Raw genomic sequence first — 72,089 nt, forward strand, 5'->3', positions numbered from 1 at the left:
CATCCACATATATCGAGCTATAGGTATTCCAATACTCAGGTCAACATACAATGCACCTTCATGACCACAAAGCCCTGCTGTCAGGACGAGTTGCAGCTTCCCCTTGTTTCAGAACAAGACTTGGGCGGGGGGGGGCGGTGTCACACTTGAGAGGTTTTCCATCTGCCACCCGATTTCACTGATACACTTCCCGAGCAGCTGACAGACTTGAGAAGAATGAGAGCGACAGAAACATTGTGTCCATAATGCATTTATCTCAAGCAGCTGTATATCAAATTGTGCTTAAGTAGTTAAAGGAAATCAATCAACTTACAAAAAGAAAAAAGAAAATAAATAAAGAAGCTTATATCTTATGATTAGTCCCAAACACATGGAGTTACTGTAGGTAAATATTTTTAGAATCATATATCAGAGTGTTTACATTAAATATCAACGGTACTTGCTTCTTAATTACACAGGTTTCTGCTAAATGATTTTAGATTAAATTGAGGAAAATGAGCATGCCAACTACATCTTTAAAATTAACTCTAACAAAAAATGTCTAAGAATTTCCTTATGTACATCATTTTTTAATACAACACAACACAACACTCCTCATGAATTGGTAATTATATGCACTTCATATGATTACAGTAACATAGAAAAAATTAAGTGGAAATATTCAACTTGAAAATTCCTTTGTAAAAAAAATAATATTCTGTGTACATAGTGGTTGTTTTTCAGAGTCCATAACTTCATTAGTTTAAAAGCAAAAATCCAAACCGTCCATTTCCATACACAAACTGCTTAAATGGGCCATTTCATTTTATATATTGTAAAGTCAATTCTGAAGGACACCACCCTCATAGGATCTAAACACAAAAGTGTTAGATTTAAAAAAGGTGACTTTTTTCAATCTGGATGTGAGAAAACTGACATTGACGATGCCATATAAATGTGCCAGTGATAAATACAAGAATCTAAAATTTGAGCCACCAGCAAACTCATACATCATTCTCTTTTTTTTTTAATGTAGAAGATTCAAATGTCAGAACTATAATTTTAAGTGATGCATGTTGCGTTGTCTTAGTATATTCCAGCCATCAAACCAAAACCTGGGATAATAATTGCAGATGATGGAGCACATTTCATGTGCAAATGGACACAGATTTGAAGTGAATTTAGAAGAAAATTAATTTTCATATTGAAGTCTTAATCATCATTTCGTTCAACCTGCACCGATCCATGCACAAATTATTTTGCATAAAGCTGGTGCTTCTAATGGTGACTAATATTAGTGCGGTGCCTGCAGGGCGCTGTCAGCCAAGGAGAACTTATTCTTATGATATAATGTAGTCATTGGATAAAACTTGTTGCAGGCTTGAGAGAGAATCAGTCCCAACAGAACCAGAGCGAGCTACAATTTTCCCTTTGCAGGCAGTTTGTGCAGTTCCATTTCAGCTCGCAGAATTAATCTTGTTATTTACAAAGTAAGGTTGAGTTGTTTTTCGCCTAGTTTCCTAGGAAAATGAGGCGTATGTGATCATGCCATCTGTGAATGCCTTCCCTGCCCAGGAGCCTAACAGCTACCGCCTTCAGAGACAATTGCAACCCAGTTTGAAAGAAGGTAGTAGTCTCAAAGAGACTAAATTGCTAAAAGCTTTTGCCCAGGTTTCTGGGCAGGCTAAAGATACCTAAATTAGTACTCCCTGTCACTGAAAGGCAGGAAGAGTTCAGCTGTTAAACAGTCTGTTTGGCAGAAGCCAGCAGTCCCATCAGCAGGGACCAGTCACCATACCTCTTACCTTTTGTCTCACGCTGCCGTAGCAAAGAGCCCAGTGACAAAACAAATTGTTTTGAAAAGGAGGACATGCAAGTCAAAGGACACAAATCTCTGGGACACCAGAGGGCTTACAGAATGATTTGGTTTTAGCTGTTCTTTGAACTTCTAATCTTACTCTACAAAGATAACATTTCATTTCTGTGCTCCTAGAAAAGGTTAATTTCAAAGAACAGGATCTGAATCCTGCCAAAACTATCATATTGTTTTAATTTACAGATGTAATAAAATCGAGAGTGGTAGACAGCTTGTTAAGGAGGATGCACATCTTGGGAATATTAAGCTGACTGAGGTGTTGCCCAGAGAATTTACTCGTTTTGAGAGAGCAAATGTTAATGCAACCCAGGCTTTGTTCTTAATTGATCCGAGTAGAACCCAGTCATACCTAGACGTTTATGTCCGCACTTCAAATGGTAGCTTAAAAAGCCTGTACTTAAAAGAGAAATCTGTTAGTTCCATGTCTTCTAGAAAGGTTGCATTTTGCAATATCTTTAGTGTTTTATTGATTACTCTGAACCGTGTTCTTAGAAACCAAACAAGTTATTTGTATTCCATCAAATAGCTATTCTATTATATGCAGGCAAAGGTTTGTCTTCTGTGGCTGCCACAGTCATTAGTAAGGGAAAGAATAAAGAAAAGAAAAGGAGAAGTATGGAGTCAAGAGTGAAACTTGTTACTCATGGAGCATGCTGCTCGGTGTTGTCTGGGCAGGCTCTGACGACATCAAGCTCTCGGAAAGCATTAAATACTGTCTTCCTTGAAATGATGATGACACAGTTGCCACATCCATCACTGGATCCTTCAGATGCTGTTTCTCCTGCCAGTCTGTATGACTTTGAGTACGTTGGAAAGATCAAAACTTTTCGTAATCAATTCCATTAGGTCCTCGTCTCTTTCCACACCATTGATAAATTCTTCTAAAGTCAGTTCCCCTAATAAAAGGAAATGAGGCACTCCTTAGGAACTGAGGAACCCAGCAATCACCCTCAACCCAGCACAAGGCCATGCACGCCAGACTGAATGCCCCAAGAAGGTCCCCCATTTCTCTGCTGATAGGCAAATGTAGGCAGAATATTTTCTATTGTTTTCCCACTTTGCATCAGATCCTAGAACTCAGATTCACTTTTTTTCTGTTAAAAGAGACTAAACACACCTTTCACAGAAGTCTGAGACAAGTGTAAGTGCTCGGTATCTATGGTGACAGAAATGTGTGAAAAAGCCGGCTAAGGAAGCCTGTATGGAGGCTGAATGTAACTGCATGGACGGACCAGCTCTCACTGAGCTAACTGGAATTTATTTTATAGCTGGTTTTAACAGAGATTAGGGCATGATAAATTCTTCCAAGCAACTGAAATGGGCATTTAGAGCATGATTTTTTGGAAGTTGTGAGACAACTCTAAAATCTTTTTTTACTGAGGAGCTGGAATATCATTTAGCATTCTTCCTCTTTTTCTGCTCTCTTCCCTGTCAGCAAAGGCAAAGGCTAGTCCTAGGCACGTGTCTGCTGGCATGGCACACAGGAGTCTACACAGCTCTCTGGCTAGAAGTTATTCCAGTGATACTGTTTTTTTGTGAAATGGGAAACAGAGCTTGGTTTAATGGGAAGACCTTGATTCTTTCCTCTGAGAACTGTTTAAAGATCTTGTCAAAATCATCAATGAAAGAACTAAGTGAACTAAGAAATTACAAGAGGCCAGGCAAAGAGGTAAATAACTGGATGGCCCTAGGGTGTATGGGAACAACAATTCAAGTTGCTTGCACTTCTGGTGAATGCTTAGCTAGATGACTTTTGGCTATTTTTGGATCTAAGTACTCCTGGGAGGATTTTTGTGTGTGTGTGTTTTGGTTTTTATTAATGGCAACTTTGGAAACTTGATCTGGTGTCAAGAAGAAAAATGATTTGCATTTGAAAAACGTGAAAGCCTCTTTCTACCCATGGGCAGTAAAGGCTGCTTCCTCTTTAGTCATATGGGTACTTAACTGCACTGGCAAGCAGGCTCATATACACATAGCTACAGTGAAATGCTGTCATTTGACAGAAATTCTGGCTCTTAGGCTTTGGTGAGAGGAGTAAGATCCTCTCCCGGGGCTGGCATACAGTGCTCTGAGGACGTTCACTTCTCTTTCAACCCTAGTGCCCTTCTACACTCATCCTGGAGCAGCGACAGAACAGGTCATCTCTGTATGCTTGCTGTGTCCTCCTGCTCTGCTACTCATCCACTCACTTCCTTCAGTCTCTCCTAATAATCACAAAAACAATTAGGGGACTGGAGCATCTCTTGTATAAGGAAAAGCTGAGAGAGATGGGTCTGTTCAGCCTGAACAAGAGAAGACTTGAGAGGGGATCTCATCAATGCTTACAAATGTCTAAAGAGTGGATATTGGGAACATGTGTCCAGACCCTCTTCAGGGGTGTCCAGCAGCAGGACAAGAGGCAACAGGCACAAACTGGAACAGAGGACGTTCCATCTGAACATGAGGAAAAATTTCTTCATTGTGAGGGTGACAGAGCACTAGGACAGGCTGCCCGGAGAGGCTGTGAATTATCTGGAGATATTCAAACCCACCTGGACACTGTTCTGTGCAACCTGCTCTAGGTGATCCTGCTTTAGCAGGGGGTTGGACTAGATGATCTCCAGTGATGCCTTCCAGCCCCTGCCATTCTGTGATTCTGTGATCTGTATTCCTATTCTAGGCACTCCTCTTCCCATCTGCTTCTCTGTATTGCCTTTGACTGAGGTCTTTCCTTGGATGGGATTCCTGGACTCATCAGTGTAACTCAATGCATCTTTCCTGCTTATCCAGGTTAACTGATCTTGAATTTCTCCCTCTTGATCCCAGACTACCAATACGAGTGTGCAGGGATGAAAAAACTACTGCAGTTACCAGTGAGATGGGGTTACACTGACACTGGCATACCCAGACTCACTGCAACTATGGCAGGTCTCAGATTTCCTTGAAGTAATGAAAATAAATTGCAGAGCCATCAGGAGGTTTGCTTTAGGAATTTCTCCCTACGACCATGGGATTATTTCTTGTATTTAATGTGAGGAAGGACACTACATCTTATTTTTCCATTTGCAGTTTAATAAGAAGCTACAAGGATGTAACATTGTTTAAGCTAAGCTTGGTAAAATTCATCCCATTCCTCAGGTGGAGCTACTCTTGCTCCTTTGAAGCTGTTTAAAAATAACTAACAATGGAAAGCAGTTTGAAATGGGAGTATTATGAAGATTACTCTGAATAATTCATGTTTTGGCATTTCACTGCTAAAACATAAGTCACAAAAGTTATTTTTTTCATCTGATGGTCTAGCTCAGGTACAGGTATTACTTGCAGTAAACATATGGCCAAAGCAGGGGGCAAAACATGAATAGTGGTAGAATTTGTGTTTGATTCTTGAATATGACTGCATGTTATTTGGAGACCTTTTGTAATTTGCCTTCACCCAAAACATGGGCCAAGCCGGTGGGGAAAAACTCCTATGCAAGTTATTCGCATGCATCACATCACCACTGTTTATACTCTGATTATATCTATTGGAAACAGCTTTTTAAAAAACAACTTTAATACAGACCAAATAAGAGCAGAAAGATGAACAAAAAAATGCCCCAAAATTCCTGGCTGGGATCTCTGATTTTACTCTGCAATGCTTTCCTAATATTCCTAATTTGTCCATGATTTCAGTAATTGCCAGTGGAAGGACGATCTTCATGATTAGAAGTATGAGGGAAGACATTCGCATGTGATGGGTTTTCTATTAGAAACAACACTGAAGCAGTGAGATAAAGTTTTAGTTTCCAAATGCAAGTCCAACTGGCTTAATCTAGCTATGTTGAGAAAAACCACTAACATGTGCCTTAGCATGTGTTAACCATCAACATTCAAGGTACTTCCAATATGCTTTCCAGTCTTTAGAACATGCTAGAGCCTGTGCAATCATGCATCTTAATTGGCATGCTTAGCCATTTTACATAGATTAAGCCAACACAAATAGACTTAAAAAAATATGTTGATCACACTTTGATTTTGCTGTGCAACCAGAGCACTGGCATTTTCAGTGAACAGTGCAAGACCTCTGTATTTTAGCCCCTACTGCATCTAAGTCCTATGATGGCTTAATAGAGCCAGTTGATTTACACTTCACTATGCAGCTGAAGTAATAGATTTAAAGAAGATTGAGGCTTCCAGATCACCTAAACCTGACAGTTCTTCCATAGTGTGTTCGATTCCCCTTTTTGATTCCATACTTCCTTATGGGGAGAAAGCCTTGCCAACGCCAAGAAAACCTAGGTTCTTACCGTCATTGTTCACATCTATCTTCTGAAATACCATGCTTGTGAACTCTTCAGCAGACATGCCGGTGTGGCCATTGATAGCCTGGATAGCCTGAAGGCAGAAATGCAGAAGATTCTTTCAGGATTTTTTTCCCATCAAGTTGTGGTAACAGTATGCTGGCAACTGCAGTAATTGGAGTGTGGCTCTTTAGTTCACCAACCCTTTCAAAAATTGTTAAATAAATAGCTGTTTCGAGTAAATCTTCAGCAATGAGGATTGGAAATTCAATTAACATAACACAGCCTGAAGATTACAGACCAATTTACATATCTCCAAAGGTCTTCTGAAACCATGTGGCACCCCTGCCTTGCAATATGCTTCAGATTCCCCAGCAGCATTTTTATCTGGCCCTGGAGAGTTCTGTGTCTTTGTGAGTGCCCTATGGTCTGTGCGCTTTAAACGCAGTGTTGTTTTTCACTGGTGAAAACGCAGTGTTGTTTTTCACTGGTGAAAGCACACGAGGAGAAAGCTTGAGCTGTTTTTCTGTTAAGACACATTTAACTTGGTAATCACAAAGAAAGTCAGACCAGCAGTCCTGGAAGTTGGCAGGATGTACTTGTCCTCCAAAGATACTAAGAAAAACACAAGTCTTCGTTCTACTGTTTTTCTGCCACAAAGGCAGTCAATACTTGTAGTAAAGGTATATGTGATTCATTTTGAAAAAAATGTATCCCATTCACCAAGACAGTAATTTTGGCATTATGGTGATCATTCAGGTTAATAAAATAGGATCTTGTAAGTTAATTGCCAGTGGTTCAGAAGCAACAAGCATGTGTTTACAGAGTTGGGCTGAGAATCAATATCACAACTAGTAAGGGCCTGGGAAAATACATATATATGTATAAGCACACATGCACATATGTTCTATAATAGGCATACTATGGAACTTGTATTTCTACATTTGAACTACCTTGAGATGAACTCTGTTGTGTAAAATAATTGACTGTGTGTGCCAACTGTTTCTGCCTGAAATTCTTTTACAGCTCATACTTTTAAACAAAACATAAGTTAAACATCTTCGGCACTGCTGTGGAATTCTTGGCCATCACTGTCTTTACCCAACTTTGCACAAAGAAGTTCAAAAAAGCAGCAAAAGTATTTTAAAAGTAGGTCCATAAGCTTCTTTGTACTACTCATTCCAACTTTAGATACTTTTGGACTTGTATATATATGACCCTGATGCAGTCTTCAGAAGAAGGTTGTACCTCTGTCACAGTTAAATCGCTGGTAATGCAAGGAGTAAAACAGTGGTTCCTGAAGTACTTGAGTTACTGACTACCACAGAATCACCTTAAATAATAAAACGGAATAACTGGGGTTTGAAAGGCACTAAGAGGGTGCATGATTGTCTGGGAGGAGTTTTGAGGGTTGCTAATGATTACGCGCTCCAAATATTGCATAGCCATAGGGACAGATGAAGTTTTAATAGGACTTCTGTGATTTAAAATAATGTCTTGGAGATGAAAATCTTTTTGGACAAGCCCTTGTTTACTGATGCTTAATATAAGCAGGGTCCTTAATGGCTGTGAGCATGTATTTTAATTTTTGTTTAGAACCTACTTATTTTAATCTAGCCTTGTTCAAATGACTTAGGTAGGTTTCAGTTAACATTCTTGTACTCCAAAAGAGCAGAAAACACACAGAGGTTTAAGCTGATTTGAAAACGACATAAGTTGAAAAAGAAATCTCTATGTTAAAAGGATTTTATTTCTCTTTTTGGATAAGCCCAAGACAAACCATAGTAATTTCATTGCCTCTTGGTGAAAAATGATGAAGAATATCTGCAAAAGAAAGGTGTCATTAGTCTTAAATGGGAAGAAACCTGGGAGGTGCAGCCTCTCCTTCTACCTTCAGAAAGTTGCTCTTTAGAAGGTGATGCACTAACTTTATGTCTATGACTCCATGGCTCCATCTGGCTCCAGTTCCCTTTAGTTTGGGCAGCAGCTCTTGGAGGTCTCTAACAGTAACTATCCAGGCACCAACAGCAATACAGAATCCAGGAAAAGTACATTCCTTGTTTATTATGATATTAAATTCCTGTTTAGGTTTTATGCTCCCTGCAGCAATGCCATGATCTGTAACGAGCCCTGTACTTAGGGAGCAGTATTAACTCATTCATACATGCAAGGAACCCTGTAATATCTTTTGGATGAAGGCAACTACCGAAGTGCAAAATATTATTTCACTATAGCAAGTTGAAAAATGCAGAAATCATTTTAAAGAAGGAATTACGCTGCTTTGGTTTTATGGGTTTGAAATGGACTCATTTTCTGCCAAATTTTCTACAATATTTGTATCCAAATGTCACTGCATGATATAATGATAAAATTAAATTTCCCCAATTCAATTTTAAAATAGGGGTAGTGGCATTTGTAGTAGACAAATCTAAAAGTCTTGCGAAAGAATTAAAATATTGGAATATTTAGCTGACATCTATATTGTTTCTTGCAGAAAGTTCAGTTTGAGAAACCAGTTTTCCACAACAGACTGGCACAAACACTTGTAACCAGCTGCTTTATTGATGCTGCTGCTTCAGTTCTACCCTGCCTTATAGTATAGTTTATCACAATAATGTCTCTGCTGTTTCTACAGTTTTTCACACTCAGTAAAGCATTATATCTGTAGAACTACATTTTAAAGTAAAATGCTACTTGGATATGTTTACTTCAGTAAGCAAGAAACTCATGGCAGGAGTGTCACTTGCCAGAACAATTCTGGTTTTACAACTGTAAAATATTGTGTGAGGTACAGACAATCCATTTACAACACACGATAAACCCGCTGTTTCAGGGGCAATGGACTATGCTAAATGATATTGGTCATCAGTTGCTTACCGTGAATATGCTTAATAGTTCTTTTTTGTCAATACATCCGTTTCCATCAGCATCATATAGCTTAAAATACCATTTCAATTTTTGGTCAATTTTCCCTCGTATAACCAAATTTATTGCAGCTATGAACTCCAGGAAGTCTATAAATCCATCCTGAGAGAAAAAGAGAGAGAGAGAGAATCTTTTTAACAGCAATAGTTTTCTGTTCTTTCTGGCAATTTCACAGGAACAGGTCACTGAATTGACTATAATACCCACCGGTGTGTAAAGCACCTTAACATAGACACCTCCTGTGGTGTTTAATAAGGGTGCACTTTACGGGAAGCACTGTAGGAAGGGGTGTTAGCACAGACAGCTTTGTTTTCCCTTGAAATCTGGGAGCAGTAGGATTGGAGGGCACAAATCTGTTCTGAACAACTGCTATTGAAGTTTTTTGAGGAGAAGAGAAACAGTTTTGTGGTAAACTTCCACATGTGAAAAAGGAGAGGGGTCTGGGATATCTGGTTTGGTAGTAATGAGATGTCCACAGCCAAGTTAGATATGTTCATATGAGGAACCACGGATGATTTCCAATGCAACACAGCTGCTCCAGGAGAGATCATGTAGTAAGTGTTATTTGTATATGGTAACCAATAACCAGGCATCTGAGAGATAGATCCCATGTTTTGAACACAGTGGATTCAATGCCCGTGCAGAAGGGGTGCTGGCTTAACAGGCGCAGGCTGACCCCTTGCTCCACGGATGCTTTGTGCAGGTTCTGCTGTCATTGCTGGATTTACTATAATTGCAGCCACAGCAAACTAAGCAAAGGCATTGGACCCCTGTTTGGGATGAAATGAAATTTGGCAGCAGCTGCATGTAGTTTTCAAACAAGATTAGGTCCGGTATTAAAAGCAGATGCTTTACCAAAAAATGACACATTGACACATTGTGTACCACAAACTTATACGCTTCTATTTGGCACACCAGCTTGAATTTCAATTTTGCAAGTATTATTTCAAGAAGCATCTCATCAAGTGTTTTATTGGAGGGTAAAGTTTATTTTGCTTTACATTTCCATGATCATTTGATAGATCTTTTAAGGACGTGGTTAGAAGCATTTCACATTGCTGCTTTTTTATTGCATTTCATACTACTCATTGAAAGTACAGATTAATTTTAGGCTTTCTGGATGTCCATGACTAGATAAATTTTCTTCTTTCTCCTTTTCATTTCACTCTGGATCTTTCTCCCTTTCATTTCACTCTGGAAAATAGCATTTTGTGTGCTTTCCTCCTACATGTTGCTGTCACTGTTGTCTCTCTGATATCAGAAATATCAGAAGCTTGGGAATTACAGTGCTTGGGGATGTAATTCTCATCTGGTGCACCATTTGGCCTGCCCCAAGCGGGAAGGGACTGAAGGCCAAAGCCAAAAAACTCCCACCTGAAAAACACCTGAGAGAAATTGTAGTGTCCAGGGAAACACCAGACACTTTCCATAGACATGCAAAGACCAGAATTAACAAGAAGGTAGAAATGTTTATCTACATGAACTGGAACCAGAAACATTGCACAAAAGTATCAATGAGAAATGTACTGGTTTTCGTTTCTACACCAAAACCCACTGTAGGTAGAAAAGAAAACATTTACATGATGCAGAAGGCTATGGCCATATTGTTACACACATACAGAGCTTTCTTAAAGAGAACTACTGTGCTTTTTTACGGTAGCATCCAAGACCATCAGAATAGTACATTAAATAATGAAAAAATCATAACAGTAACCTGCAAAGATCATCCTGTGGTTCTGTGAGTACAACAAATAACACCATAAATGTGTTATGAAGTTACTAGAAGAATACTGCTGTGCTGATTTATCCATCGGCTGCTCTATTGCTATTCGCAATGCAGGTGTCTAGGTAGGCCCTTACATGTCTCCAGGCTCTGTAAAACCTCACGGTGTGTGCTGCACACAGTACAGTATCTGTTGCTCGTTACAAAGTTAGTAATTCACAAGCAAAGGGTTACCATAAAAATAGTAAACTAAAATTAGAAAAAACCCAAAACCAAGAGGATAATAAGCAGAGCTGATTACTAGTGGTGAAAGATAAAAATATTTCACTTCTGGTTCTTTACTCTGCTATTCTAAAGGACAAATTTCTAATGCTTTCATTAAATGGAGTTAATGCTGGTGAAACCTGCTTGATTGTCAACTTAGGATGCAGGACAGATTTGAGTGACGGATGCATTTTGTGTGTGTGAAAGCTTATTTTATTTCCCATGTCTGTATGGGGCTGGCTGTGCCTTCCTTAGCTGCAGCACAATTACATACGATTGCCATAGGCATCCATCAGGGTGGTGAAGTCCTGCTCCCTTTCCTGCCCGGAAGGTGCTGGACAAGGGCACAGGGTACTCTTGCTGAATGTGGGGTAAAATAGGGGCGGCAGGAATCTCCCCATGCAGTTCTGAGGAGTGGGCTGGAGAGATACCCAAAAAAATAGGGTCAAAATTGCCTTTACATGCCCCTAACTCTTCCGGACTTTCTGCTTAGCATAGTAGACTTAAAAATTAAGCCCATACATTTTCTTTGTGGTTTCTTAACAGCTTAACCAGGTGAACTAGAAGCTTAAGGACATTGTTGTACATTGGCTCGTGCCTTTCAACGCTGCCCTTTCATAACTTGTTTTTCTTTTGGAACAGTTTTTGATTCAGAAAACAAAGACAAAAGGTGGCTCCAAAACTGGAAGGAGAATTTGCTGATGATATAAAACTGATGCTCATAGCCCCCATGGGCACCACCAGCCCTAACTGCCCCTGCCCAGCACCCAGACCCCATTGCAGTTGTTCATTAGTTACTTTATCTCCTGAAGAGAAAGCTATTTAATTTTATCCTTTTTTTCCCTTTTGGGAGATGTTTTTGCTTTGGAATACCAGTCTGTGTGCAGTTGCTGGAGGGTGCTCTCTTTTGTTCGAGGGCTGTGTGTCCTGCGAGGGCAAAGCCGGGCAGCGAGGGACAGCAGCGTTACACAACAGCAATTAGTACCCCAGCCCGGGGGCCGTAGGAGAGCATTATCCTTTGGTTCCTAGAATAGCTTCACTAATCTTCACAGGTCCTTAAAAAAAACTCTCACAGCTTCAAACTATTTGAATACAGCTTAAAAATAATTGATCCATCAGCTGTGAACACACTGCTGATCTTTAAACAGTATGGTAACTCAAGGTTCAGCCAGAATGACCTGAACTCAGCATTTTGGCTGCCTAGCTCTTACTGGAACGTGATTTCCTAAGTGTGTTGATGCTACAGTGATAGCGAGGCAGTGGTGTCCCACAGCACGCCATGGATGTGCACATGGGAAGTGGCAGATTTCTGTACCCATAAACCCTATGATGAGTGAAATCAGCTTGCTTGGAGCACTAAGAAGTCTGCCAAGAGTCTATACACAATGAGCAGTGTCTTGTTTTCAGATTTGCTTTTGAGTAATCTCTAAACTCAGCCTCACAACAGGAGAATAGCTCAACGGGCTTCACCAGGATTAAAAAGTGTGCAAATATAGATGGTCTAGATATTTCAAACCTAGGGCTTAGGACATTAAGCCACCTTCCCTCCTCACCTTCTGTCTTTCATAGTGCTACTTAAACCTCATGAGGCAGAGGGAAAAGGCACAGGTCAAACAGCAGATTACAGTGGCTCAGAATAGCTGTGAAATTTATAGTTAATCCTGTGTGCTTCCCTCTCTCTCTAGCCCCATTTCAAATATAGCACTGCTTTCCCTGCCCCCAGAAACCTAACAGAGTATTTATTTTGCTCTATTTCATGTTCCCCCATTTCCTTGCTGTCTTTTTTACTTCTGGAGACTTTCAGCTGTTCCTCAAAGGTTCCACACATGTTATTGAAGAGCTAGCTGTGACTCTACTACTTGGGCACATCCCTAAGGTCTGACATTGGAGACTGGGGATTGGAGAGAGCTCCAGATCCTCTACAGGCTATTGCCAGAATCCCCAGCCTCGCAAGTAAACAAGGCTGGTGTTGGTCACGGGGAGGGGGGAAGCCTCTTGGAAAGCATAGGCTGTTAGATAAGGATGAAGAACAAAGCAGGTGATTAGGAGCTGCAGATTGTTAAGTGGTCTTGTGATAGTTGCATACTCACTGTTATATAAAGAGATAAGACTGTATTAACCAGACGGTTACACAAGGTTCTGCTTTGCACAGATGAAGAGATTTGGGGACTCAGAACATAGCAGGACCCTTGTGTTACCAGAAGTGCAGAGCCAGCTGTTTCCTGGCTCTCAGGCTACCCTGGTAAAACCTGGTGAAATCCAGAATTTTAAGATGACAATTTAATTTCTTTAAAATTAACAACTACCCCCTCCAACTCTTTTCCATCACTTGTGATTTTCTTTCAAGATTACTGGAGAACCAGGGAAATGGGGAAATTGCCAAGACATTGAACCGAGTCCTGTGTTCAAGATGGCACAGCAGTGCCCAGGAGGGCTCAACTTTCAGTAACAGTTTGATATCAAGGGCCTAGCCCTCTGCCAGCATCTCCTGGATGGTAGGGCTCAGCTTTCTGCACCCCTAACTTTGAGCCTCTGTCTGTGCTTGTAGTAATGTCTTTCCCAACTTAAAACAAAGCAGTAGGCAAGAGAAAGAAAACAACAACAAAATGCAGGCATGAGCACATAACATTTTTCAGCAAATTTCTTGCTGACAATTCAGGCACATTTTTCTTGCTTGACAAACATAAGAAGAGAGCAGGACAAATCTCCAAGAAAGGCACTTCAAGGTGCTGTTTTTTATATATATTTATGTTTGTATATATAAAGTGCCTATCACTATATTGATAAACTTCTTTGGAACCACTCTGATGGCAGAGGTAAGAACAGGAGTCAGCCTGTCAGTACCTCAGCGCTGCTGCTTCCAACCAATTTAAAAACAACAACAAAAGCCACAAGACTTTGCTGCCAGTTTGCTCGGCTGGTGCTTAATACTGTTGTTTTTGGCAGATTATTTTGCCTACTCTTGGATAATTTTTTGAGGAACTAATATCTCAAGGGGTGTATTCTCCCTAAGGTTAAACTCATACAGTCATTCCCCAAACCACTCGGTATTATCAGATAAAGGACTTCAGGGAAAGAAAAAGTTAATACTCTCTACCTTCTTTATCTAGCAGTCAGTTTTAATTTCTGTTAAAAAATGGGACATTATAGATCATGTTTTGTCACAAGAAAGCAGTTACCAATTTATTGCCATTACGCGAGCCTGCAACTAAGTTAGTTAAAACGTATTGTCCAATTTCTGCTGTATTTTTTCTGCAATTACTATTTCCAAAGCATGGCTCACCACCATCATTGTCACCAGAACGTGTGTGAATTTTGATTGAATAGTTTGGGATACTTGAAGACAACACTTAAATGTTAAAGGGGAAAAGAAGAAAGTGTAAACCTTGAGTAGTCTCCAGCTGTTCTATTAATAATTACTAAGGAAATAAATAGAAAAGAAGACAGGTGCTCTTTTACTTAAACTTTCTTTAACTGAAAGAAGCAGATTCCTGAATTGTTTTTCATTAGAATTACCTTCCCCTTTATCTAAATCATAATTTAACAAGTAGTACTTAAAAGTAATTATGATTAATTGTACAAAGTTAATCTTCATTGCCTATTCACATAATGTGACAAAATTACAGTGTTATCTGGTAATGGTAGTAATATGCTCCAAGCATTTTTTAAGCTCAGTGAAAGCTGCAGAGTGCATGCTAATTTGTTTACACTTAAATGAAACTTCCGAAGAAACCCTACACACATTGTTAGAAAAGTGTAATTGCTTCAGATTAATGTGTAAAATTGGTCACTGAGTAACTGCAGAGGAAACAACTCTAAACCCTTTCTTTTGGCTTAAAAACAGTCAGGGAGTGTAGGAACTCAGGTAGCACAACTCAATGGGAGGCTGTGTAGATGATGAGGCTTATTTTGAAATAAAATTGGACTTCATTCTTTCATATTACTTCCTTTCCACACTGACCTACACTGAGTTTTTGACATGTATTTCTGCAGGACATTCAGTGAAAATTTATGTGATGCAAATTTAAACCACATTAAGGAAAAAAATCCAAGGAAAAAAATTAAACCAGTTTGTGATTAGGCACTCCAAGTGCTTAATTTTTATTGTCAGCACTTTTTGGCCACTGATTTCTCTGTACCCAATGCAGTGTTTCATTTTTTTGAGGTCTCCTGTACTGGCATTACAGCTTCCTACAGCACTTACAGGCTGGGCCGTCTTAACCTGTGGATCTCAGGAGCTGGGTCCTAGCGTAAAAGGGGGCTCCTGACAGCCAGCTGCCAAACCATTGCTGGATGCAGTACATCTGGCCTCACACCATGTGCAGGCTGTGTCCTCGATGCTCTACCCACTTCCCAAATGCAGCAAATCTCTACTGCAGACACAGTGAGCCTGGACACGCTCTGCACAGATGTCAAGGTGGGGATGCTCCGTGGTGTGTGTACACTGCGAGTACTGCCACTCCTTCGCATAGCTTAGTCCTAAGGTCCACTTAAGCATCCGAACTGCGACCCAAGGACAATTCAATTGGAATATTGCTTAACAGCATTTACCTACATGAATATCGTGAAATTCTGCTTCTAAGGAGAAAATTTCCTGGACATTCAGATTGCCCTTTTTGAAGTGAAAAAAGAAAAAGAATCCACTGAATTCTGCAATGTTGTAATAGAAATCTGACACAGACCTCACTTTAATATCCCATGTAGAGAATCAGCTTTCCACGCTTGATGGTGCTGTGCCACTACTGGGGAATTACCTCAAGTCTAAAACTTTTAGATCGTAACTCGTACCATCAAATCCCGCAGTCAGGAATTAATCTGCACTGACATTAAGCAAGTGATGATTTTAATGATACGATGGAGGCTTTTAGCTGGTAATGACACATTATCGTAACATAAGTTAGTACTATCACAGCATTAAGTCCTGTGCCCAACCACTAGAAAACAAAATTAAGGTTGTGAAATTGCATCAATAATTGTGGGAAGTCCTTACAAAGAAATATATTCCTTTTTGGAATTGACATATAAAATTTGATGTAAAAAAATTCTGCAGGTAGTTAAGAAATACAACAAAGACATTCTTTACAATATCTCTAAATAAGAGAGTAGTGTTTGATGGAACCAGGTGAAATACACACAGAATACAGTTTCTATTCTGTGGAGTTTTTTAAAAGGGCACAGAACCTCTCAAAGGCACTTAAGCATACTAACAAAAATTACCTAACTACACTGCCTTCAGCTCAGCACAGCTTAATTTAACCTCCTCCTTATTTACAGTAATCATGCTTTACATTGAGATAATTATATGCAACATTACTCTGGATTAAAGGAGAAGGAAATGGTTTGGCTTTGTTGTTTTTGCTGCTTTTGTGGGGTTGTTTCTGAAACTAACAGGAAAAAGATTTTTACATGTACACATCAACTCCAAGAAGCCCGAATATTTCAGCAAGTAACAACTGTAGGTTTTTCTTATTTCTGACACAGATGAATTCTTTCTGACTAAGAGATATATTGAGTCTTATTTTCCTCTAGCCTTTGGTTTAGAAGCTGATTAATTTTTTTAGCACACAGGCTTCTACTGCTGACACTACGATGTGATAGTTATGACTGTTGTTAAAAGAAACTAAGGTTTTTAAGCATTTCTTTTTGTGGAGACTAATTAGAAGCAATTGTGAAAGAGGTTTAGAAAACCAGAAAAAAGCAAGGGTTGGACTATGCAGGTAGTGCTGTCCACATGTACTGGGATAACACCAGAACCGCAGAAAAGGAATAGCATAAAGCATAGCACATCCTGACAACCACAACACCAGACTGTACAGCTCTTGCCCCTGCAGAGTAGAGTGGGATGCAAATGTCGCTGCTGCAACCTTACTGCTGTGGTTAACTAACCAGGCTGGTTAGAGTCAAGCTGAGAAAAGCATGCTTGTCCAGAGAGTCATTTCAGCATGAAGACATCCCTAAAGTTATGTGTGCAGCTGGACTTCTCTTTGCACAACTATTTGAAGACTTACTATACAAAAGAAAAAAGTTGTTCAGGAAATTTTTGGGAAATATTTCTATAATTATCATCATCTTTCACCCTGCTTTGGGTAAATATTTGCTGTTGCACCCAGTGCTATTCTATCAGCTCTGGTAATGCCTGCAAACCTCTAAGGATGCAACAGACAGTGTAGGCAGCCCCTTAGGCAGCTTCTTAGGCAGCCTGACGATTCACGTCACAGCAGCTATTCCTGGTCCTGAGAACACATCAGAGCAAGACAATCTGAGAAAGGAAGCCCAAATGAAGATTCAGTATTCCAGCAAAGAACAGTTAGCAAAGATGACCTGAGCTATTATAATTAATCCTGCAAGAGGTGGAAACACATAATATTTAGGTTCTAGGTAGTGGTTGAAGTATTGCTCACAAGCAGTCACTTTATTTCATCATTTAAGAGCTCTTCATCATACCTTTGATAAGAACATGGAAAGCAGCTATCACACAGTGGTAGGTTACCATTGCATAGATGGACTACGTCAGTCTTTAAGAAAACAATGCCTTCAGTAGAGTCTCTAGCAACTAATTGCCTCCTATGGATGAAAAATTAGCGCCCTCTCTCTCACAGTTCTTAAGAAAGGGGAAAAAGTGGAAATGAAAGTCAAATGAAGAATGAGTTACATTAATCATCAAAACATCTCTGTAAAATACTATGTCTTTCATCTCGGACTGTGAGATGCAACCACTGCTTTCACAGAGAATTTCATGGCCAAGTGATTATTTCCTTCCACTACAATACCTGGGAAGACATACTTGGCTAATCCCATTCATGTCCCTATACCCAGAGAGTATAACATCTATTTATAGCCAGAACACACAAGCAGATGATGAAAAATGTACCTGAAAATTGGTAGCTATAAAGACACAGCAGGACAGTAGGGAAGGAGCTAGGATGAGGGAAAAATGAACGGCAGTTTGCCTCCCAAGACTTGTCAGCACTGTGCAAAGTACAAGGAGAAAAGGGAAGCTCTTACTCTTCAGGGGAGGGAAAAAAAAATGGAAAAAAAAAAGAAGGATGCAGCGTGAGGTTTAGTTTACATCGCTATGTAGAACAAAGTTCTATTGAAGTAACACATTTTTGCATTTTTTATTCTCTCTTCCACATCAAACAGCCTGTTTTAACTTTCTTCTTTAGATTTTAAAATGGATTCCTTTTAAAATCTTTTTTATAGTTCTGATCTGCATAACGATGTCAGATGAACTCTAGTTTATCACAGAACTACTTTAAATTTTAAATTAAAAAGCACAAACTAGAAAGATGACTAAAGATTGACATCAGTTGGTGGCTTCTTATCAAAAGATTTCTCAGCCTCTTTGCTGTGGAGTGTCCGTTTTTCTCCACCTACCAACTTCCTCTCTGTGTTAGAAGCATAGGGGAAAATACTCTGTTGAGAAATATCCAATGCTTTATAAAACATTAACAAGAAAATCCTTGAACTTGCATAACTTTCCTTTGGTGACACATACCTATTAATCTTCTTTACTCTTCACAGTATATCCAATTTTCTTATGAAGCGAGAGACAGTTATTCCTGTAGCTAGTTTCAATTAATGTCACAATTAATGCAATAGCAGCATCCCATTTTCAGTGCATTGCTTCACATGTTAAACAGCTATGTAAATTTTATCCTTCATGGGTCATAAGAACCCAATCAATCAATCAATCAATCTATTGATTCATCCTTGCAGTGTTCATTTTTTAGTTTTAGTGGTTGCAAAGCCTGTCTGCAAGCCAGTGGAAGTGGATGAAAATCATCTGAGTTTCCTATTTAAAGAAAGAAGATTTTTTTTAGAATAAAAGTTTAATAGTAGCAGTGCTGACTAGAGGCTGTTTCCTTCGTTCTGTTTAAGACCAACTAACATGTCCCATATATTACAGATACACCAGATGTAATGTCTCTAGTTGTGCTCTCTCCTTTAATGTTGGTGTAACCTCATTCTGGAAGATATAATCTCTCTGAAGCATGATACATACTCTTACAGAAAACCAAATATGCATCAGTATACTTGTCAACCACTGAAGTATTTTTAGATAAACATAACTATTTCCTCTCTGAAATTCACCAGTAGGCTGCATGAACTAGGACTGCATGACAATTATGCATAGATCGAGATGAGGAGGGAATTAAAAAAGCAGGAAGAATTCAACTTACTTGTATGTAGTTGAAGCTTTTTCATTTTTGTATTACAAACAGCTTAAGGCTATAGAAGACCGAGATCATTTTTCCCAAAAATGACCTAATAAAGGTAATCTTTTAAAAAAATGAACCCTTATGCACTTGTATTTTAATAAAAACATTAGTTTTGAAGGCTTTCATTGGAGAACTGTGGCAAGATAGAGTCATCATTTATTACACTGTGAATGTCATTGTATAAATAACGCTTACAAGTGTTAATGTATGAGTCATGAATAAAACCTTTGCTTAAATGCTACTTCCTGCACTCCTTGTGATAATCTCAAGGAAAGCTAACTTCGCAATTACAGTTCTGAATGTTCAGCATCCTTATTTTTCACTGGAGCTAAGAGTAATGAACAGCAGCTTTCAAACTTCACTAGCATATTTATTTATGTATTTGTTTAATTATTAGCACAGCATCCAGCAGAGGTCAAGGAAGGGATGAAAAGTCTTGAGATAGAACCCTTGTGTTTAAGAAACATGGAAAAATTGAAGACATCTACATACTTGGTGTATAAGGTCACTTAATTATGAAGCAGCTGATGATTCACATGAGAGAGACACCAGAAAAGGTTAGTGTTTAGTCTGTCCCTGAGAAGAAAGCTTTTAGGACATAGCCTGTGTCACTAATCTCCAGGAGAGATTTACAGATTGAACAGATGTTTTTCGTTGATCCAGAGGTGTGAACACCTGTACAGTACTGTGCTCTGCCACATATAAACACGCAAGATAATTGAGTCCAAGAAGCCATGCAGCCACAGTAACATTGCCTCTTTGGCACGGTGAGTTTGTGCAGTGCTCTGAACTCATGTGGTCTTCCTGCTGAGAAGACCGAAGGTAACCTGGATCTCTACATGGCACTGAACTGTGCTGTGAAGATTTACCCCTCCCTGTCATGCGTCCACTGACCAGAGTCATTTCCATGAGTAGGGAGCTGAACTACTCTGTTATCTCCAACCTAAAGAAATCCAGGGAACATTAAGGTATGTCGTACAACGGAATGCATGTTGGTATTTTTATGGATGACTTGAGTGAAACGAACTTTGACTAGGCTTTCCATCTATCATAAATTGTCAAACCCCACACCTGCCAAGCTGCCACAGTTCCTTTTTAACTGCTTCCAGTTTACTGGCAAATTGAGGGTTTCTAAAGTGGAAATCCTAGGTAGGATTGCTGCCTGGAGGCAGCAATGCTAACAAAGAGGTAAAATGCAATTCACAAGTAGCTACTGCCTGGCCAAGCCCCACTAGCATCCTATGAGGTTAATACTCCACACCTTACCTGCTAGAGGTTTTAAACTGGGCATACATGAAACACAGAGGAGAGAGTCTGTGCACATTTTAAGAGTACTTTACCATCTTAATCTATAATAGACTACCTCCAAGCATGGATGACCCCAACTTAACTTAAGGAGCATTAGGTTGTTATAATTGGAATTGCAGTTTAATCCCAGGCCTATCACTTTAACACAGCTTTCTGAGCAGATTCCTATTTGTGAGAAAACAGAAGCCTATATGAGAAAAATACACTTGGTGTTGAGCCTAGACCTTATTAAATTACTTAAGGTTTCCAGAGTGAACTTTAGATGTAGATCAGATGTAACTAGTCAGTTTTCAAACTATATGCTTTTATATGTAAGTTTCAGCAATAAAAGTCATAACAACTTTAAACTGTAAATGCCCCACTATTAAACCATGGTATTTTCTGATCACAAAAAGTTGGATAATGAAAAAAAATCAGGTCATTATCCATAAAAGTGAACTGTGGAAAGTATGGGAGAAGGTTCCAGTTTGCTAGCCTAACAGCACTTGTATGTAAGGGGTACTATTTAAAGTAAGACATCAATTTCTATCAAGCTTTGTATACTTTACCACTCACCCACTGTGATAACGGCCCCTTTATTAGAAAGCAGTGACCAGACAAGAATAGAATGGGAAAGGAAATAAAATTTTGATCTACAAACCTGAGAAGCTGCTACAGTACTGAAGGAAACTGAGCGTAAGCAAAAACTCAAATGACCATATTATTTCTGAATTCGCGCATTATGCTTGCAACCACCTGCATCCATTCACTTCTGTGGCTTGGAGATGAAAGCAGATCATCTGTTTAATGTTGCACGGTGCCTGAATGTTCTACATAATGTCATGGAAGGATAATGACCCCTTATTTGTACAATCATAGCTGCCATTTCAGAGCCCACTGTGTGATACTCTGAGTCAGCCATCCATTGACCACTCTTCACACGCCCGTACTTAACTAAAAGCACTTTTCAGGATCAAAGCCTACCTTTCTGCCAAAAGCCCTGTGGAGGAAAAAAAAAAAACTGTAGAAAGGCCATAGGACAAAAGGAGAATGTATGGAATAGGGAGATCCTCTTATTTTACCTCATCAATAAAATGCAATGTTCCTTTCTCCTTCCCTGAGAAGCTGGTCTGTTGCCACTTTATTCCCATCTTAACCACATAAAAAGCATAATAACCATGTGCTTGAAAAGCATTTGACTGATGTTTGTTATTTCTAAAAGTGCACCTGAAAAACAGCGGTCGTTAGTTTTGGTAATAAAGGGAAAAAAAGTAATTAAAAACAGAGTGCTGTCAGCAATGTTAGGAAAAGAAACAAAATAATTTATGCTGCATGGTAACAGAAATGCAATTATTATACTAAATAGTGATTAAAATACAACAAATCTTTAAAAGTCTGTGAAAAGTTGTCATGGGCTTAGGATATAAATTTTACATCTTAAATTGTTTCCTTTCTGCTTTTATTCTGAGTTAAAAAAAAATAAAAATCAGTGCTAGTCCCAAACATTAGTTTTTCTTGCCTTGCATTCTCCCCCTAGCAGACCTGATCCTCTCAATACCTAACGTACCTAACATGTAAATGCTCATCAGCTAGTGATCAGCACACATAGATTTCTGAGCTTTGCTGCACTCTAGCTTGATTCCCAGCTGCTGTACTGTTTAATACCCGTTACTTCATTTTGGTTTTTCTGGGACTCTTTATTGCTCCATTTTCTTATAGCATGGAAGCTAATCTACAGGTTGGGATCTCCTTACTGTAACCACAGCTCAACTCCATATTATACAGACAGCTGGAACTTTCAGCAAATGTAGGTATGAAATACCTGGAGGAAGGCCAGGAAGGAAAGGAAAAAAGAGGATATCATCTACAGAGGCTGTGCTAAGATGCTCTGAGAGGTGTTGGGGGATCACAGTCTCTGTCAATGTCTGTGCATGCGTTAGTTTGGAAAAGACTTTAGCTGTGAAGGCTGGCAAATGCATAGCTTTGCTCTGCTTGAATGGCCTGGTCCTTGCCTGGCAGATGGTGGGGTTGTGGACACACACAGCTTTCTCTGGTTCCAACCCACCCAGTCTGCTGCAATCAAGCGGGCCACCCCTCGTTGGTCTGGTGTGTGTGACCTTGAGCATTATGAAAGAGAGACACAGGGAGAAGAGAGCAGGGGAAAAAAAAAAACACCCTCTCTTGTATTGGCTGTGCAGCCAATGTGAGACTGAATTCCTGGCCATTAGCCTGTTTTTCCATCCTTTAGCTTTGATTGATCTTGGTTCATATCTGAGGATGATGGGGATGAAGACAATGACACTGGCTCCTGGTAAAGAGGAAGTTCAGTCACACAGATGAAGCAGCTGAGATGTTTCGGGATGGTTATCCTGAGAGCCATGCTGAAAAGACAGCATGTTCTCCAGCTGGCATGCCTGGTGCAGCTCCTTCTGCCTCTCTGTCCTCCACACAATACATACAGTCCCTCTATACGTATTAAGTACTCCCAAGCATCTGCCCTCTGCTTCTTATGGGAAAACTTGCTTTGCTATCTGGCAGCTTGATGGCTTCATATATGAGAGTGATGACAGCCTACAGAGCAGGGTGACACAACTCTGGAACACCAGATAGAGAAGCAATAATTAGCAGGGGCTTCCCTTTGGTTTTAAGTGTGTTTGGCCACTGCCACAGTGACCAAAAGTAAACAAATCCTCTTTCTGAAACCTGCTTTTATCCCACTCTTCTCACTTTTACATGAAGCCAGAATCTGAAGTTCTCACAAATCTGCAAGTTTCACAATTCTGCACAACGTGTGCTGTGTCGTGGGACGTCCCAGCAGTGCAGTGAGCGGAGGGCTCGAGGTGTCCAGCTCCAGGACCATGCGAGCATAAGGCAGCGCTCAAGACACACATCGCAAACAGCCCACCCTCATCTGCCAGATGTCTTTTGCCCTCTCGCTTCACAACCGTGTGGTCCAAGGTCTACACTCAGTAAAAGTTGCTACACAAGTATCAGATGGCCATAGCTTTGGCCTTGTTTGTACATCTCAGGAAAATATATCTGTTGTCTATCTGAGGGCCAGCTACGTTACAGGGAGCTCATTGCAAGTGCAAGCAGTTATTGCAGTAGCAGGGAGGGTAAAATAGAAATACAGCCTGGAGAAGGTGCTTTCCCTTTCTATTTGGTACTCGGTTTGGTACTGTGTGTGAGCTCCTTGTCTGAGTTACATTTTCCTCTCTGCGACAGGTTCGATTCAGTACTTGGGACAAATCTGTTTATCTATGCTGCACTTCACCATCCATCAAGTGCAGACTGTATCTTCCTCTCTGTCTAACATTGCTGTAAGAACTTACTTTGTATTTGAGCATACCAATAGTTTCATAAGCTTACAGTCAAGCGCAGGACAGCCAAAGGATAGAAGAATAATCAGTGAACTACATCTCATGGTCAGAATTGTTTCTTGTAATTTTTTAAGCGGCCCTGGAAAGTACTACCAAGAGTCCTACTCCAAGCCCTCAAAGCACAGTCCCACCTCGTCACCTCTAGAGCACCATAATGACAGCCCTGTCTGCGGTAAAGCAGTTTCCTGAGCAGAGCACAAAGAAGAGCCCGCAGGCTACAACTCACAAACAAAGCAATAATATGAGATTAAAGAAATAAAGAAAAGAAGGTTTACCTGGTTCAGATCAAAGATATCAAACACTCGCTTAATGTATAAATCTCCCTGTGGATCCAGCCCTTGCAGACCCAGGAGTTTCTTGAACTCGTGCAGACTTAGCTGCCCAGATGGGCATTCTCTCATAAATTTGCTGTAATAATGGTGCATCTCTGGGACAGAGCCATGACCTGGTAATGATTCTTGGGCGCCCATGTTAACACACAGAACGTGTCTCTTGTTTTCCTATTCACATTTGTATCTCCGAGGTTCAGAGATTTGCTCATGGCCAGAACTCAGGCAAATACTGCATTTAAATGGCCACGGTAAACCTCTTAGTGTAAGTTACTATTTTTGTTTAGTGACTATCCATACTCATGTGAGATTACCTTTAATGCCCAGCTCTAAACTAGATGGGATTTCAGAATGTGGCTAAAGGGAGCCACTCTCAAATTAGAGCTTGTGAAAATCCAGACCCTTGCAGTGGCTACAAACGTGCATGTTAGAAAGAAAAATGAGGAGATCCTCAAAGTGGTTGATTTAAAGGGATAGAACAGCTTGTTCTGGATGCCATCTCCAAGCAATTGGAAGAAAAGAAGGTCATGAGGAGTAGTCAGCATGGATTCACTGAGGGGAGATCGTGCTCGACCAGTCTCATAGCCTTCTACGATGTCATCACTGTCTGGGTAGATGGAGGGAGAGCAGTAGATGTCATCTACCTTGACTTCAACAAGGCTTTGGATACTGTCTCCCATGACATCCTGATAGCAAAGCTAAGAGAGCATGGGACAGATGAGTGAACAGTGAGGTGGGTTGAGAACTGGCTGCCAGGCTGAGCTCAGAGGGTGGTGATCAATGGAGCGGAGTCTGACAGGAGACCTGTGACTAGCGGTGTTCCCCAGGGCTTGGGTCCAGTCCTGGTTAATATCTTCATTGACGACCTTGATGAGGGAATAGCATCCACCCTCAGCAAGTATGCCGATGATACAAAGCTGGGAGGAGTGGCTGACACGCAGGAACACTGCGCTGCCATCCAGAGAGCCCTGGACAGGCTGGAGAGCTGGGCAAGGAGAAACCAGATGAGGTTCAACAAAAGCAAGTGTAGAGTCTTGCACCTGGCAAGGAACAACCATTTGTATCAGTACAGGCTGGCGGATGACCTGCTGGAGAGGAGCTATGCAGAGAAGGACCTGGGGGTCCTGTTAGATGACAGGTTGGCCATGAGCCAGCAGTGTGCCCTGGTGGCTAAGAGAGCCAATGGGATCCTGGGGTGCATCAAGAGGAGTGTAGCCAGCAGGTCAAAGGAGGTGATCCTCCCCCTCTACTCTGCCCTGGTCAGGCCCCACCTGGAGTATTGTGTCCAGTTCTGGGCGCCCTGGTATAAAAAGGACAGGGATCTCCTGGAGAGAGTCCAGAGAAGGGCTACAAAGATTATTAAGGGCCCGGAGGATCTCCCTATGAAGAAAGGCTGAGTGAGCTGGGACTCTTCAGCCTAGAGAAAAGAAGACTAAGGGGGGACCTTATTAATGTTTATAAATATCTTAAGTATGGGATGCAGGGGGAAATGGTCAGCTGTCTGTGGGGACAGGACAAGGGGCAATGGCTGCAAGTTAGAGCACAGGAAGTTCTGCACCAATATGTGAGGGTGACAGAGCCCTGGGACAGGCTGCCCAGGGAGGTGGTGGAGTCTCCATCTCTGGAGATATTCAAGTCCCGTCTGGACGCCCATCTGTGCAGTATGAGCTGGGGAGCTGCTTTGGCAGGGGGTTTGGACTTGATGAACTCTCAAGGTCTCTTCCAACCCCTATGATTCTATGATTTTGAATTATATTCAAACCGTTACTAACCTGTAAAAGTCTAATCCTGGACCCACTGCAAGGAATAGCTACAGTTTATGCTGTAAACAAGGATGGAAAAGGACAGACATGCCCGTTATTACATTTTCTCTGTTTTAGGTGCTTTAAAACCCTTTCTAAAGACAATGCCCTTTGGATTCCTCCACTTCTTTCCATGAATATACCCTGTGGTATCTTATATGTGTGTACAATTGTGCCCCATTTCCTCCCTCTCATCAGATGTCCCCAGATGAAACACACAGTTTTGGTCACCAGCCTTGTGACAGAACTTGAGTAGAAGAGGAATCTTTTACAGGAACTTTAACAAGAATTGACTTGGTCTGATAGGTGTGTTAAAGCAAGTTTCCTTGCTGTTGGTCAGTGCTGTAGGCCTGCTTTTTATTTCACAGCTTTCAGGAGCAGAATTCCTTCTTTCTCTGTAAGGCCAGGGAAGGGGTTAAGTATCAATAATACTTCTGTACTGATTAGCTTCTATACAAGGAGGTGAGCGGCTCAGGGGCATTACTATAGCACAGACCAATTTGGAGCTATAAATACCAGTGTAAAACTATAGGATATTAGAGATGCAGGACCAAGACACTCCCACTCACTTATCCTTTTCATTTACAGTCACTCAGTGGAATTAAAGAGCACAGTCCTGTGGGGTGCTGAGTGCCTCACGAAAAGGAGCAGCCCAGCTCAAGCCAGAGCACAATCAATATCTCCCAGCACTCGCGTACATTTAACAGCCCAAGCTACAGCTTTTTCCACAAGGATGAAGTGAGATATAATGAGATTTAAATATCACTTCCAAATGTGGTATAGAAGTAAGATGGCTTAAACACTCCTCAAGTGCCCATGAACTTTTGATTACTAAACAGGAAGATACAGACATTGCCGTTGTTTTGAGCCAAAACTGGTTCAGTAGGCAGAGCGCATACAGCAAACCGGGTCATTGGTGTGTTGCTTTTCCCCCCAGAGACAGCTTCTGAGCCTGAGAGCTGCCATGTGATCACAGTGAGTGAGGGAGAGCGGGGATACACCTTGTGCGGGTGTCTCACCTGCCAGTGAGTGCAGGCTGAAGCAGTGGGGGCGAGTGAAAAGGAAGCAAGAGAGGTGAAAGGAAATAAGCAGACAAATCTCTTGGGTATGTACCATTTGACAAAAGTCCTGAATTCTGTTCTGCAGCTATCACGTCTTGCTCTTAAAGAAATCACCAGCCATTGTGTCAAACACCAGAGGAAGACAGGATGCCAGGGACATTACTTGAGCTGGTTGCAAACTCTATGTCGATATGACTAAGTAAGAACTGTTCATCAGTAACTCACCCGAGCTAGTCATCCTTCCTCTTTTATGTCTTCCACTTGAAAAAAATGACAGCTCGCTCTCATCTCTTCACATGGCCTTGAGCAAACGCCATTCATGGGATCCTACCTTGGCACAGGGGACTTGGGAGCTGCTCACATCAACTAATCCCTCTCCCCTCCCTCCTGTTTTCTCCCACTGAAGAGCACACTGCTGCTATTTGCTCCCAAAGAGCAAGTCTTGTGGAAGGACACCCTTGGTGACTGAGGCACATGAGAGAGACACTGACTGAGGTGGGGCCTTCAGAAGTCAGATTGTTGTCAGATTTCGTACATTATGGTATACTTACAACAGTAAGTTACTTTCAAGTCATTCTAACTTGAATTCAATACCTGTTCTCAGGATCCCTTTTGTTTAATAACTAGAATACCTGCAAAAGACAGCAAAAAAAAACGCCTGGGGAAAATGTTACCTGATTTATACTTCAGTCTCACAGCATCCCTCACTCCTAGTTGGGGATTGGAATAGTATATAATAGCTGATATTATACCTGACAAAAAAAGAAAGATAAATTTTATGGAGCACAAAAAGCCTAAAATGTATAACCTGCAGCAGTTAATGAACTCACAAACAGAGCATGTGCTGAGATAATAGAAATTCTACAGAAATCACCTGTTTCTGAAGCCAAAGGCAATAGAACATTTCTACTTTTATAAATAAAAATAGAAAAGTTCATAACAATGTGGAGCTGAACTGATGAAATTAATAAAGAAAAGCCATTTTGAAGAACTCTGAAACAATGGGTACAGAGACCAGTTTCTATACAGACATCCCAGTGAAGAGATTCAAAATGAGTTATCTAGAGCAAACTGAACTGATGTTAAAAGGTGAAGACAAGATTACAGTATCTATTGAGATGTACATTAGAGATACCAAGAAGCTTTCTGGAGTCTGTACAATATTCTGGGAATTAAGAAAAAGACACAAACAGGCAACAGTGGGACTGTGTCCTTGCACTGAAAATGACAGCCCTGTAATAAAGAAGATTGCTGGTTCAAGGACAGACTTGTTAAACTGCAAGAACGTGGGGGCCTCAGAAAATATGCAGTGTAGGTAAAGCAAAACTGTAGGAAAATGTGAGAAAAAAATCAGGTTCATTAATTCTACTCTGGAAATGGTATAAAATTGCATAGGTTGTAGAAAAGATGGTGTCACTTAAGAATTCTTTAAAAAAGTGAAAAAAGAGATAGTTTTTTTACAGAATTTGAAAATATCAGTTGCTCTTTAAAAAAAACCCAAACTGAAACAACCAACTAATGAACCAACCAAACAGAAAAAAACCCCACAAAAACACCCCAAAACACCAAAACCCCAGAACACAGCAAGGCGATCAGGAAGTACCATGATATAAAAAAAAAAATGCCAAAAAAGTAAAATAATAAAAATGACATTCTCTCTCTCTGGGGTATTATGAAAGCTGCAGTAAGTTGAGTGTATAAAGCAGATACAGGTTCTAAATCCATGTGGTGAAACAAGGAGGTCATGCATCTTCCCAATATAATCTACCTGCTTGAAGTCTCAGGCAAAAAAGGCAACTGCTGGCCCTTGAAGTGGCAAATGCTAGGTTTTAAATGCATTTGAATAAAAAGCTTATCTATGGATTTTAATTTCTTTCTTCCTAAAAGCCATGTCATCATTGCCAATTAGCTTTCTGACTTTTCCTCAGTTTATTAATCCACTCTGGCTCACTCCAGCCCCATTCCCTTTTCCCTTCCCCATCAATTTCTTCCTACTGTTTGCTCCAAAAAAAATCACGATTCTCTCCTGTGTGACTCAGCTCATGCCTCTGGATTCTGGACTTCGCTCCGTATCTCACTTCTATTCCCTTTCTTCACTGCACTGCTGTCAGATGCTGGGTCCTACGCGTGCTGAGGGCATACAAGCATCTGTCACTGCTCATTTTGGTTGCAGCAGGGAGCAACCCGAGGACCACCACAGAAATCACTACTGCAGGCATTCCCATACTCCTGCCTAGCCCCTGGAGTTAGAGGCATAGCATCCTTCCCCATCCTGCCATCTCTCTCTTTTAACACCACTGACAGCTTCCCACATGCACGTGACAACTCCTCATTTGCAGCCAGCTTCAGAGCTCATTTACGTCTCCTACGACCAAGGTAGCCTATCTCCCAGCTCAATTAGACCTGATGTTTTCAGAGGGGCTGCTTAGGTTGCCCAAATGAAAGAGCTTCATCTGCACAAGATACAAAATTGTAGAGAAAGGAGATTATCCTACAGGGAGAGTGGAACAGCCTATCCTGATCAAAAAAATGACCCCATGGAAGTTTGAAAGTCTTATCTGCTCACTCTAGCACACCCTACGCTTTTCTAAGTATTTGAATGAGTGTTTAAATTCTGCTTTCTGCCTCCTGTGTCTTCATCAGGGTGGTAGTTTTCTTTTAAGGAATGCTTTCCTCTCCTTCATAAACCAGAAATCTTTTGCCCCAGTGAGGCAAGTTTCTAGTAGGACACAACCTCCCAACTCTCTGCACGAGAAGACTCACCAAATTTTGACTAACTCAAGCATGGAGATGAGGAAAAGAGTGGTCATCACTGCTTTCTGTGGCATTTTAATCACGACATAAACAGCAAAGTGTGTGGGAATATATAGCATACACAAACTGTATGGGAACATATAGCATACACAAACTGTATGGGAATATGTGTACAGTCACTTAATTATGCTTTCATTGATAACACTAATGAGTCACTGGCACGACTTCGTTCGTTCACAATCACATTCCACATATGCCTGATATTATGTTTCTACAAGCAATAAACTCCTTGGGCATGTGTATGGATTTAAAAGAGAAACAGAAGGCGGTGACCATTTAAAACAGCATCTGTAGAAACCCATTATGTCTGATTCCTTTTTGTACCACTGCTTCATTACTTCTGACATAGAGATTATGAGCGCAGCACAGTGACACATGTCCTGGTGATGAGATAAGCAATTGTGCTTATCTTAGTTGTGTGCAGCCTAGCCTAGGCTATTTTTGCCATTAAACTAACCGCTTACAGATGAGATTTTGTGGGTGTTGTTAGCCACACACGCTACGGCACACCGGTATCTATAAATAACCAGCAGACCATGCATAATGAAGTAACAAGTCTTATCCATCCCATAGAACTATTTGTAGCGCAGTTGTTTTCATTGTAATGGGCATGGGAAGCGCACTGCGACACCGGCTTCGTGTTTTCCTTTCGGAGTTAAAGACTTAATACAATGTGCACTCGCTCCTGAAACTGTTATTTTCATCATGGTTTCTAGTTGCCAAAGAGATGTATCCCTCTTTGTCAGGAGGGTAAGTCAGGGATATTTTCTTTTTGTAGCAAATTCACTGATTTTCCTGAACTTGGGGTGGGCAGCAGCTTGAGCTGTGCCTTGCTTCTTGGGCATCAGGACAACGTGAATGGGACCAGGAGCCAGGACAGAGAGGCAGCACACAATGCCTTTTATACTGTTACTTTTAAGTGGTCTTACTGGAAGTGAGGGGGAGTGAAGGGGAAGGGTTCTCTCATACAACGAACATATGAGAGGCCAATGAAGTGCCTGACTCCAGCTGGGACAAAGAAAAGAACACCGTGAACTTTTGCACGTCCCAAACTATTTTTGCACCCCCAAAAAGACTTAATTTTGAAAACTTTAAAAATACTTTTGTTTTCTTCCATTTGTAGCTACCATTAGAATAAATTTATAAGAAAGTAATGTAAGTTAATAAATTCTTGTTTCAAAAGTCTCCAGCATTTTTGTGTTAAGGGTAATATCTCTGAATTAACCCCTACTCCGATGACATTTTGATGCCACAGGCTGTTTTCATAAAGGATTTCGACTCAGACAACTTGGATTTGCTCAGTTAATAATGTTACATACAGATCCTTAAACAACTCTAATTCCCAGCTTCCTGTTTTTATCTGCCTATGCAGCACAGCGACTTGGAAGAACTTTGGATATTAAAGCACACTTCTTTTTTATTTTTATTTCCCCCCCCCACCCGCTACAAAATCCACTGAGTTAAGCATTTTGAAAGAGGGGGAAACTGAGCCAATAGGGACCATCAGTAAACATTTAATTAAAAGGAGAGTCTGTCTTCCCTAATTATGTGCTGTTATTTTGACTGGAGATGTTCTCCTTCCTGGCGTCTCAAAGTCCTTCCCAATCTGAGCAGACACTGAGCATCTTGCATCTCCTAGTGGCTCCAGCTAGCAAGGCAAGGGAGGACGTGCGGCTGTTGCCAAAGAGCACGGCGGTATCTCCATCTCATAATCCCCATCCGAGTCCTTTTCTGGGTCAATGAGAGATGCAAGTCCTGAGGAGAGAGACACCCCAAGGGGCTGGATCTTGTGGCTGACACTTCCAGTCTCTTCTTCTCTGTCATACTGCAGCTGCACGGGCTGCCACATTTATTCCCATGTGTTGTTTTTGTCCAAGTATCAGCTCCATTTCTGATGGAAGATTAATCTCTTGCTAAGATTTTAACTAGCTTTTCAACACTTTTTCTCCACAGGTTGCATTTCAGCTTCACAAGGGTTTCAATTAATGTACAAAGAAGGGATGAGACACTTTCCTCCTTTCTGCTCTTTGAAGATTTATTTCCATCTTTTTATACTTGTGCCTTAATTTTGTTAAATTTGATTTTTTGTTTGTTTTACATTTCACATGTTTCTTCCCCCTCCTTGAAGGCTGGTATATACTTATGTCATTTCTGGCTATTCCTGGTTTTGACTGTACTTCTTCCACTGCATTTCTCAATTCTTTCCATGTATATTTTAGAAGAAGTAATGTGGTCTTTTGATTTCTGATCTACACAATAATTCAAGTCTGCTTCCTTCCACTGCTCAGCTTTAAAAGTTGCTTTTTTTTAAGGCATGGCTAGGGAGGTAAAACTCTTTTATAAACTTTTCAAATAAGAAAAAGGAATGGTGATGATAAAGAAGAAGAAGAAGAAAAAAATCCTTGTAACTGTACAAAAATGCAGCTCAATGGATCTGAAGAGACTTTGCATTGAAAACATTGGACAAAATAATTTCTAGAAAAGAAAGTGAAGACAGAAATAGACACAACCTTCCAGCAGTGAAAGAGGGGAACAAGAGCTTTAGACTCTTGCCCAGTCCTACCTACAAGGAATCAATCTTGTTTAGTAGGTTTTTGAAGAACTCTTAAGCTACTTCAAGGATATTGAAAAAAGAAAGCCCAACAAATCCAGTTTTCACAGTTTAAGTAATGCTGCACAGCTGCTGGAAAATAAAGAGAAAAAAGTCAACTCCTGGTTACCTAACACTGCTTATTTGATACCACTAGGCCAAAGCCCTCTGTTGTTCATACTAACATACAGTTCATGACAAAAGTAGCCCAAGATTTCTTATCTGATTCATGGCTAAGATGTGAAAGACCAGCTCAATATAATTTGCCTGAGGGTTCATATCATGTAAACTCAGCATTGCCTTAAACTCACAGAGACTAAGTTGTCCAGAGGGGCAATGGTTCATAAATTTCTGGCACCACTGACTGTTTTCTATGGCAGCAAAATCCCCAGCTGATTCTCTGGCACCCATAGCACCATTTGTCCTTCCTCTCCATCCATGCTGCGCTGTTTGCCTTTGCAAAGTGCTCCTATGTTCCCTGGCTTACCTCCAACTACAATTCACCAATGAACCAGGAGCTGTAAAACTATCATAAACCTCTTCAAGATCCCTGCAGATCTGGATTAGGCAAAAATAGAAACTGCACGGGATCTTCCTTTGTGACCCATTTCAACATAAGCAGGGTTGTCAATAGCTGGGTGCTTCTCTCTGACCAGGGCTACTTCAATGTGCTCACAGGGCTCCACCTGCTTCTGCAGGGGCTCTCTTAGAGAAAAAAAAAACCATGAAGTTTGTGCTTATGATCATATATAAACAGACCGTACAGTATCCTCATATTAGCACTGAAAAACAGGTGTTCTGATGATCTCTCACAGGAAACATCAGGCTATTTAAATACAAACCCAGGTGAAATCCACACACCAGAACCTGAAGAAAAGCTATAAATCACAGTTAGTGAAATTCAGGAAGAGGACTTTTTAGCAGAAGGCAGGCTCCTGACTCTCCATTCAGCAGCATGAAACTCTGAATTTGACTTAACATCCTATCTAAGCCAAACAGGTGATAAATCCTTTCTACCTTAAGATTACATGAAAAGAGCTAGGATCATGTCTGTATTTATATAATTCTGAAACAGAGAGTTGGGAGGCACTAAAGAGTGATCATACTGCTTCATTTGCATAATCCACATTCTATTCACACAATCTCAGAAATGGGTTTTCAGGTAATACAGTGATAGAAATGTGAATACTTGAGGCCCGCTCTTTCAGTATGATAGAAATTTGAAGCTACCTGAGGTACCTTCAACAGTTTCAGGTTCAGGGAGAAGCTTGCAGCACACCAAAGTTGGCCATTTGCTTGAAATCTCACTTCCTGAATGCCAAACACATGCTGCAAGAGATTAGACCTCCACACTCTGCCCCCTACTCCCCCCATCCAGTACTGTCAAAGATCTAGCAGTGATTTTCACCACTGTGGCAGCAGACAAAATCTGATCCTCTAACAGAAAGAAAAACTTTTTTTTTTTTAAAAAAAGGAAAATAAAAGAAAAAGAGAAAACCAACCCTGCAATTTTCAGCTTAAATTGCCTTGCAGTGGGCAATATGTTGTCACACTTCAGAACCTTGATTTACTTTAACAACCGCAACAACAAAGAATGTCCCAACCCCCTGCTTATCCAGTAAAGAAAGAGTTAAATAGTTTCTGCTGACCAAATGCAGTAGGTTGTTTTTCCACTGAAGTATAAGGGGGGGGTGGGGGGTGAAGAGACTTGGTCCATCTAACCTGCAAAGAGCTGAGTCATCTTGAAATAAGACCCTTCCGCTCTGCTAAGCGTGGAAAAGATTTGAGCTGGATTTCTGTATTAAGGCCAGAATCCAGAAGACAAACGCATTTTGATTGTACTACACATAAGTCATGCTCTTGTTAGAGAAGTGTCAGTAGAGCCAGAATGGTCCAGAATGCAGTGAGGATACTGTTACTGAGAAAGTCCATGCCAAGCCATAAAAATCCCATATGTGTTACTCTTGGCAAGCTTATGTGCCAACAACTCCTTCTTCTTCTTATGTAGATTGGTTCCCTAAGCCAGCCTGGAGCCCCATAGCATGACTTCACAGGAAACATGCATTACAACAGATTAATATATACAGCATATCGAACTAAACAGACGGAGTGCAAATCCCAGAAGGGAAACTTATGGAGACCTGGGATATGGCTTGAGAGGTCCTGGCCCTCGTTTGCCACAGGCATTTCAGTGAGGCTCTCATGAGACTTAATCAAGGCAAGAGAAAAATAAAACTGAGAGACAGTTTATCTAGATGCTATGCATTGTATCTGAATCGTGTATCTATGCTGCTGCCATTTTATGAAAATAGACCTTTTTTTGCTAAAAAGGGAAAAAAAGTAAAACATTCAGGTAAAGCATTCTAGCTCAATTGATTAATTTCTTTAAGTGTCTAAACCTCTCCAGCTACTAAATTATAGGAATAGATGGGACAAGGAGAAACACTTGACAGCTTTTTTTATCTAGAAGTAGATGCCACATTCTTTATCTAATTTCTAGTTGCAAAAGGATACAGACTATGCAGTCCCAGGTATACGATTATTCTGAATGTGCCATTCCAGTCCTGCCTTCTAATTAATTTTTCCTGGGCCTATTGCTGCAACAGCTCAATTAAGACAATAGACAATAAAATCCATGCCTCTGATTACAGTAGCTAATGGAGGATTGTTAAAACATCTTTCAGACCTGGAAATGAGTATCAGATGTTTAGCTGGAGCTCATTATTAAATAATGAAGTTATAAGCCTAGCATAAGCAGTTTTAGAGTGGATTTTATGAAGCCCTAAAGGCCAAATTGTTGTTTAATTTCATTAAAATGGGGGGAAGACTTCCAAACAGATAAAACATTGTAACATCTCTTTCTGCCTCACGTGGAACATTAATTAAACAAGCTCTTCTAGGTAGAGCAGAACAAAAGCCTACTTTTATACAGGCTCTGTCTTTTGTCTCCTAAATCTCCTCACACTGGTACCCCAGCTTCTCCCTGTATCCTCACCAGGCGAAAGGAAACAAGTGTCTGATTATTTCACCAGCCAGCTGCTGCCTCAAACAATGAATAAAAGCTGGATTCATCCTGGGTGTGTCCCTGCTACCAGCAACCAATTTTTGTGAAAACTTTAGGAACTAATTAGCTGAAGTGCCCACCCTTTGAAATTTCAGTGCAATGTTCCTATTTACTAAAAAGTTGTGGGGCAACAGGAGGAGGAGATCAGAGACTGATAAATAGCACTATGCAACAGTTAGACTCTGATGTGTGTATCGCCTGATGAATTTAAGGCATACATCCTAATGTCTGCTGGATAACTTAAGCTGCTTCCTGGGTACAAAGTTATTTATGCTGGGAGGGAAACCCTGAAATTAGTAACTTGTAAAAAAATAAAAAACAAAAAACCAAAACCCAAGCCCAAAATCCCCTCAAAACCCCAACCAACCAAACCAACAAAAAAGCTCCCCAAGTTTTTTGTTTGGAGCTCTTTCCCTGTTAGACAGGTTACAGGTTCACCAAAGGCTTGTCTTCATATAGATTGACTAGCTACTTCTGCAAAATATATATTTTTTTCCTTCCAGAAAGGTATTCTAAGCAGCCTAGATATAGAAAAGTATTCCTCACAGCGTGGTGGCTTGTAATGCTTGAAGTATACAAAAAGTAAGTGCCAGTGGCTATATGTACATTCCCAATACTATAAGCAATATAAACAAATGAAGAAAACTTACGATGTTGATTATATGTAGTATTACAAAGACTACAAGTAGTAGGGACAGAGAGATGGATTAAAGTGGTAACTTAGGTGGAACAACCATACCCTGAATGTTTGCCTCTAATTTATTCTGTGCTCTCTGCCTGTACTGGATGCACCGTTTGCCGAGTACAACAGATGTTTTCAAAAATACACACCAGTTCCAGCAGTAGTGGCAAGTTCCCCATGGCATTTCTATTGGTGCAAAACTACTTGAAGGGTACTTCCTTCTTCCCTCACCAGACCCTCGGTTATCTCAGGGCAAACACTTGATTGCCTGTGGTTGGTCCTACACTGGTATGCTATTGTCCTGACAGAAGCCTGATTTTCAGGAGGTCTTTATTTCACGTTCCAGTTTTCTGAGAAGTAACTAAAACCAGCTGGAGGCTCAATTTTCTGAAACACCCTCAAGTCTCTAGTTGCTTTGAAAGTATTTTCTAAAATTAATTTTGGAAATATTTCTAAACATTTTTCAAGACCACTGAAAGGTCATGAGCTTTTTGCAGTGCACATTGAGGCTAAACTAAAAAAGGTCTTAGATGAGCTCAGACACTGTCCCTGAGAAAGCTAGCACTGACAGAGCTTTACTGGGCAATATAACACATTGATTTATTAATTGAAAAGAACAGTAATTTGACAATTTCTGCCAGTTAGATTCTATGCTTATGGACTAGAAGTTCGTTAATCATCTGCAATTAGCAAATTTATGGAGTTAGGTGATGCTACTTAATAAAATTCAGTATATTTAACCATCTGGTAACTGGTGCTGGGGGGTGGCCATGGTAAAGAGCATGTGATGAGCCTGATTTTAACTTTTCAATATGTTGAGTTGGGGGTAGAAATATGCATAACTAGGAAACAGTGTAACAAAGGTACTAACTCCGGGAATCCTTAGTCTGCCGGGCACTGTACAATAAATTAAAGTTTGGATATAAAAAACACACAAGGTACCTTATGCTCTCACCATTTCCTAAAACAAATATAATTAATTCCATAATAAAAACCAGAAAGGACATTTCTGGAAATTAAAACTGTCTGGAGTAGTTCTGGCTACAATTTGGACCTGTTTTAACCTGCCACTAAAGACATTCATGTGACGTAATACATTTTTTATTACATCTCTGAACTAATTGAGATCAGTGGTGTGGGTAGGGAACACACATGCTTTTTTTTATATTTAGTTTTTTTTATACCATGACAGGCCCATCTGTTCTATTAGCTGGAAGCAGACTTTGATTGTATAGTATTGACAATTCAGCCAAACCTTATTTTAGTCGAGGACAAATGCTTTTATAGAAATTACAGACAACTCTCAACTTCTTTTGTAGCATTTGATAGAAAGTGTTATTTTGGTTTAAGGGGAAAAATCACAAGGCATGGTCTTCTGGATGGGTCTAGCGGCTAGAAGGAACCTGTGTGAACGCTGAGTTGGAAGAACGTAAGACAGCAACACAACTAACAGCTGCTGGATGCCTTTGGGATGACCTAGGATGTTAAGCAGTAAAACAGGGATGATGGATCGAAATCAGGCAGATGTTTCTTTGGAAAAGTGGGAGATTGATTGATATCAAACTAAGCTATAGAAGGTGCTTGGAATGAGTCCAGTAATATTTTATTTGTTGACACCAAAGGAATCACAGTGTGTCCCTGTTGCATATTCTCAAAGCATTAATACCTATGGATCTGTCCAAACACCACTTTAAACCAGATTTTTCAAGTAGACTTATATAAATAATACTTCCAATTCTTAACACACAGTGAAAATAATAAAAAAATAAATCTGTGTTTCAAAGATGGGAAGCTACTCAACATGTATTAGAATGACTGTGTGCAATTTTGAAAATGGCACAATGTACTAGGAACAGAGCATTCAAAACTGTTTGCCTGCCACTCATCTTTATCTCCCCATCGCTTTCTATTGAATCACCTCTGAATCACTTCCATTACCTGTGAATAGTCAGCACTGCCAACCCTCTGAGACATGTTGCCGAGCGCATCAAATAACACAGCCATAAGAAAGCCAGTAAGTTAAGAATGAATTCTTACCTTATTCATGTCAAACGTGTGAAATACTTGCTCAACATAGCTGTTAGCTTCTGGAGTAAGTCCGTGTAGATCCAGGACGTGTTTGAATTCATGCAGACAAAGTTGTCCAGATGGACACTCCTTCATAAATTTTGTGTACCAGTGGTGAATCTCCATAGCATTAATGTCATCTGCTGATCCAGCAGCACCCATAGCATCAAACATACCAGGTAACCTCTTTCAGTATGTATTCATCCAATGTTCGCTCTTGCTTCCCAACAACAATCACCTAAACACCAAGTCTTCCTTTGAGAGCTGCTTTAAACCTCTTACAGATCACTGCCAATATAGACTAAGTAAATATAGCACCCTAGCAAGATTACTGGCCCTAGTCTTAGTGCACCATGGTTTTATCGACTGATTACGGTCTTTGTGCACAGTCAGCTTGCAGAGCCTCAGCAGGGCAAGACGGCCGATTATACTGGTTCTCATCTTGCGTTGGCATCTGTGGTGCTAAAGCTGTGTGAACTGGATGAACACTGAGTAAGAATCACACAGGGACCTCAAGACCAGTTTCCTAACCTTTTTTTTTTTTTTAAATTCACAAGGTTTTAACTAAACCTTCAGCCTCATTTTAATATTCTAATACCTTTTGTGCAGCTGCCTTGTAGCAACTGACTTAAAAAACCCAAACCAAACCCAGCTTCTGTATATACTGCCAAAACCACAACATGATTTTACTTGGATAACCTGGAAAAAAATCTGAAAGCAGCTATACATTAAGCACAAAAAGCTTGCCATTGTCTTTAAATAGCAGTTCTATAAGCACCCGAGTCTTGTGAGTAAGCCAGTGTTGTCCTAAAATCTGCTTCCCCACCACCACTGCCCTTCTCTTAGGCCAGCAGGAATGTCTGTGGTTGCAATTGGGAACAGCTGTAAAAGCAGATCCAGGCAAAAGCTTCTAATGAAATCGAATACTAATAAATACCGTTCACTTCAGAAAACAGTATTTAAGTTTTGCATTGCCTAGTCACACAAAACATTGGCTTGTACAAGAGAACAGATTGAGTGGGGATGGAGAAGGACAGCCAGCAGTGGAGAGGCTGCTTGTGCTGAGTTAAATTGTTTGTGGAAACTTGTAGCGTAACATCACGCTGTCTGTGCTGTACAGCGGTACATGGCACATACACGGCACAGCTGTACAGTATCCGAGCCTTACAGCACAAAGCACGCCGGGCCAATGGCACTCTGGCAGCGTCTCACCAGAGGAAAGGTGAGCACCACCTGAGCAGCATTTCTACTTCACTCTGCAGAGCGGGATACAGTCTGGCTGAAGGTTTGGGGTAGGCTGTATGCTGCAGCAGATGGGCTCACGCTGTCATCCAGTGTTTTGAGCGCTGTGTGATTCTTAAGGGAAATAAAGAGGTGGGACACACTAATCATGCAAGATGAAAATTGCAAAACATTTATCAGAAATCGGTACAAGCCTTCGCTGCAAAAGGTGACATGGCTGGAACAAGCTGGGCTGTGACTGGAGTGGGTTTCGGCACATATTTGTAACTGCATCACATAAACCAGTCTGCAGCCAGTCAGGGCAACGCTGCTGAGGAGGGAGAGCAGGAGAAAAAAAGTTCACCTGGATGCCCGTAGGAGTTCAGCAGTGACACATACTGGAGCTATCTTTTCTTTGTTACTTCTTCCCTTGCACCTACTTCAACAGTCTCCCCAGCGCCACACCTGTCTGCTAACGTGTTGCCAGGTATTGGATCAAGACATTTAATACTGAGCAGCAGCGAAGATTACCTATCTAAAATACTGAATAAATCTGAAACATGTGAAGCAGTATTTCGAAATACTACATTTCAAAACGTCACTAATAGGCAAAGAATGCTATATTTACAGTAACCAAGGACAGCAAGAAAAGCAGCTTGAAGTAACAATCTTAAGACTTTTTTGATCATCAAATCTAGATTTCCAATACCTTAGTAACTGGAAGCACCAACAGAGATTTTTCCAAGTGTGTAACTACCAAATTTCTTGTTCAACAAAAAGAGGAAGTGTTCTAGAACTCAAAAGTTACTCAGACTTCCTTTTTTTCTTTTTTTTTTTTAACAGAAATAACATAAATATTCAAAGGAAAAGAAATCAAAGGTTTCAACTTTCAGAAGTCATAGGTTTTGGGGCTTTTTTTTTTAGTAAATGCAGGGGCCTGCAATAATTTTTTGTACCTTTTCCTTTTTCAAATGTGCTTCTGAAAAAATGTGACAGCATAAATATGAGTATCAAAGACTAAGCCATCTCAGTCCTTGAAAACATGTATTTCTTTCATATGGCATGGAAGAATATAACTGTTGTGTTTGTCCTTACAAAAGACAAGGTTAAACCAGCAGAAAAATCCACATTTTATTTAAGTAACTCTTCAAGATAACTATCAAGCTGTTCTAAACCATCTATTTGAGGAAACTGAAAAAAATCTTAAAATTTTACACTGCAGCATTTGACAAAATAAGCATATGAACAAACACAACATGCTCATCAACAAAGGTCATAAATCAAGAAGAAATAGGAAAGAACACCCAGAAAACTTGAAGTAGTAGTGCAATAGCCCAGAATAAAATGAAAACATGGAAGCTAGAGTTAAGTGCATGTAGGGGAAACAATTGCTTTTAAAGGAGTTCTTGTAGGCCCCATTCCCATTGGGACAGCTTTACTGTGGGATTATAGCGTTGAAGTACACAGAAATTATAAGGGGTATGCTGGCAACAATGTTCTTTTTAAGCAATTTATTACTACCCTCACTTTCTCTCTGAGGAAAAAATTCTAAAAGTATCTCTACTTAAAGCAGTTTTCTCAGACTTTTCATACCTGCACTTCCAGGTTCGTTGGGGATTATATTTCTTTACATGTATGACCATACAAATGAAGGCCAGAGGTAGAATGAGGGAGAACGCAATGGTGGGAGAGATTTGGAATTGTAGGTCTCCAGGAAACGTAGTGTACATCATAGAATGGTTAGAGCTGGAAGAGACCTTAAAGATCCAATCCCCTGCCTTGGGGAGGGACACCTGTCATGAGACCAAGCTGCTTGATGCACCATCCCCCTGGCCTTGAACTCTGCCAGGGAAGGGGAATAAAGTGGAGGGTAAGCATCTAAAAGGGGAAAAGGAACACATAGCAGAGAGACTGACAAACTTTGACAATGTAAGGCACTTCAAGAAAGGATGTAAAAAAAAAATAAATTTTGACGTAAGTGTGAGGCCTGGAAAGAGGCAGCTGAATTTGATGCCAAAGATTTAAATCCAGCACCACCAGCAATACACAGAAACCTGTTGCCCAAGTAGTACCTGTGTCAAATATATACCGTGTGCTTGGTTTCCTCTGAACAGGATTGGAGGAAAAAAGCCAGGTCACCTAGAGCCTCTCAGCACTGTACCAGATGGCACCTGCACTGAGACGGTTGTATGTAATGGAAGGGACTCAAGGCCACTAACACAGGTTATGAAATAAAGGCAATATAACATAAAGGCTCTGATAAAATGCATCTAGGAAATTTAAAGTTTTCTATGCGTGGTGCTGTGAGATTGAAGAGAAAAACATAATGAAGCATTTGAAACAAAAAATGGCAGACAATGATACCAGGACAGTGAAATCAACTGTTATTTTATGGAGAAGCTTCAAAGGACTGAACTCTGACCCCAGCTTTTTCCCCACAGCAAAATTCTCACTAAGCCTCTCTGGGTGTTATATGTTATTGCTATCACTCTTTGCAGCCCACAGGCATAAGACAGTTGGACTTTAAGGACGCAGGAAGACAGCACCATTTAGAATTTTCATCTGATCCCTTTGCTATGATGACAGACAATGATCTTAACACAAAAATCACAGGTCGCCCAACTGAAAAGTCTTACTTTCCTTTAACCTCAAGACAACCTTTCTGGAAGTCTTTAGATAGTCCTGCAAAATAATTTCAGAAAGGATCACTCAGATTTCTTTAAAAAAAGAACGCTTATATAATTATACTGTGGAGCTGATTACTGCAATGTGGTATGGAGTCTAAAAGTAAATAAGAGTTAAAAAATGATTAGACATTTTCATGGAGAAGAAGTCCATTAAAACCCATTTATTTATCTTGGTATTTGATTGCTTCCAGCAGCCTGTGGCCACTCAGAGTGGGTAACTGAGGGGTACCCCTTCCCTAGGCACATGCTCCTGGCTGTTAGCAGAGATGGGAAAGTGGACCAGAAGTACTTTTGACCTGACTAGTGAGGTATGGCTATTTTTGTATACCAGCCATGATCCAAAGAGTGTTTAATTGGCTTATCTTTATCCAGCTGGCGGCCAGACTGACTGACTAAAGAACAAACATTTAAAAAAACCCTGATGCTATTTTAAAAGTCCTGTCTCAGATGGATGTCTGTGTACAGCTCAGGCAAACCCTGTTGATTTGCAATTTGCACACTTCTCATAAAAGCATTGATGTAAATTATTTTTTCTGTACAGTTTCTATTTGCATCTTTTCATTGTTTTTTCACACAGGCTTAGTGCTTATCAGGACTCTTAAGAACATACATAACATGCTTAGCACCACTAGCCTTGAAAAGGAATTGTGCATTTAATAAATAAGTCATAATTTGATCTGACAGCAGTAATTACACCTAATCTGCCTGTCCTTGCTGGGGTAGAGTCTGGGATTACCTAAGTAGCAAGATTAACGCTACATGAGTGGGTACAAGAATTCACAGCACACAGAGCAACATGTTCTCTTTGAGCACAGAGGTGCTTGGTGAGAAATGGGAGCAGATTTCACCTCCAGCACACCAGGGCATGTGTTCCAGGCGACAAATAGTCTGTAGGCAAACACTGTCGCTATGCATCTCCTTTTATAGGTGGATATAACTAACTCTGGAAGCCCAGGACATGCCACATTTTTCTTATCTTGTTCAATAACTAGAAATATTTGAAACTAAATGTAATGTAATTTATCCTGTGAAAGCATTTTGGTAATTCTGACGTCTTTCCCTTCAGGCTACTAAAGTTTCCTCAAACAGCTGTGTTTGCAACTCACAGCTTTGCTGCTGTTTGCTAAGCATGCTCTGCTTTCTAGGCACAGCAACTGAGGGACAGAGTTGTTCTCTTTTTTTGTGTGTTTTGTTTTTTTTAAACGGAATTAAATAGTTCTTCAAATCTGAAGAGAATGTTTTGTTTTATATCCTGGATAAAGGCAACCCTTCGCTCCCTTTAAAATATATTTCTACTGAGAAAGACTGTTAAGTATTCATCTGCATGCAAAGAATTACTAGCTAATAACTATCATGGTTAATAGCCCATAACAGAGGACATCCAAACAATGGTCTGTAGGGACAGGTTCATATCTGGTCAACACCAACTGATGCAGAACAGTCTCAGGTGATTACAGTAACTTACTTTACAGCATATCCAAAAAGTTTTATGTGACCCTTTGACAGCCTGGTGACAGCCACATGCCAGTTCGTTACATTACTGGGGTCAGAATGAAAAAACTTTTAAGTTTTCTTTTCTCCCTCCATATTTCTGTCAGAAGGACCCCAAATAGTTGAGAGCAGTATCTGTTAATATGTCAGTACAAAAAACCCAAAAAGGAAATGGGTATCTTTTAATCTTACTATCAGCATTTTGTGTTACATCCTGAGAGGCAATACAGAAATATAAAACCAGTATGGAATTTAATTTAAAAGAAAAACGTGGGAAAATCTTTTGATCTTTGATAGCTTATATTCCTCAAGAGGAATTTTATCACCACTGTGCTATGCAGCACTGTCTGTACTGCAAAGCCATCTCACACAGCCATGGCAATCTTAGAGATAGTTCCCAACTGCTGTAATTGACAAATTTTAAGATATGAAAAAAACCTCAGTATGCACAACGTTTATTCAAGTGTTGTTTTCCATTGAGTATTGACAAAAAATGTTCCTCTGTGTTTCAGTCTGAAAAACTGATGAAAATACATGTTAGAGAATTTGCTTATCACTAAGATGTTGCACTCTGTGAGTAGGAAGGCACAACTTCAGTGCTTTTAGAAGAGGAATGTATGTGCTTAATCAGGACATACAATTAAAATAAAGGCAGAGGAAATTGGGCAGAGTTTAGAAAGTAAAGATCTCTGTTTCCAGATGACTACAGATTTCCTTTTTTTTTTTCTTTTTTTTTTCCTTTAGAAAGTATTTTCAACATCAGGTATAAGTAAGCATATCAGCATTCACTGTTAAGAGTAAATCACTTGAACTCTAAACTCTGAAGAATTGGATTCAGACTTGCAATCAAAATTTGAAATGAAACAAATGGGGGGAAAGTGATTGGGATTCCAAATCTGTTTGAAGGTTTAATTTAATGAAAAGTGCTCTCTAGCTAAAGAGGTGGCGGTTACATATTCTGTTTGTGAAACCAAGTAGGTTCCTCTCAGCCATTAAATCTAGGTGGAAAGAGAGACCGCAAATGATCTTTCAATTTAATGTGCTGGCATTTTAAGAAAGTCTTTAATCCGTTCTAAACTTCTATTTTCCTTGAGAATACAGTATCTGCTGAACTGGTAGAAAGTCCCAGGAAGATATGGGATGACAGGGAAAAGAATTCTCATTCCTTAAATACCACGTGTTCAGCGTGCAACAGCAAGTGTGAAGATTGTACCAAATTCTTCTCCACAGCAGATAGAATATTTTTTCCCATTTTGTAAGTACTCTGAGTTAATTTACTTACTAAACCAGACCTCATCCTTGAAAAGCACATCATAGTGAAATATGTGAACTATTCCTGACAGCCAGTGCTGTTTGCATGAGCCTGGGAAACTGACCTTTAATAGAATAATATCGCTTCTGTCACAGTTCTTCAAAATCAGCACACTGATGTAATTTGCCTAAGACACAAGATGGACCTCCTAGAGCAATTCCTCTAAATCTGAAGATTTACTCAAAGATAACCACTCTAGTTTTGCACTAATAAGTTAGAGACCAAAATTTTCCAGCCTGTTATCAAAGAAACTAATATATTTATAATCCCCCCATCCAAATACACTGAACTAAATTCTTACTGTATTAATCTTTTCAGAGTCTTGACAGCCATGATATTTTGCAACAAGAACTGAAAGCGCAAGTTTTCTGAATTAGGTTTAACCCTTTTGTCTACTTCACATAACATAAGGTGTCTCTCTAGGTATTATACATACTTTTGCTAACAAATTCAAGAATATAAATCAAAGAATGCTCTTTTCCTTAGAAAGTAGCATTCATGAAGAATAATTACACCTATCTAGCAGCACATCATCTTAAAATAGAATTGATTTTTAGATAATATGTTTTACCTGGACATAGTATGATTCTGACTTCAGGAGGAATCTCTGGTTGCTCTTATTTAGAAGGAAAATTAATTAATATTTACATTCAGGAGTCAAGTATCACATGCATGTATAAAACAAGTCAAGTTTGTAAAGAAACAACAACTGAACAAAAGCAGAGACAGAAGAGAACACCAGTTAACTTTGTGAGAGTGGCAAAGCCCTAGATGAGCGAACTAACTACCATCAGCTGGTGAATAATGACCTATTCCCAGCTGAGTTACCCTCCTGTGACAGTATTTAAAAGTAATAGTCTCCAGTACTGGAGGAAAAGGCTAGGGCAATGCATGAACCTGTGCTCTGATACTAAAATATGTTTCAAATCCTTTGATTGAAAAAGAAGCTCAGCAGAAGAACTATAATAGGCTGTTCAATTATGGAGCTCCATTCCTGGAAAAGTTTGAAAAACTAAAATTTGATGCTGTGGCAAACCTCAGAGAACGTGCATGTGTGCTCTGGATGACCAACCATTGGCATCCTCCAGTAACACAAGCCCCCAGTAAACATGCACAGGTAGGAAACTTTCCTGATGCTGCAAGACAGCACAGGACAAAATATTAAAAGTTCCCTGAAAGCAAATCTGTATGTCTCTGGGGTCCTTGATGGGAAGACAATTCAAACATCACATGAACACACTTGATCTTTGCCTTTCACCTTACAGGTAGGTGTCTGGAAGCTCTTCCCTTTCTAAATCGAAGTAGCAGTATGCAGATTTCAAGAGCAGGGTGAGCTGCAGCTTCTCTGAGCAGTGCTGCAGTTCTGCATTCTGAGTTCATCCTACATCTGCCAGGTTTAGAAACAGAGAAAAAACACAGTAACTAAGCACAGGTAATGTGGGCTGGTAAAAATATCATAATGAGTAGCTGTAGTTACCAAGAGTGACTCCCAAAGCATACCAATTTCTGTTGTAAATTATTATGGTGGACTGACTGTGGTCAGCTGCACGATGACCACCCAGCCGCTCTCTCATTCCACCTCCTCAGGGAGATGAGGGAGAAAATAAGATTAAAAGTTCATGGATGGAGATTAAAACAGGGAGATCACTTACCAATTGCTGTCATGAGCAGAACAGATCTGAGTTGGAGAAAACTAATTTAATTTATTCCCAATTAAAATGGAGTTCTGGGATGAGAAAGAAAAACACCTTCCTCACAGCCCCCTTTCTTTCCGCATTCAATTTCATTCTCTCCTTACTGAATCCTCTATGCCCTGCCCCTGAGCAGTGCAAGGGATGGGAAATGGGGACTGTGGTCAGTCCAGAACAGCTCTTCTTGCCTCCCCTTCCTCCACACTCTTTCCCCTTCGCCAGGGCGGCTCCTTCTCATGGGGTGCAGTACTTCAGAGTAAACTGTCTCCAGCATGGTCTCTCCACGGGCTGCAGCTCCTTCAGGGTATGCCCACCTGCTCCAGTGTGGTCTCTTCCATGGGCTGCAGGCAAATCTTTGCTGGGGTGCCTGGAGAACCTCCTTCCCTCCTCCTTCTCTGACTTTGGTGACTGCAGGGCTGTTTGTCACACTCTTCCCCTCTCCTCTGGCTGCTGGGCAGCGTTTTACCCTTTCTTGCCCAGGCTTTCCTCGAGGTAGCACCAGTTTGGCTGCAGGACCCAGCTGTGGCCTGCAGCAGGGTGGTCAGAGCTGGAACCAGCTGTATCTGTCATGGGGCAGCCTCCCCACTGCTCTGACTGGGACTGCCCCACATCCCCTCAACTACCAGCACATCAACATCTGGACCCAGTACACCACTTCAACCAAACTGTCAGTGCAAGTGAGGATGGGGACAAAAGCAGACACCACACTGAAAAATAGGAGATGACAATCACTGCCCTTACAAAACTCAGTGGAAAAGTGGTGTTGATGCATGCCTCAATAGCAGGCCTTCATCTTATCTATGTGTCAGTCAGTGTCGCTGCCCTTTCCAGTAAAATAGGAACTCTGCCTGCATCTGTATGTTAGAAGGACTTAGGAGAACAGGATGTTCTGCCTATTTAAAAAACATATAATAATTTATTTATTTATTTATTTTAAATTACACTAATGCAGGTCTTTTATAGTGGAAGACACTGTAATTCTGAGTGAATACAAGCAGGCAGCTGTAGGTACTGTAAACAGAGATGTAAGATCCTGCATGGGCGTGCGGGCAAGCTGTTCTCTTGATAGCTTATGCCTGTCAAAAAAACCCCAACTACACTGGGGTCTGAGAAGTTCAATGACAATAACAGCAAACGCACATCAGTGATGAAAATTTCTAAAGGACTTAGGCCAGGTAAGTCATGTCCTGGTCACTCAGGCAGGACATCTTTACTAAGGACGGTGGCTTGTAGTGAAGATCTCCCCTGGCACGCTGGAGGAAAACAAAGTGTGTGCAACAAATGAAGCCATGCTTTTAAATGCCACAAGGCTTTAACTTCTTGTAGCTCTCTCAGAGCTTTTATTGAGCAAGATTAAGATCACACAGACAAAAAGGTGCTTACAAGACTTCAGTAAATGCCATTCTATTAGAAGAACTAGCAGAAAATTTACTTAGTGGGCAGGTTCTAATTTAGTACTCTTTTAAGTAGTAGAAAATTTCTCAATTTTATGAAAATTAATTCTGTTTTTTTCAACCAGCTGTATAAGATGATACTAAACCATCTGGCAGCCATATTGTGTAATTTGCTGTGTTTAAAATTTAAGAACTGGATGGAGGCAAACTATTTGTGCTATAACAATGTGCCTTCACTATGCATCTGCACTACCCGATGCCATCAGTGTGACTTCCACACGGTGCCAGCAGAAGAACAGAAAGCTTTTCTTATTTTAATTCTACATCAGTGGTGGAAAACATCCATGTTTTACAAAACACTTCCTTCTATTTCACAGAAGAAACTGCAGCGGGGATTTGTCTGAGCGCTGCAGTGAAACCATGCTCGGGTCAGAATGAGAGCGTGCAGATCTGACACCTGACTTAGTCACTTGGCATCTCAGGGATGAGGTTCCCTCCCACTCCACTCACTTTGTCCTTGGCAGGGGTGCAGAAGAGCTGCCCTCTGCTGCGGGGGCGTGACAGCTTCCGCTGATTTGATGTCACTCGTGTATTTACCCATGTCACTGCGAGCCCGGCAGTTGAGAGTTCAGTAAGGAGGGTAAAAGCAGCAACAGCGAGAGGGGATGAAGGAAGATCTTCTTTCAGACAGACTATTTGTGTTGCCTAGTCTGCGTTGTCTAGTAACCCTCTTTGAATTATGGAATGCCTTAAGATGGATACAAATCAATCAGGGATGCCATTTCAATAAATGACTTGCAATCCAAATCACAGACAGAAGCTTAACACGACGGGAAACTGTAATGCAAGCTTATGTGAGGCTCTATCTTACGCATTCAATTACTGAGCCACTGCACTCAGTAAGGGAAGCCAGCTTCTCATGGGCTTAATTCTACCTGCAAAATGTCCAAGTGTAAAGCCTGTACTTCTGACCTTAAGGCAGACGTGCTTTCCCACACAACCACGTTGAAAGACTGGGTTTAAGGCATTTCTCAATATTGGCAGAAAAGTCACCTTAGGAAACCACTGGTACTTCTGGCAATTTTGTTGGATATTTGCTCAGTTTCAGGAGCACAAGACTGTTAAGGCTGCTGTATCACGCTTATAACATACATTTGTAGAGATTATGTTTAAAGCATGAAATAAAACCTGGCAGTTCAGCTGCAGCATGCTCGTGCCCTTTACAGACTTCATCTACTGAAACAGAGAATAATAAAACAAAACACGGCAGTTTTTTCTCTGTCAAAATTACTAAAAGGTTTTTGAGTGATTTCAACATTTCTTCTAATTGAAAAACTGTGTTTCTCCTCTAACAAAATTACTTAGTTATCTTAACAGTCTTAATGATGCAGCTGGCCACTGCAACTATGTCCACTGAAACAGAAACCCTCATTTTGCTAAAAGGTATCTTCACAGCTTCTTCATATCTCTCTCTACCTTTTCACTTCATGAGTTGATAATCCTTAAATAAGAAGACTGGTTAAGTTTTGTCTATTTAATCTTAATTCCTGCCTATTTTCTTTTCTTTAGTTTAAGAAGAAGAATCTACTAAGCAATGCTTTATACAGTGGTGGTTCGATGTAAAAGATGCCTGGAGAGCAGTAGTCTACTTCAGGACGACGTGCTGTTTATACCTGAACTAGAGGTTCTTAGTTTTAATGATGAGTGTAACAGAAGTATGGGATATATCCCTAATTCTGTCGTTTGCTTAGTCCTTTTTGTTTCAGATGATGAATTGTCTGAAAGTATCTAAAACTCCTTTTGCTTCTGTTTTCAGAACCTGACATACAAAACACTTTGGATTTTACCACAGAGCAGACAGTCTCAGAAGCCAAATCTACAAGTGAATCAGTTTGGTATTTTTCTCCCTATGTGAAACCCATAGTGCATGATGAGCCAGATTAAAAATGCAGTTAAAAGTCGGAGAGTTGCAAGGAGAGCTTAGATAGCACTGCTGCTGCAATGCATCTAGTTTAAATTCTAAGTGCAATGTTTCAAAGTTTGCCCTCAAACCCCTGTTCCTCCTCCAAATATGTTAGAAACACAGCATCTGCCAAAAACTTAGGTATTCAGTTTATGCAATTTCCTGACCACCATGTCCAGCACTAAACCAAAGATTTCCTCCCTCATCCAAGGACAAACTACTTGCAGCTTCACTTTTAATTCAATTCACTGTCCAGAAGAAGGAACAGTCTTTCACTCCTTGAAAAACAGTCCTGAACACCCGCAGGGAGCATGGCTATTACTGGCTTCAGAGAGAGACATAAGAGGTAGTAAGAGATGAAAATCCTCATTTCACCCTGCTAAATCCACCATTACACCATGGTGATGTGACAGGAAAAGAGCCAAATACCTGCCACTTTCATCCTGCTGAAGTGCTGAAACCAGGATTAGAGTTATATAAGGCTGTAAAATGGGAATTCAGCTTGCAAAGGGAGGAATCTCTCAGTTTCTTTCCGTATTGAAATCGCTGCTCATGGAGCTGAATAGCATTGCACCAACATGAAGAAACAACACAGAGGAGCCAAGTATCAAAACTCTAACTCCCACACAAATATAGCATTTTACAGGAGCACAATCTAGGTGGTTTATACACACCTAAACATTTCTGCTTAGAATAAAACTGCAGGACACGTGTCCTAGGCTGGTGAAAACTTGGTCAGATGGTTATTAGGTTCTGGGTATTTTGTACAGTGATCAAACTGTATTTATCTTTCTACATAGAAGAGCTTACCCTAAATGAGAGGTTGCCAATTCCAGTGTCCCCCTTCATACAAAAAGGGAAGATTCCGTGAGTGCTGTCGCTGCATCAGCTTTCCATCTAACAGTGCAAACTTCTTCACTACACTAAATAAGAGAACAGAAAAAAATTAAAGTCAGAGGTACCCTTCCTATCGCCTTCTTAAGAGCTAACATGCTAAAGCTGCCATAGTTAAGCATAAAACTAAAGTGTGAAGTCAAGGAAAGCACCCCATCCTTATTTTTGAGTCAAAATTGTGGAAGCAGGCGAAACTTCCACCAGGCTGAAGGCGCTGGCTCCAGGACTCTGCACTGGGGAACTCCAGTTTTCTCCAACCTTGCAGCACAATCCCAAAGTCCACTTGGTCCTGAAAACAGGGAGGAAGGGATGGCTGTCCCAGTCTTTTCAGCCGTTGAGAAGAAGAAGTGCATTTAGAGTTGTAAGAGCAAAGTGAAAGCAAAAGGCTGACAGAAAGGCTTTTTGCAAATATGCTCAGCTAGGTCTGAGCTCTTCCAAAGTGTACTAATGCCTCTCCAGAAGAGGAAGGGCTGGAAAAGTTTAGAAGAAGAAGAGTGAAAGCAGGTCAGGCATTAAACACCATCTTCTTCTTTGGGAACAAGAGTGCATGTTGCGTGAAAAAGCATGATCTCCTTGACAGCCTGGCTGTGTGGGGCAGAGTGCACTATGCACACTGCAAGCCAGGAAAATATCGATTAAATCAACTGTTTTTCCAGCTGGAGTTCAATATCAGGCAGGGTTGGGAGAAGGCGTTCTTCAACCTAGTCTTTCATCCAACAGGAGAGAGGTACTTCTGTACTAGGAAGACGAGTGAATTAGATTTGTAAATTTTATAAGGGCAAGGAAGTGGTTAGTTGAGTGAAACCTTAGAAGTTAATCAGCTTAAATGTACAAAATCAAACAAGCAACAGGTGAATAGGTACTTTTGCAAAGCAGTGAGGAAGATGGGAAACAGACTAAATCTTTCAAGAAACTAGTGTTACTCATTTTGAATTTTCTAAAAAAATGATGGATATTTTACACTAAAGTATCTTCCATTTTAATACTGACAAGCCAATATTCTGACTGTTGACATCTCTACAAAAAATAATTACTTTGAGAAATCTGCTAAAAATTAAGGTTTATTCAATGGGTTTCTTTTCACTGAGTTTAAGAGAAGCACATGAGAAAATTCAAAGCAACAATTCTCAGTTTTGATACATAGTGTTAAGTGCAGAAATTGATACTACACACATCAGCAGTTCAAGATAACACAAAAAGATAAATGATTAATTTACTGCAGAAGAAATATTTGTCCAAATACTACTTTATTCTGATATAGCATTATTCAATACCTGCATTAGTGTTACTGAATTGTCTTTTCCATATATCTTACCTCTAGTAATGCTCTACATGTCTTTAAACTCATTCATCCAGCAAAGCCAAAGCAGCTGGCTGAATGCTACATTGCATTTAACCATCCTGTCAAGACTAGGATCAGGCACCCAACAATACCAGCCTAGGGAATCTCACAGCAAATTTATGAGAGCAGATGTTGCTCAAATCTTGCAAGACTATGTATTGTGTTTGGCACACTGGAGTTAAGCAGCTACAGTGATACATATATTTTCTCATAGCTCTATAAAGCAGTAATTAGGTTGATCTTACTATATGCTAAAAATGTACAACTGAAGCTAAGCTAGCACGATTAAGGGGTATAAAACCCTGGACAAGTCCTTGCCTTTAATATACTGGGTGAACAGCAGGGTTTTAGAAGAACCCTTCCCATTTTTTTGCAGTTTAGGGAATATGTGTTTAATCACTCTTTTTAAAGCCTTTCAAAAAATAATTGAGGTTGTGTTTTCATCAAGAATGTCAAAGTTATTCTATTAGCCCTGTATTTATCAAATAAAGTACCAGGAAATTAGGAAAACCAAGAATAAACAAGAATTCTGTAGATATAATTTATATCAAGGGGAATTTATTTATAAAAAAAAGTCACAAAAAATTATTACTGGTATCTCAAAATTGATTGGAGTTGTGATTTAAATCTTTATGAGTAAAAGAATGATTTCAACTGGTAAAAATTCGTACATAAGACTCAATTAAGATCTCACTCAAATCTAGGAAAAGTTTAATAGCAAAAAGAAGAGTTTCTTTTACTTTTGGTAAAAGGAGAGTCTGCTTATCATCTGCTGCAGTAATAGATGGATCTTCATTGGTTTATGATAGAGATACATGGCAGTTGACTCTGGGAGGAGAAGGTGGGAAACTGTCTCAGGAGGCTACTCCTGATCATTTAATCTTCAGATAATATGAATACTCTATTATTTATATTTTGTAAATTAAATATCATACTGAAGATGGTCCCAATTTACCAATGTAGCTGTGTACTGAAGAAAGCCTGCAGTCTGAAACATTTTTTGAAATCAGAACATTTGTAGCAGTTGGTTCAGTGTAGAAGATCAATAAAATAGGTTTAATGCTTATGCAGGCACCAAAACCGAAGCATCAATACAAGGCATCAGACAAAATTCCCAAGGGAAGATCTCATCACTGAAACCTGAGGGGATCATTAGCCCCAGGTTTTCAGGCACTCATGGTCTATGTTATGCATTACATTATGTTTTGTATCATTAGCTGCAGCTATTCCAAATACTATGGTTACTCTTCTTGCTTGTCTGATTTAAAAGCACCAAGATACTTTCCTTTTCTTCCCCATCAAATACATGTTTGTACATCGTAACTACATCACCTCTCTCAAGTTTACAAACCTGGCCAAGAACATGAGGTGAATTATTTGAAAATGGTATATTTAGAGAACTTGTCTACCTTTAGTAAGTATGTACGTGTTTATTATTTAAAAAATATTAGCAATAATTTCTTTAAAATTGTAGGAGAATGACATTGGTCTGTATCAAGTGCAAGCGGAACAAAAGGCTCTCCAGGATCACTTTTCTTTCAGGTAAATAACCTGTAACAGGCAGATGGCATTCAGGCTGGTTAGTTGCAGTTCCACATGACATGCTAGCAAAATAAGGTTTCAGTCTTGTTACATAAATGGTTTTACTAAAAAACACTCAAAAGCAATAAAATCTCACCAAGGTAAATGAAAGCTCAGAGCAGCAATTTCCCCCCTGTCATCAGCAAAGCCTATTCTTTCCTCATGCCAAAGGAAGTCTTCAGTCTCATATTGCAGCAAAGTTTACAAAATGTTTCTTACAATGAAGTCAAGTTCTTCATGTGTTAATCTACCTAAGTTTTCAGAAAAAGTTGGACATGGCTGCCAAAACTCAGATGCTATTGGTTCATCAGGTGTGATAGCCTCCTACTTTACCTTCACTTTTTATGTTAATTGGTTCAAAATAACAGAGCTGAGCTAGAAATATTTCCTTGCTTGCTGTTCCCATTTCAATGGAATACCTTTTCAGGCACCAGCTCATCATTATTATGAAATAGATTATGAAACTGTATCTTGAGCTGCATTTCTTTCTCACTTTTGCTCTTCCCATTCTCTCCCCCATCTCCTGGAAGATGGCAGTGTGTGGGGGGGTGTGAGCTAGTGGCCGATGGATATTCAGTTGCTGGCCACAGTATCGAACAATGAAATATGTGTGCATGCACAAAACATTTTGCTGGAGTTGGTGAAAAAGGTTTAGCTTTTAGCAAGTGTTGTAGTTTTGCATGCCTGGGTTCTGGCAGAGGGTTTGGGCTGCAGGGGTGGCTTCTGCAAGAAGCAGCCAGAAGCTCTCTGCAGGCCCGACACAATAAATACCAGATGGGCTCAAGGCCAGACTGGTCACTGCCCAAGGCCGAACCAAGCAGTGATGGTTACAGTGCCTCTGGGAATCACATTTAGGAAGGAAAAATCCCTCAAGTGGCTGCTTTTTGCCCCCAGAGAAGGGAGTGAGAAGGTGTGAGAAACTGTGCAGACACCAAGACCAGTGAAGAAGGGGACACACAGGATGTTGCAGGTGCTGGAGAGAGAGATTCCCCTGCAGCCCATGGAGAAAACCATGGTGGAGCAGGTTGTCCCCCTGCACCCCACGGAAGGTGATGGCCAGCAGAGACCCCCATCTGCAGCTCGTGGAGAGGCCCTGTGCTTGAGCAGGTGGAGAAGATGCTGTGACCCGCATTGGAGCAAGCCCCTGGCAGAACCTGCAGCCTGTGGAGAGAGAGAGGGGCAGTCTGGGCTTGAGTGACTGAGAGACATTCTATGATTTTATGACTGTGCCCATAGCAGTGACCCACATTGGGGCAGCTGGTGAAGAGCTGAAGCTCCATGGGAAAGGACTCACATCATAGAAGTTTGTGGAGGACTGTCTCCCATGGGTGGGACCCCATGCCAGGGTCCTTATCTGGACTCCTAAGTCTCTCAATATATATTTTCTCCCCTGTCCAGCTGAAAAGGGGAGTGATAGACTGATTTTGGTGGGCATCTGGCCTCCAGTCAGGGCCAAACCACCACAGTGAGCTCTTTGATTTAATTACCCTAAATATGTCTATATCCTGACAGTTACAAAATAACATCATAAGCAGATGTGCAGACCATTACGAGAAGTGGCTGAGCTGATGCTAGTGAAAGAATCCCATGAACAGCTGCTGTAAAAAGCTGAATGAAAGAGCTTGAACCTCTTCCCTTATTCTGCTTTTCTACATGCCAAGTCCAAAAGGAAGAGGCAGAAGCAGGATGGGTTTGCCAGGGGAAAGCACTGAACTGGGTGCAGGCTGTCTATCAGAGAAAGAAACTGAATCTCCTGTGCGACCAGAGGAATAGGTTCATACTAGCCTACAATTTCCTGTCATTTACACATAGCATGTAACTGCTTCAACTGCCCTGTTTTATTGCCTACTGAAAAGTGAGTAGGTAATTTCACACTTTCTCTTGGATATTAGGTTTATTACACCATGCCTTACCTTAGAGTACGCTTTGAGAACTGTCGTATATTTCAGAAGAACAGGGATTTGTACCAGACCTGGTAGCAGGCCTTTATTATAGAAGTGATAGGAGTTATCATTGAGAATAGTACAGGCATTTTCACGGAGTAATTGGCATTGATTCTTTTCCATCCATGTGCACTGTCACTTATCAGTGCAGATGCCCGGCAAAGAGGGTTTTATGAAGTCTCCATGTACAGTACTGTAACTTTCTTTGCAGTTAAAGGAAGTTGATTCTTATCTACAATCAAATCAGATCAGGCACAAAAATTAATCACAGGTCTATATGTCTGTTCGAGAAGCCTTGGAAAGTCAAGAGTTATTAGCTCACAAAAGGAGATGGGCAAGCTTCTAGCTTGAAGGAGAAAAGAAAGCCCCCTTCCACCCCCCTGCCCCAGATTAAAGTAGATGGAAGAAAATAAAACAAAGAGCTCCTGAAGTGCAGGATGCTGTTAAAGGACTGGAAGGGAACAGTAGGAGGAACAGTGTTAACTGCTCTTGTTCATCTCTTGTGGCCACAGTAAGTGCTCACAACAGTTTAGACAAGCCTTAGCTATGCCATTTCTCTGAAGTGACAAGGCCCAACAGATGATTAAAGAGATGAAGAAAGGAAACAACATCATGCTTTCCAAGGCAAGGATCAAGACAAAGGTAACTTCCTCAGTTCTTAGCATCACGTTCCTACGCATAGAAAGCAATACTGAAGCTATCATTGTCACCATTCAGGCATGACGAGAAGTGTTAAAAATAATGAACTACCTATCTGAACACATAAAAATGAGGGAAAGCATGGTACAATGTATGATTATCACACACTACAGCTCACCCTGAAACATGGATTAATACATGTTCTGCAAAGTATCCATCAAACCTATATTACATTATTCCATCGGACAGATTAAATAGCTGATCTTCAGTGCATGTAGAATTGCCAGCTATCCAGCAACTTAAGATGACCTAGGCCAGTTTTCAGAAACAAAAAGCCTGAGCCTAGTAGTAATAAAAATGACTACCTTCTTTTATTCTGCCAAAATGTCAGAGCTTGCATGGCTTGAAACACAAAAATGAGAGAAAGGCTGTGTGCAGATAGCTAAGTGAAAAGAGTGGGGTTAAAATGAACAAAAACAGGTTGAAAACTGTCAGCTTTAAGCTAACAGAAGCCGCTAAGGGAACACAAGGCAACTAAATCCTATAGTAATTTTCTAGCACAGAACAGCATAATCAAATAGCTATTAAAGGTACATGAGGTAGTGATCAGCTGATTTAATTGCTCACCAACAATCTGAGAATAGATTTTCATCTGTGGACATGCAAGTCCTGGTTTAGGCAAGTTATAGTGGAAAAAGTATGTATATATGTTTTAAACAAGTTAAGACAGTGGCTTAAGGGCTAAGAGAAGCTCAGAAAAGAATCAAAACTAATAAGCATTGTAGTGGGTGGCTTCCCTGGAGAGAACTGTGCAGTAATTTTGAAAAGTTAATGTTTCAAGCATAACCACTTACAGGGAGTTTATTGCTATTCATCCTTTATAGGGTAACCAGAATACTACCTAAGCAGTAATTAAAGACAGATTAGGATCAAATCATACAGAGTGAGTAGAACTTGCATGATGGGGAATTTTTAAACAATAAAATAATAATTTTGGTGTGACACAAAAAGGTGTCCTCACAAGATGTAACTGACTTAGCAGCATTAAATACTGTGTTTGGACTTAACTTTTGTTTGCACATCAGCAGCAAAACAAAAAGGAAAGGAAGCAAAAGGAAAGGAAAGGAAACAGGTAGTAGGCAATTCAATTGTAACGTGTCTTGTTCAGACCTGCAGACCAGGCCAGAAGATACTAACTCATATTCCAGTTCTTGCATACATGCTGTCTCGTAAAAATGCCTTTATTTGCATACAGACAGGCATTTATTTGAAGGAAAAACATAGAACAAAGTGTAAGTATAAGCAATACAACCATGATTTACCTTGACCAGAAGGTCTAAAAGCTGAACAGTTTCCTGAGATGTGACCCCCAAAGTGGATGCATTCCAAGGTCTGATAGTAAATGACACACACCTTTGATGCTTTGCTCAGTACCAGATTTCGTATCCCTCATGAGAAAGAATTGTGCAATATAAGCACTCAAATCTTTACTGACATTTAGTTTAATGGAAGGAAATTATTTTGCTTTCAATCAGCTCAGGAATATTCTGCTCTTAAATTGACTGCTAATTCCTAATGCAAGCCTGCTATCCATCCATACTGCTATTATAAAAAAAGGCTCCTTAATTTGAAAGTCCCTCTCTTTCTCCATGAAAGGTGTCACAAATCGGTGCAGATTTCTTTTGTTCAATTAAAAATAACATTAGGATTTTTTTTATACTCTGTACTCTGAAAGGCCCATTCTGTGCTGCAGTGAAGCACTACAAGAAATTAATGAAAATAACCTACTACCACCTCCTAAACTTTGCCTGATTTATCTGCTGCTTTTGCTTTACCCTCTTGATTCTGAGGTGCTCAATTCACACTATTTTCAGGAAATTACTTTTTCTGTATTTCTTCATAATTTTGCAAATTAGCCTCTGGCCATAGGATTTCCATTTCTGAACGTTAATACATAATAGATATCTTCACCTCCTCTGTATTATGTCAGTAGTTTTTCTTTCTCCCTCAGAGAGGCACAGGGGAGAGAGAGGGAAAGATAAACCTACTGTTTAGAGGGCTCAAAATTATTCTAGTTTGATGATGTTTGAGTAACTAATTGTAAGGAAGTATTAATGGAACTCTAAATCTAGCGGAGCTGTGCGTTGACTTTCACTGCATCGCCATCATTAAGGTTTCAAGAACAAGTCAGCACATTAGAACAGATGATCCCCAAATAATTAAGGCAAATGATATCCCAAGCCACAGACTTAGAGTGCTCAGTCACCATGTTAAGCGTATTACTGGCTTTAAGACACTGAAAGCCCATCATCCCTGCTAGAGCTCATCCATGCTGCTTTTCCTGCCACAACAGTCTTTTACCATGGTTTCCAAGAAACACAGTAAATTCATATTTATACACAACTGCTTTCAATCCTCAATGATAGCACCAGGATACAAGACACCAGTTTAAAAAATGTTTTTTTTAAGCAGCAGGCGGTTTAGGATCACCCCTGTGTTCAATTTTGATATGATTTGTGTGCATACAGTGGCTTTGGTGCTTTAAAGAAATTCCTCACACGGATAATTTCTTGATCATGGTCTTTCACATCAATTGTAACAACATCCATGGTTCACAAAACAGGTGTTTTCCTTTAGATTGGGAATGGTTACCTGCAAAATTACATAGGAAACAGCTAGGCTGGAGGTATTCTTAGCTTAACAACATGTACGTTGAATGCCTTCACAGTCTGAAATTGTTCCCTGGGACATCACCTTTTGTGTCACACTAAAGAATACGTTTCTTTTTTAAAAGGTCTCAAGTTTGTTATGGGATGTTCCAGATATCATTTACACCTCTATGCCTGGGGTTAGCGGAACAGACATTGCATGGACCTTTTAGGACTGTGTAATTCATTGCTGCCCACAGTCAAGCAGGACCATGGAGACAGAGAACGGCCTCATGCCTGTTCAGCAGCACACAGATTCGTCTTTCTAGAAAAATAACATTAAATAGCCCTGCAAACCACTGCAACCACAGGGTAAAGTACAAGAACCTAAGATACATCATTCAAAATAATTTCTGTTGAACATACCTCTGTTTTAAAACATCCCAGTTTGCAGTTGTGATTTTAGGGCCAAATTTTCAAGAAAGCGTCTTCCATCTTTAAAGCCCCATTTTCTCATGCAACATCCTGCTTGCAGCTTCTGTAGAAAACTGTGGGTGAAACTGTCTGCTTTTACCTTTCTCTGACTATCATAGAAAAAAAGCAGGTTTTCAATTAACAGCTTATTGGCTGGCAAGACTTAATCTTGCTGATAGCACTTATCTTAATGACAGGTTAATCTTCTGAAGACTGAGATCTGACACACCTTGCTTTTTCAGGAAATCAGAAAACAACTAAAATGCTAATCGGTTCACATGTGGCCACATAATTCCTCACCTTCCTCATATCTTGCTGCTGATATGACGAGGATTTATTTTACCAGGTTAAACCGATATTTCATGTAATTTTCAGCAGGAGTTAACAGCAGCGAAAAGCAAATAAACCTAGATGCACACAATCCATACACTCATACTCAAGAAACTGCCAGCGAAAGGAGGAAGAATGGGCTGCAAGGGGATGAATATTTTCCTGACCTTTTTTGAGTGATTGATGTAGATCCTGAAGCATGGGCACTGACAGCACCAATAAGTTTTTATCCCAGCCAGTTTAACTACAAGCGTTACTCATGCCATGCCTTATAATTTAGACTCAAATTAACATACAGCTTTATTTACTGCTCTCTGCCATTCTATTTCTTCTAGTGCAATACAGAAACACTGGGCAAGTTGAATTATAGGAGCTATAACACCACAATGTTATTTTCCCAATTGTATATACATTAACATTCTGATCCCTTTCTTTTGGGAATGAAATCTGCTGTGCTAGAGGTCTCGTCTCTACCCAATGCAAAGCCATTTATTTAGTTCACTTCCCCCCTGCCTTTAATCTTTGAAGATGTATGTGGGGGCGGAATTTTCAGCCATCTGAAATAAAAGTAGTTCTGTCTTTTTGATGCTTGAGGGAATGCAAGAACAATCTAATTCAAGAAAAGTCACGTTTTTGTTCTGAATAAAAAATTGTAGCAAAGTACTGTGAGCTAACTGTCTGAAAAATGGCTTGGGAGCTATTCTAATGAAAAAACATAAACAAACCTTCACAGGAGCAATGTAATTAGTCCTCTTGTCAAAGGCATGGCCTGCAATATTGCAGTGTAAGAGGCTATTGCCAAATCCAAGAAGCATTAATCCTGAGATGATCTGATCACTGAAATAAAATTACCAATGCAGAAAATGAGCTCCATCATCATTCATGAGCTAAAAGATGACTGGAAATATTTGTGGTTCAGCATACGAACGTCCTTTTCCAAAGACCTTACTAACTATACTGTACATAGCAAACACAAACTTCCGAACCTGGTATTTCACATAGACCCTGGCAAGGGCAGTAAAAACAGTCCTAGCCTTACTCCAAACCACTATGCTAGTTTTAAAATAAAGATGTCACCACCTGTAGTTGGTATCCATAATTATAAGGGGACTTCTAACTGAGAAATGAGATGCAGTAAAATTTAATCAGCATCTTTACAATTCTAAAATACAACAAGTAGGATAAGGGTCTTAAGAGAAGAAATTTTTAATAGACACACCAACTTGTGCATGCTTGAGGGGAAAATACTACATTTCCTCAAATCACCACCACGATAAACTAACCAGCAAGAGCTAACTATATATTTGCATTTTGAAGAGCAATACATGTGATTCAAAGGTCTGTAATGACTGGAGAAGGAGTACGTACTCTTTGCTGGCAGACTTTGAGACTGAGATTGTCCCAGGGAATCTAGTACCTGTTGTAATGCTAAGCAATGCTATTATTTATGCATTAAAACCTAATTAAAGCAGCTTAACATTAAATGTGTTAATTCTTCCTGTACAATCAAATGCCACTCTGGGTGTACACACATTTCTGTAGGGTATTTTTACTATGTCCCCTCTTCTGTATGCCTCTGGCTGTCAAATGACAAAGGAAAAATTGTATTTCAGTGACACCGGCCTGTGCACACAAATGCAGATCCCTGGGGAAAAAAAACTTTAATTCCTTACTTATTTTGAACCTGCCTCAGAACCTGAAATAAAGTTTCTCATGTTAGAGAGGAAAACACAAATTCATTTATTATACACACTCCAACAGCATTTTAAGGCCAGGGGGTTTTGTGCAAGGAGCCTTTTAAAAATACCAAAACCAATCCCTCCCTCAAGAAACTTGCTCTGTAATGTCTCTAAAGCAAGCAAGATTAGGTACTTGATGCCCCTTCACATCAGCCTCTGCTATATAAAAAACCCTCTTTCTGAGGTTTGTCTTGCCTTAATCGCTTGCTATTTGGTTTGCAGAGCTTTACTGAAGAAACTGTTTGCTACCAAGGCGTCACAGCAGGTAGTCACCTGAGAGCAACTTGGGCAACTGCCTAAAAACACAATTGGGATGGCAGCAGCATGCCAAGGCTACTGCATGGACCCTGGTGTGATTCCCCATCTACACCCCTTCCCCCCCCCCCCCCCCCCGCCCAAGACATGTGTGTTAGCTGTCATGCAAAGGTAACAGGGCTCCCAAAGGAAGGATATGTATTTTGCCTCAAAGTAGGTACGGTGAGTCACTTTTGATAGTATTTGCACAATCATTAATATTTCAGAAAGCACACCTCAAGCTGTTTGGTTACAAGCTAAACACCCTGCAAACACAGAGCTAACGTAAGGAGGGAAACGAGGGACTGCAATACTGTACCTCAGGAGCACGGGGATGCTCCCTATGGCTCAGAAAGACGAGGGGGTATGTTTGTCATCTAGGTGATCTAGTTTTCTTTGGAGATAAAAGTCTCTGTCCTGAAGTGCAGCACCTTTTAGAGACTATTTTTTGTATGTGGCCTTATTTTTATACAGTTGTCTAGGCATGGAAATGGCAGAACTGATCGCTCCCTCAGGGAAAATTAGCTTTGATGCACCCTTTTGTGACCTCTGTAAAAGGTAATGTGACTTTTTCTGGGGGAAAGCTTCTATTTTGCATGACATTAATCCAGAATCTGACTGTGTGGATGGATTATTTTCATGCTTATTCTTGCCCTGTTTCATAGGTGTTCATCAGAAAGCATGAAACCTGTCCTGCTTTCGGCCGAGATAGTTGATTTTTTCTAGTAGCCAGCATAGTGCTGTGTTTAGGATTTAGTATGAGAACAATGTTGATTACACACTGATGCTTTTTGCTGTTGTTGGGTAGCTGTAGTGCCTACACCAAGCCAAGGACTTTTCCAATTCTCAGGCCCTGCCCCAGGTGCAAGAGAAGCTGGGAGAGAGCACAGTCAGGACAGCTGGCCCAGGCTGGCCAAAGGGATGTTCCCTGCCATAGAGCATTGTGTTCTGGGTATAACTGGGGAAGTGAGCTGGGAGGTGAGATCGCTGCTGGGAAATGCACTGGGAATCAGGTTGGTTTTTTCCCTTTCACATGTGGTGAGCAATTGCGTTTGTGCATCTCCTGTATTATTGTTATTGCTATTGCTATTGTTATTGCTATTACTATTATTATTCTCTTCCTGTGTTATCCTATTAAACTCTCTTTATCTCAAGCCATGAGGCTTTTTTCCATGCTCCTCTCTGTCCCCTTGGGCAGGAGAAGGGTTAGTGGCTGCGTGGTGCCGAGCTGTCAGCTAGGGCTAAACCACAACAGAAAGGAAAGAATTAAATACATTTGTTCCTAGGGCTTTGCAGCCTCCAGAACCAAGAGCTGTTTGTGGTCCTCACAAAAAAGCCCTCTAGGGAAAAGGTGCATGAAATTTAGGCACTTAATTGTATATGCCTGTCATTAAATGGTAAAGAAAGGCTGGCTGAATGACTGTTCAAAAGGTTAGCAGCTGACATTTTAAGTTAATGCTCAGATTCAGTGTGCCCCCTGATGTAGTGACACAAAGAAACAACTACAGAAATAAGCTGCAAAGCCCCTTTCAAAATGACTTCTAACTACCCTTACAAGCCTGTGGAGAAACAAGTTCATTTCAGCTATGGACACCTGCTCTTTCTGCAACGATGCACCCTGGGCATGTTTGAGCTATAATGTACCAACTCCCCCCACCCTCATGCAGGGCAGCCATATGGATTGCACGCATATTATTTCCTTCCAGTTGTTGACATTTCAGGGTAGCGTTAATGGGCATTACCGAACACCCAAACTCTTATTTTCTGGTTTTAGGGAACTTGAGAAAGGAAGATTTGTAATGACCCTTCATTTTCTGCTTCTCAAAGGTCTTGAGATTGGATATTAGCTAGACACTCCAGAAGACTGCAAGATGAACAGAATTCACATGTATTTAGAAAAAAATTTCCTCATCAAAAATGGGAACAGTCATATGCCTTAATAGTTTGCATAATAAATTATCATACTGCTAGTTCAACATGTAAATTATTGCTCACCTTGTGATTCTTTAAAAGCTATTCTGTATACCTTTTCAATGCATATAAAACACATTCAGAGATTATTTAGATAATATCCTTTGCACAAGGAATGTGGGCTATATATGAGTGGTCACTCAGACAAAAAAATATGTTTGGACCTTCTTCATGGAATAAATCAGTGTATCAGTTTCATAAAGGTGAGGCCAAATCACTACAGAAAATTGGTTACCTGGTTCAGCCCGAGGGCCTATGTCACCACCTATTCTGTTCCGAGAAGGGATGTGAGAAAATGTTGTGGGAGAGCAGGAAAAGGGCAAGCCATATGCAATATTTCTGCAAAAGCTTTCAGCTACTTTCAGTGATATTTTTCACATTAAATTTTCACTGAAGTATGTTTATGCACAACAAAACAAAGACAATTTTTTTAAAAATATGAAAGCATTTATACTTTCTGTTGTGGAAGACAGTATCACTTAAACAACATGTAACAATGACTTTTCTTTTTCTCTCTCTCTTTCATCCATTGAATAAAGGTTTGTATCGCTTTTAGAAAAGTATATATTATGCATCCTTTTCTTCTGCATTGTGCTATCACTACATTTTGAGGATTCATTTATTATTTTTTGATAGGTGTCTTAAGTGCAAGAAGCTTCCAAAAATAGTTTAGTCCCTCTTCACCTGAAAATCCTCAAAAGATTCTATTGTTTGAGGGAAAATTTTGAAAAAGAAGATGCTAGTAATAGCAATAATACTTCACTTGAAGAGCCTGTAGTATAAAAACAGCAGTATAAAGCTGCAACAATAAATGGTGTACATTTTCCAAAATTGCATGGGATTAATACACACTGAAGTGTTACTCTATATTCATTTGGTCAGTAGAAAGCATGTTTCTTACCTGCAAGAGTCCTTTGAAGGTACTACCACCAACATACAGGCAAATTCAGAGGATGTATTTACATTTAGATATTTCAAAAGCATTTGGCAAGGAATTTAAACCAAAGAAGCAGAAGGTACAACAGAATATGGGTTAAAAAAAGCTGTCTGAAGAACAAAAGGAAAAGCTGCATAGCAGGAAGGTTTTCAGTTTGGCTGAGATGACTCCAATGTCCGCACTCTTTCTACCCTCTGGTGGAGCAGTTCTAGGAGCCAGAGATTGCCCACAGATGAAAAACCACTAGTTTAGGTAAATAAGAGACATTATAAGAAACAAATAGCCAGTAAGTCAGTTACAGAAGTGCAACCGATTAAAATTCAATGTAAAACTTCAGCATTTCTATGCTAGCTGGTTGGTGCATGGTGACTCATGAAATCTTAATTTGCCCCATTTATGAACCATAAATGAATTTATATATTCTAGATGTTTGAAACTCTTAATCTTGCTAAATCCTAGTCTCATTTCTCATATTTTGGGAGAACAAACAATTTACCATCAGTGAAGCAGGATTAAGTAAGAACTGCAAGCATTGGGCTAAATAGAATGCAGAGATTATGCTTTCGGGCAATTAAACACCAAGATTATACAGAAGATAAACAAGCCATAACCAATGCTGGATTAGATAAACTTCAGAAAACAAAGAGAACAAGATGAAGACAAAAGTAATCCAACTGGTTAACTTGCTGAGAAGCAACATTCCAAGAAGAAATTTTAAGAAAATAATAATAAACCAGAAGAGGTGTGCATTTGGCAGACTAAATGAAAAATGCTGAATCACAAAGAACTTACCTTGTAACTTCATTTCGTGGTAATTTGTAATCAATTTATCAACTGTGTAGGGAGACATAATTTGTTCTAGGAGAGATAGGAATATAAAAAGAAAATTTGATGTTTGATATTAAAGAACTTGTTTGTAAATCTCTAGAAGAGAAAACGGATCAAAAATCCTAAATGAGCTGATGGGAAAAAAAGAGAATAGTAATACTAATTTTACAAAGAACATCAAAAAGTGGTGGGGGTGATGTGCTTTCCTATAGTTGAAGTGATTTCAGTTTTGCTATTAAAAACAGATCTCAAAAATCCACACCACTACTGACCCTTTTTGGGATCATTCTTCTGGCTGGTAGCTTTCTGCAAAACTTAAGAGGTGTCCAAGCGTCTGATTCTTTTATAAACTGTGGTCAGAAATCCTTAATAAACCAAACAGACACTGCCCTGAGTGCAGTGGTGAAACCTCAAACAAAACTAACGTCCCTGAAATGTAGCAACTTGAATGGAAAATCCAAAGAAGCAGCAGATAAACAGATGTCACTACAGAGATACGAAGCACATCGTCTGTGAGAGACCAAGGACACATGAAAAGGGAGAACTGAAAAACCCAGGATCAACCAAAGATGCAGGTAACAGCAAGGCAGAGAGGAGACTCTGTGATGTAGGAAACAAAGCCTGATCTTCTGAAGTGATACATAATGGAGTGAATGGAGTTGGGAAAGAAAATAAGCGTGAGAAGACATCAAACCATACCCTGCAGAATACCTGCAAGCAGTGAGGGAGCCATGGCAGAATGGTGCACTGTTTAATTCCCACTTCATCAAAGAGCTGGAAGGAAAGCAAACATTTTAGAAATCCTGTGCAAAATCCATCATCTTCAACTACCACCTGTCCAAGTTGATAAAGCACAGAGGAGCTCCAGGAATGGAATAGAGGTCTTGAAAAGAGAAACCCTTGGGTGAAAGAGGTTCCACTTTCAGAAGGAACACCTTGTGTTACCGAGCATGCCAGGACATCAGGGACCCGTACTCATGGTGACATAGCCCTGTACAACTGAAGAGCAGGTGGTCCCATGGCACAAACCCAAACATTGCAGCGTGCTCCGGCTGGTGGTGATGGGGTAGAAGGGTACATGGACTGTGATGCTGCACACTGTGTGTGAGCGAACAGCACAGTGGACACATGAGAACTAATTTTATGAGAATTATAGAAATCAGCTTCATATGTACTTGTGATGATATAAAGACAAATAAAACATGAAAAAATTCCTATCCTTTTATTACTACACAGCAAAAGGATAGAAATAGCAACATGTGAGGCACTATGTCTTCAGCTCTGATTATCAATAACAACTCTATCAAGCCACTTCTTAGAAAAATGGTAGAATAATTTGATAAAGAGCATGATGTGACAGAAAGATGGAATGGGGTAGTCTAAAAATGAACATGCTAAGCAATTTTTAGAACTATGCTACTACTGCAAATCTAGTTGATACAAATTTTGATTGTTAAGATGGCAATTAGACATTAAATGTATTTATGGAAAGTCTTATGATTTCTTTTTCCCTCAAGACAAGACAGAATTGGAAATCAGGATTAAAAGAATTGTATTACGTATTGCGAAGTCAGAACTTGACCAAACAGTAATTTTCTGTTCCTTAAATATGGCAAAAACAAGCAGATGTCCTCGTTCATACCATTAGAAGTTTGTTTCTGAGAACAAGCGCTTTGTCATCTGAAGAAGCACTATATCATGCAGTTTGTGATGTCAGTTCCTGTGAAAGCAGATGTTTATTTACCTCTGTCCCTTGATCTAAAGTAAAAATTCTTGATGCAGGACTTCTCCTTGGAAATCAAATGCTGGTCTTAGACTCAAGATCCTGAAAGACTTACTGTCATTTGAACTTCCTTCTGACCACTGTTTCCTTGGACAAAGGAAGGAAATTCATTAAAAATCATATAGCAAAAACCTTGCCTGTAAACTACTGATACATACTATTGCTCACAATCTATATACAATTCCAAAATTTATTTCTCCTTCAGAACAAACACTGGTTTCTACATTGCAGGTATAGGAGAAAGAGGGTTGACATCTTTCAAACTCACCACTCCCTGTTTTATTCCCAGAAAACTTGGTGTTTAGAAAAAATGTATAATTTTTCAGGTGTTATTAGCTTCTGCATTGCACTTGGCTAAGAGGTCACAGCAGTTGATTCCAGAATCCTAATATTTGTCTGAAAAACCCTGAGCTGAGACAAACTTGAAAAAACACTCATATCTTAAAAGCAATGTGATTGTTTTAATGTTTTACAGTCAGAGTATAGTATTTCAAAAATAGACCAATTTAGATTTAGTTTGGGGTTTGTTTTTTTTTTTTAAAGGATTTTTTTATAAATCAGGTTCAAACAAACAATCTTTATCTAGGCAATGGTACCCCCACTACCTGGGAGAAGTACTATGTATCCCACAGTCTCTTTAACCACAGTACTTTTTTATGCACAGACAAAAGCCCCCAGCATTTTGCTCTTAAATCCAGACTGAGTTCAGCAGAACTTTTCAAAGACAAACCACAGATGACTCGAAAGCTGGATAATCTTCAAGTAACAGCTCATCTGGGACTGCAGATTTTCCAGTTGCTTTTGATGTCTCCAGATTGACTCTCCAAGGTGATTCTTTTTGTCATCTGACAAATGTAGTAGTTTCTTCAAAGTGCTCAGAGGAATAGAGGGTAAGCACCCTGGTCTATCACACCTACTGTACAGGACCAATCAATACATGAGAAAGAAGCAGCGAGAGAAGAATATTATGTGCTATCATTATCTTGCATTGCCTGGCAAGAAGTTATCTTTAATGATTTAAAGTACAGCACTGTTCTCACACGAGGTTGTTCTCCAGAGTGACTGTAAAAAAGGCTTTGTTTTATACAATAGATTCTTTTCTGAATGCACTCTGTATCTTTCCTGTTAACATCAAATGACAAAATAAGCATTTCTAATTTTAGCTGTTAGCTCTAGGAGGCATACACTGCTCAGAGAAAGCATTGCTTACTAGCTTTTCTTACTAGATCTGCAAAACAGGTTAGCTGTTAATTGCACTGAAGACAGGTAAAACCACTTTCTTGTAGAGCCGATATTAAATCATACAGCCAGAGCAGAGCACTAATGTGAAGATCCTGGCTAAGCATCACAGGGACAGCATATTTCCTTTAATTTCCTTTAGTAGAGCAATGAGAAGCAAGGTTTCATTTGAAATTTCTTCTACAAAGTTTACTTTTCAGAGTAGAACTGCACCTGGTATGCAGGTCCCCAACATGGTTTTGTATCCTCTGCACAAAGCAAAGTGTCCCCAACTCTCTCCATGGGTATGAAATCGGGATATATCACTCTACTGCTTCCCTCACAAAACAGTTTTTTCTGAAGATCCCATTGCTTGCCTGGCTCTCAGTCACGTACCCATTTAGTCTCATCAGGACAAGGCCCTGGGAATTGAAACCATGAACACAGTAGGAAGAGTGGGGTGACTCAATATCTAAGTTCACTATTAAGCTTGGTCCAATCAGATCATGCTGTCAATGTTTGGTCTATGTTTGCAGAGGTGGAACAAAACCATGCACTATTATTAGATCATGAGAGTGAACTTATCCTAGGGAACGAGCTGTCAGCTGTGGCTTGCAAAAAGATGCTAAATATTTTATTCTCTATCATTACATATAGACCTACATAATGATATATTTACACAGTTTACACAATATATTCACACAAGCAAATCACAAAAAGTCATTCAACGTTTGCTTTCTAGATGCATTTTTACTGTGTGGGATTTATTACTGTAGCAGCACTGAAGGTAGCTAATGGAGGAACAACTATATCAAAAGAACTCGACTGATGAATTGAAAGCTTACTTCTTCCCCAAGCCCATGGTATTTGTGTGCAAGCCTTTACATCCTCTCCTTTCTACACTAGAGAACTGTATTTGAACTCTTCATGTAAGTAAGGCACATATCTGGGGGGAACTCAGAGGGAGCAAACCAAAGCAATTACCAAATTATATATGCTGTGACACACCTTTAAATTTCTTCTGGATACTATGTTTAACTGCATTCTTCATGCCCAATCATTTCATGGAGCTTGTATTAAATTAATGTATTAAGAGAAACTTAAGCAAATGGGTGTCATTAAAAACAAAAGCAAACCCTAAAAGTAGTCCATCACCAAGGAGCCTGCTTTTCATAATCCCTGAACTACCTCCAGATCCCAGAATGGGTAACATTCAGGGTAAATGAAGTGCCATGACTTGAATTGTGAGAGATGATGGCCCACCCACAGTAGGAATGACTGAAACCTGCTGTCAGCCTTCTCATTAAAAAGTCAGGAACCGGGACCATAAATCCAACGAGGAAAGAAAATATGATACCATAGAAATGACATGACATACAAAAAACTAACTGAAGTAGTTTCAAAATGTTTCCAAGAGTAATGTCTCTAACTGGAATCACATTAATAAGGAAGACAACATATATAATTTCATAGCTGGTACAGTGTAGCCCTGTAGCCCAGTAAACACTGCATCACCAGTGCTTGGCAGCAGTGATGCATTTGCAAGACCAAAGGACAGCAGCATTTCCTCAACTTCTCTTGAAATGCCTGCAACTTCCCAACTTGGCTATAATAGCAATTCTTCTAAAGATCAGATGGTTATGCCTAATTTGATTTAATTTTTCTTATCTCTGTATGGTATATCCATAGGTTTATATAGATAATCTCTGTATCAGATATGGTATGGAAACTGGGGACACGGGATCTAGAGAAGTGCGGGCATGGGATGACAAGATGGGCTATACACTGATATTGGAGGCCCCGGCACTATAAACAACCCACCACTGGTCAGAGGAAGAAATGCACACTCTAAGGTAAGCAAAACCACATTAGAGGTACAAATAGAACACAGAGCAAACACGCAATGTGCATGAAATGCACCACATATAGACATTTGGTTGTACCATGAGCTAATCAGTAAAGAGTGAGCAAGTTGTAGGGCATGTTATTAAACACATACCTATTACTTGAAGAGGCTCCTAAGAGGAAGGAGAAATCCACAATATCATGTTTCTTGTGGCTGTAGATTTGAGCTGCATGATCCTCTCTTCTTTCTGAAACCATCAATCCTAAGAAACCAAGGGACATTGGAAGGCTGAGGATAATATTGGGAAAAGTAGCTGAGACTAGGAAGTATGCCTACAACAACTCCATTTCATGATTATTTTTTTTTTGTAAAACACATTTTTTTTGTCCTGTGCTGACTTATTCCAGAGTAATAAACATTATTTAATCAGAATCTTAGGATTTCAATTGGACTTAAAATAAATTCTCTGCTTTGCATCTAATGTGTGTTTCTTTTCTGTCCATAAGAAGAGTTTGAGGGTAATGATATATAGATACAGTTCTGCTTACAGAGGCCATTTCATGACAGGATTTTTGCATAACTAATGTGTATTACTTGAAGCAATCATCATCCCCTTCCTTCACTCATCCAAATTTGAAAACAAAACAAAAAGGATCAACCATGTGGGTTTTTTTCCCTGGTACAGTTTATGTAATTCACTGATCATTTGGTAGTAGTTTGAGTGCTCACCATCTTTTGCGTCCTACTTGACCAGATCTGAGTTAATTTTTCTTTTGCAGAGCCTGTTGTGTGACTTAAGCAGTAGTAAAGCAGGTATAATATTTTTGAAATGTTATCAATCATTATGTTTCACATGTGACAGAAGGCAGTATTTTTCTAATTATCAGTCCAACAGCTCAAAGATACTTAAGAAATTACTAACCAGTAAAACTGCTGTCAAAATGTCATATTGTGGGTAAGGCAAATAACTAAATACTATGTATTAAATTCACATTGTTGGCTTTCCTTTCCACTCCACTGAATTCCATTATTTTCAGTAAGTAGTCATAAAAATACACTATGAATTGTGCTTTTTTTGGGGGGGAAAGAAGTAGCTCTAGACAGCTTCAACTGGTTTTGCTCCAGAAAATGATCACTTTACATTTGAAGTGCCCTGGGGAAGTCAGACAAATATTAAATTTTAGGACTTTTCAGTTATTTATTCAAAGCATCATGTCTTTCCAAAGCTGAAAATTAGTGATTTGCATACTGCTTTGAAGTTGAGCAGCATGAGGTTCTAATGATCTAAGGCAAATTTTGGTGAGCACTGTTCATTCAGTGTTTATCAATAGTTCTGTGTAATGGTGTAGACATGTCTGGCACTAATCCAGTTTGAGTATTAGGTGCTGTTGCACACACAAGTGAAATATTCAATGTTGCGATAATGGTTTTGCAATCTCCAGTGTTTGAAGCTTTATGTATCTAATGGGTAAAGAAAATGATTCTGTATTTTTGACTCTACACTGAAGCAGAGGAACATATCTGAGAAATGTAAAATTT

At 40.0% G+C, this 72,089-nt stretch overlaps 1 protein-coding gene across 1 annotated transcript; it reads right to left on the minus strand.

The window, feature by feature from the left end:
* Window positions 1-2,620: 2,620 nt before the first annotated feature.
* On the minus strand, window positions 2,621-38,498 carry GUCA1C (guanylate cyclase activator 1C; the record flags this gene model as incomplete). Its single annotated transcript, XM_084269393.1, has 4 exons — window positions 2,621-2,751; window positions 6,121-6,208; window positions 8,992-9,141; window positions 38,295-38,498. 4 exons carry the CDS (start codon window positions 38,496-38,498, stop codon window positions 2,621-2,623), a joined length of 573 nt encoding a protein of 190 aa, XP_084125519.1.
* Between the last annotated feature and the right edge of the window lie 33,591 nt (window positions 38,499-72,089).

The sequence above is a fragment of the Gallinula chloropus genome (genome assembly GCF_964237585.1).
Source record: "Gallinula chloropus genome assembly, chromosome: 1".
Taxonomy (NCBI): Eukaryota; Metazoa; Chordata; class Aves; order Gruiformes; family Rallidae; genus Gallinula; species Gallinula chloropus.